The 72,089-nt window shown below is 41.8% G+C and overlaps 2 protein-coding genes and 2 long non-coding RNA genes across 5 annotated transcripts; 3 read left to right on the forward strand and 1 right to left on the reverse strand.

Annotated features, from left to right (window-relative positions):
- Positions 1 to 7,885: 7,885 nt before the first annotated feature.
- Positions 7,886 to 19,648, reverse strand: LOC121724622. Its single transcript, XR_006035246.1, has 2 exons — positions 19,500 to 19,648; positions 7,886 to 8,437 (listed from the first exon to the last, which is right to left on the reverse strand). It is a non-coding gene; the product is annotated as an uncharacterized LOC121724622 (long non-coding RNA).
- LOC121724621 lies at positions 16,642 to 18,689 on the forward strand. 2 transcript variants are annotated; one of them, XM_042111312.1, is made up of 4 exons: positions 16,642 to 16,764; positions 16,911 to 17,060; positions 17,441 to 17,854; positions 18,086 to 18,689. In XM_042111312.1, exons 1-4 carry the CDS (start codon positions 16,756 to 16,758, stop codon positions 18,593 to 18,595), a joined length of 1,083 nt encoding a protein of 360 aa, XP_041967246.1. In that variant the 5' UTR covers positions 16,642 to 16,755; the 3' UTR covers positions 18,596 to 18,689. The 2 variants fall into 2 exon arrangements, with proteins under 2 accessions (XP_041967246.1, XP_041967247.1); XM_042111313.1 differs by having other exon boundaries at positions 17,441 to 17,851.
- A 2,176-nt stretch (positions 19,649 to 21,824) lies between the features above and the next one.
- Positions 21,825 to 36,177, forward strand: nat10 (N-acetyltransferase 10). Its single transcript, XM_042110888.1, has 29 exons — positions 21,825 to 21,954; positions 22,235 to 22,381; positions 22,492 to 22,583; positions 22,775 to 22,946; positions 23,118 to 23,240; positions 23,890 to 23,951; positions 24,221 to 24,335; positions 24,618 to 24,725; positions 24,937 to 25,070; positions 25,463 to 25,556; positions 25,661 to 25,759; positions 26,177 to 26,313; positions 26,712 to 26,836; positions 27,363 to 27,513; positions 28,140 to 28,236; positions 28,368 to 28,484; positions 28,697 to 28,798; positions 29,223 to 29,297; positions 29,568 to 29,687; positions 30,390 to 30,523; positions 30,633 to 30,681; positions 30,824 to 30,920; positions 31,755 to 31,865; positions 32,374 to 32,546; positions 32,643 to 32,762; positions 32,938 to 33,036; positions 33,181 to 33,254; positions 35,097 to 35,177; positions 35,785 to 36,177. Exons 2-29 carry the CDS (start codon positions 22,268 to 22,270, stop codon positions 35,894 to 35,896), a joined length of 3,087 nt encoding a protein of 1,028 aa, XP_041966822.1. The 5' UTR covers positions 21,825 to 21,954; positions 22,235 to 22,267; the 3' UTR covers positions 35,897 to 36,177.
- A 17,021-nt stretch (positions 36,178 to 53,198) lies between these two features.
- LOC121724289 lies at positions 53,199 to 53,745 on the forward strand. Its single transcript, XR_006035179.1, has 3 exons — positions 53,199 to 53,376; positions 53,452 to 53,560; positions 53,645 to 53,745. It is a non-coding gene; the product is annotated as an uncharacterized LOC121724289 (long non-coding RNA).
- Positions 53,746 to 72,089: the final 18,344 nt, after the last annotated feature.

Genomic DNA, 72,089 nt, shown 5'->3' on the forward strand with positions numbered 1-72,089 from the left:
TGACCCTTAATTAGGCCCCTCTCTGCCAGGTGAAATGAGAGTGCTGCAGCCCAGGCGTGGGGAGTGTGTCAGTGTGTGAATGTGCGCACATGTGTGTGTGTCAGTGTGTGCACCCCAGGCGTGGGGAGTGTGTGTGAGTGCATGTGTGTGCTCACATGTGTGTGTGTGTGTCAGTGTGTGTGCATGTGGGTGTGGGGACTTTCTTATTGAGGAAAAAAAAAACATGTTAGACTGGGGGGGGGGATCCACTATCCTGGTCTCCATTTCTTAGGGTAGTGTGTATGCAATGTGCGTACATGTTTTTTTGAGATTGTGTGTCAGTATATGTGTGTGTGTGTGTGTGTGTGCTTGTGTGTGTGCATGTGTGTGTGTTTGTGTGTGTGTGATTGTATGTGCGTGTGTGTATATTTCTGTGTGTGTGTGTGATTGTATGTACATGTGTGTATATTTCTGTGTGTGTGTGTGTGTGCATGTGTGTGTGTTTGTTTGTGTGTGATTGTATGTGCATGTGTGTATATTTCTGTGTGTGTGTGTGTGTGACAGAGGGCCCCGGCTGCCGTCGTCCCTCATCTGTGAATGTGATTGGCCTCACTTCATCAGTCCCTCAATTAGCGGGATGTGTAGTGGCAGAAGTGATGGTGTCAGGCCTCTGATTCCGCTCCTGCCGCGCTTCACGCTCTTGTCTTCATGTGTGTGTGTGTGTGTGTGCTCAGCCCGCGTTCCAGGCAGCTGTCAGGAGCCATTTTCCTGCTGAAAAGTGAACCGCTGCGCTCCCCTCTGCACTGTTTGATCTCCGCAGTCTGCTCCACCACACTCCCCACTATTAACCCTCTACACTTTCTTTCTCTCACTCTCTTTCTTTCTTTCTCTCTCTCTCTCTCTCTCTCTCTCTCTCTCTCTCTCTCTCTCTCTCTCTCTCTCTCCCACACCCACACACAGACACACTCACACACTGAGGTATGTGTGCACCTGGCAGAAAGGCTTGCTTTTCTCTTTGGCGTACACCCACTGCATTTGCCAGGCATGCTGTTTGTGTCTTGTGTTTTGTGTATGTGCGTGTGTGTGTGTGTGTGTGCGTGTCGTGTTTGTCCTTTTTTTCCCACGTCTAGCCGGCGGCTGAAGAAATCCTCTTGGATGAAATCCACCTGTGAGGGCCACTGAAGAGAGATGAGACAAATCAAAAAAGGGGAAGTGGGTGGGGGGCGGGGTACACAACACTTCGCTCCAGTCGAGTCGAATCAAGTCCACCACTGTTGTAACTACATGACTCAGAGCCAAAGGGAGACGTAACATGTGACGGAGTGGCATCAGAGAGACAAGCACCTGCCTAGTGGTGATGCCACGGACTACAGTGAGCTGCCGCCATCACTACCGCCGTGTCCCCCCATTTTCCTTCCTCTTCTCGTTTTTTTTTTTTTTTTTTGTGGGAGCCGGATGAACCTGTGGCCCCCCATTGTGATGTGAAGCCATCAGACAGAAGCGTGCGGGCCCCTGTCTGTCCTATTTGCCGGAATTCTCCCCAGCCCCTTTATTAAGAGGTCCCTCCACGCTGTGCCCTGGCTGATGTGAAAAGTTCAGCCCCTCCGACTCCCGCCATGCCAGCTGCCGGCCAGGCCGAGATAATTGATGCCACTCATCACTCCGTCCCTCCGCCTCATTTACTCCCTTTGTGCTTCCTTTGTACTGCTCTTCCTTTCAGAACATAACTCGCATTCACCTGCAATTCTTATTTTACGCAGAAGCCTCGCCCTCCCTCCCCACACTGGGCTGAGGCTGGGGCTGGGACTGAGCCTGTTCAACTCAGCTCCATGTCCCCATCTGCTGGACGGAAGTAGCACTGCAGCCACCTTCCCCTATCCTGCTGTTCGCTAGTCAGACGGTTGGTTTTATTTAGCTAGTGTTTGTCTTGGATGAGCAATGTTTTTTATTAACTGATGAGCAATGGGATTAGACATGTACGGTGACATGTTGTCTTCACAGCATCATGCCAGGCTTGGCTAACTCACGACAGACTGTCCATATTGTACTGTGAGGAGGCATGCTGGAGAGTTTCTGCTCTACTTCATCACCCAGCATGCTAGAGCCCATTCACCTCAGTGAAGCACGCGGCTCTTGGGCTGTTATAGAAAGCCGTCCTCCACTATAATATCGGTTAAAGTTCACCACAACAAGGCAGGCCACTCAGTGCACTGTAAGGAGGACAGCCTCTGACACATGCAGCCAAAAAGTCAAAACAACCCTTTAGTGCAAACACCCCTCTTCAAACACATACATTCATCATACATTCATACATTCAAATGGCGTTTGCATTGACACACATGTAGCCGACCTCCAAGCTCCTGGCGAAGGATAACGATGCTCCTTGTAGTAGATAGGATAGTAGGTGCTGAATCTTCAAAGGCACAAGATCAATGCGAGCACTCCAAATGATCTTTGTTGGTTTTTAAGTGAAGTCTAATGGCACATAGTTAGGCGCATGAAACTGGCTCCCGTCAGGGAGTAGAGCACCAAGGTGTCTGGCAAGAGGGGCAGGTGTGCCCGTGTGTGTGTTTGTGTGTGTGTGCGTGTGCCCGTGTGTGTGTGTGCGTGTGACTGTGTGTGAGTGTGCCCGTGTGTGTGTGTGTGCGTGTGGGGGGGCAAATACAGCTGCACTGCCCCTCTAATTATTCGGCTGTGCACATGAGGAGGATGTAAATTGCTGTGGGAGTCGGCGCGTGGTGCAGCCTTTCCTCAGCAGGAGGAGGAGGCAGCGGTGCGGGGCTCTGCGCATGAGCCCGCGCTAATGAGAGGAGGAAGTCTGGATAAAGGAGCTCTTTTCATGCTGTATCCACGGCGATAATGAGGACTGTCGTCTGATGGATTACCCAGATTCATTCCACAAAGACTGGCCCATTTCCCCCCCCACTCCCCCCCCCTCGTATGTGTCCTCTCTTTTCTCTCTCCTCTGCCTCTCTTCCTCTTTTCCTGCCTCCTCCTTCACCACCACAAACCCCACCCAAACTCACACCACCCAAACTCACACTACTTCTCCACCCTCAACCTGAGCCCCCATCCTCCTCTATCCAAATACTTGGTTAGTCCAACAAAGGCCAGAGCTGTTTTAAATGCCACTTGCTTTAATCATTTGTCTCGTTCAGATGGGAATTTATTCCTGCACTCATTTGCGCTGCAATAATAAATCAGTTTGGTTATTAATCAGAGGGGCCTGAGCTCTGCTCCTGTGTGGATTGTGCTGCATCAGCAGACACGAGCACACTGTCCTCGTCAGGGGGGAGTCTCACTCTCACACTCCTCACTCTCTCTGTCATACACACACACGCAAACACGCACGCACACACACACACGCATGCACACACACGCGCACACACGCATGCACGCACGCACGCACGCACACACATGCACACACACACACGCACGTACACGCACGCACACACACACACACACCCCTTGCCTTAACTCCCACTCCCCCTATGGACAATGCTGAGATGAACCCCTGCCTCATCACATTCAAAGAGGGCTCCTCAGCAAACACGCCTGGCTTGTGGGTATCTGCTACACAGCAAAAACCCAGCGTGAGGAGCAGACCCGAGCCCCAGCCCCCAGGACAGGCTCTCACTCTCTCCCTCTCTCTCTAACTCCCTCTCTCCCTCTCTCTATTTCTCCCTCACTGTCTCTCAGTCATTTTCTCCATCTTTCTCTCTCTGTGTTTCTCCTCTCTCTCTCTCTCTCTCTCTCTCTCTCTGTCTTTTTCTATATACAGTATCTCTCTCCCTCGCTCTCTCAGTTTCTCCCTCTCTCTCTATCGCTCTCTCTCTCTCTCTCTCCCTCTGTTTCTCTCTCTCTCTTCACTTGGTGGGGATGACGGTACTAGAGAGAGTCTGCTGCTGCTGCAGAGCCATGTGGAGTTGGTGCTACTTGTTTCCCGGGGTGCCTTTGCTGCTTCCTGGGTGCGGGCCAGAATAAAGCACTGTAATGGGAGATAAACCTCGCCCCCGTCTTTAAGACAGAGGAAATGGAGCTTGTCTCATTGGAGGCGAGGGGGGGGGGGGGGCGGTTGTGGGTGGTGATGACGATGGTGCAGCGAGTGAAGTGGAGGCTCACAACTGTATTTAGCGTCGCTTTTAAGGGAGCCCCCATGGCTGGCATAATAGCCGGCGCAATCGCCAGTAAACGGCTGTTGCCGCCTCGTGGTCACTGTGTTTAGCACATCCTTGGGCATAAACAAAAAAAAAAAACAGCGGAGGGGGTGAGGAGTGGAGTGGAGATGGAGGGGGGGCACTTTTCCTCTCGTTTAATTGCATCTGTAATTTATCGCCTGACTGCTAATTAAATCTCCAGCCAGTCGGCCAGCCGCGGCGATGGGCATGTGCCAGGCCTCCTTCCTATACGCACAGCCTGCCACGACACACCACGGCCCAACCAGCACGGATTGGGTGGGGAGGGGGTGCATGTGCCTGTCTTTGTGAGGCAAAAGAGGGATGGATGAGAGGGAAAGAAGGAGAAAGAGAGAGAGCCAGGGCCCCTGGTAGAGGAGCAGCACAACCTGACAGCGCAGCAACACTTGTCAGAAGAGTCACCACGGTTCATACACACGCCATTCCATTAGCCTGACTGCGTTGGAAGGAAACCGATGAGTCACCCTTCCTCTCTCTCTCTCTCCCTCTCTCTCTCTTCCTCCCTCCCTATCTCTCTATCTCCTTCTCTCTCTCTTTCCCTTCCTCTCTTTCTCTCCATCACTCTCTCTCTATCTCTCTCCCTCTTTCTCTTCTTCCATCTCTCTCTCTCTGGCTTTCTCTCTCTTTCTGGCAAGCATTCGCAGGGGTGGTGTGATGGGAGATCAGTCCAGGACCACGAGAGAGTGGGCAGACATCATATATGTATTAGCCCTGCCTATTCCCAGCAGTCACAGTGCAAGCGGCTGCCGTGATGGCAAGTGACAGCTGCCCACTTGCACTCTTCAGACGCACAGCACACAACCCACCCCATCCATGCCAACTCCGCTGCAGCCCCTTTTATCCCTGCCACTCTGGGTCCACAGTCAGGCACAGGAACAGGCACAGGCACCGGCAGTGTCGGAACATCACGTCAGTGAGTGGCTGATGATTTTTACTAAAAAGCAGGGCTGTACGTTATCTTTTTTTGCTCATGGCACTGGTGCTAAGGAGGTTCATAGTTTTGTAGCACAATCCACAAAATCTCTAGCATCGGTATAGCATACACTCTAGCTTTGTTTTGTAGCATGTGCAACATATTTGTAGCACTGTACAGCCCTGCTAAAAGGGCTTTTTTTTAGACAATCAAAGACACTTACACCATTGGGTAGCCATAGTGGTTTGTTCACACAGACAATCAGTAGCCTACACCTATAGTAACCTAATGTTCACAATCAGGGCTCACAATCATCTCGCTTGACTGTCTCCTCTCGGTTAATGTGCATGTTTGTAGGGAACTCTAGCGGCTGAGATTAGGGCTATAAACATGAGGGATTAGGCTGGTGACACGTTGCCCTCCCAGCGCCACACCACAGCCTGACAGAAATGGAGCGGAGTCTGGGAGGAAGCAGCTAGGCGAGCCAGCCGGGGAGCTTCTGTTCTGCTCCACTTCATCACTCAGAGAGTTAGGGCCCATTCACTTCACTTAAGCACCCTCCCCTTCCCCCACTCCACCACCAATTAAAGCTATTGGAGTGTGGCAGCCATGTTCATCAAGAGCACATGCCTACTGTACTATGGCTGTTACTGCCGTTTTTGTTCGGTTCAATCAGAGTGTCCTTCATACTTCTTGCTGACATACAGAGGAGCTTGGTGGGGGGGTAGTGTCTTTTGTCTCTATTCACTGCTGTGTATTTTCAGAACCACAGGTTCTGTTTGTTACCCAGATCATGCACATTTATCTAGCCACTTACCATATCCCCAAGTCTACCTGTTTTTTTAACGATAGAGGATTTTCTCAGGGAACATGGCAGTGAGAGAGAGAAAAGTGGGGTTGAGTTTGGGGTTGTGGATGTGCAGTGTTTGTTTCTGAAGACATCATTAAAATGTTCCCTAAGACCATATGAATTAATTACAGTCTTTCCCATGCCCTCGCAGACAGCAAGCCGAACGCTGACATAATGAAGCAGAAAAGCAATTATGGCAGGTTGCACAGTGCTGAACCTGAATATTCCTGTCTGTCTTCGCCTCTGCGGCAGCAACTATCTCCCCACCAATATGCATTTGTTTTGCATGAAATTACAACCTCCAAGTGTCTCTTGTCTCAATTCATTGCGCACAAATGTGAAACAGTCAAAAATAATAAAATTGTCTTGTTTGCAATTCCACTGAATTTGTCGGTGGTAAGTGAAATTAGAGGCACTAGCAGGGACTTCTGGAGAGCAGGGGCTCAGGGAGAGCTACAGCCATTCTTGCCTGGTAATGAGCCGTTTTCTTCCTTCCTTCGTGGTATTCAACGGACCAAGATGTCTGTAAATGTACATACTGCATTTCGTGATAATCGGGCAAACTGCTTAAACAAGAATAGGAACAGTACTGTATGTGTGTGCGATTAATGTGTTTCAATACAACACCATTTTACTGTGGACTCGCAACACCATTTTACTGTGACTCGCAACATGGTTAAATAGTGATGCCAGGTTGATGAAAATCCCAATAATTGTCATAACTAAAGTACAATTAAATAAAATAAAAATAGCGACGTGACCCTATCCATGCCTCTACCCCTTTAAGAAGGCACAGGGGAGTTATCTCACCACACTCTTGCCTCTACCCCTTTAAGAAGGAACAGGTCTTGGGAGCACCCTGAATACGGTGCAGCAGATGCAAATGAGCATCACTAACATGGAGTTGAAAGTTGGAGGAAAGTTTATGGCTGTTTTTATGTGATGCCCCATAGAGTTGAGCTAATGTGCCAAGAAATCCTTTACTGTGTACAGATTAATGAAGAGCACCAATCCGACTGGAGGCTAGGATTTCCACTCTCACAATGTCAAAGAAGATCAGTGTAGTCATCATATCTCTCACTCTTCTTTCTCTCTCTCTCTCTCTCTCTCTCTCTCTCTCCTTTTTTTGTCCTCTTTTCCATCTGAAAACAGTTCTCTCATTTCTCTCCTTTCCCCCTCTTTACAAAATGCTATTTTTTGCCAGCTCCTTCCTCTCCTTCCTCCTCAATTTAGGGCCACTGACAAGGCCGTCCTGTCGTCTGCCCACTGCTGTTTTCTAATGTGTATCATCCCAAGGTTTGGTGCATACATACAAGTGCTCAGGCAAACAGGATGGTCCAAACCCCAAACTAAAGTAGAGCCCGAGAAGTCTGATGGCCCCATCCCATGTCTCCAGTCAGTGTTATCATGCCTACATCTGAAGCAAATAATGTGGCAGCGGAGAAGAGTGAAGGGGGTGAGACAGACAGACTGGATGGAGGGAGAGAGAGGGAGAGAAACAAACAAACAACGAAAGGAGAGAGAGAGAAAAAGGGGGAGAGAAACAAACAAACAGGATAACAGGCAAAAAAGAGAGAGAGAGAGAGAGAGGGAGAGAAACAATCAGGATAACAGGTGAAAGGGAGGAGAGAGAAGAGATGGTGGAGGAGGAAGGGAGAGAAATCAGTTTAATGTGATGAAGATAACATCTTTGGATGTCGGGCCAGACATGCCGACAAAATTGTTTTTTGAAGGGCATGGCGCTGCTCGTGTTGTGCAGAAAAACTGTGCTGTCGTTCTCTGAGAAGTACAGGGAGCACTGTATGAGGGAAGATATATGATGTGTCTTCTTGCCCGGGAGGAGGAAGGTGCTAAATCATTTCTGGGCCTCTCCGCCAAGTTCTCCAACAAGCAGGCTGTGTACCGGAAACAACTCAACCTTGAAATATACACCTTAAAAAAAGAGAAAAATGTTGAAGTATTTATTTTTGTGCACATTTGTGTGTTTGTGTGTGTTCCCATACAAATAACCTGAAAGTGGCAGAAGAGAAGGAAGGAAATGTGACAGCGAAAGAAACCCTCATTACCATCCCAACCGCCTTAAGTGCATTATTTCAGAAACCAGCGATATTATTGCCAACCCGAAGCGATTTGCTCGGCACGCCGTTCAATTACGGCATTTCTGATTCCAGTCCTGCTGCAAGATTCAACTTCTTTGCCCCTGGCCATGTTCAGCAAGCATGACACATCTGCAGCAGGAGCCAACTTCCTGTCTTCAGTATTCATGGACGTCAGTGAGCGCCGTCCCTTTTGATGTGGACTTGACCTTCAGACAATGGATCCAGATGCCTTTACTCCTGCTCCTGCTAGTCGAGCTGTGTGCAAGGTTGCCTGTGAGCAAGGTCTCCACATAAAAGATCCATGTTTGCCAACCGCCCCAGAGAAAAACAGACTTGGTTTCCAGGTGCGCGCATGCGGCCAACTTATGAAGGGGTCAAGGAAGCTCTATTCCACATCGACCTATTATACAAACACACAAAACACACACACACACACACAAACCCACACAGAGACACACACACACACACAAATCAGACAGACATGCACATTCTCAAATGTCTACCAACTCTCATGGGCACACACAACTACAGTCATGCTCAAAGCAGGGAATGAGGCAATAAGGGCAAGAAAAGGCATCAAGGATGCATGTGTGTGTGGGTGTGTGTGTTTAAAATACAGAGGTGTCCGGCTATTCAAGACTCTTGAAATGACACAGAGACTCGTGTACATGGAACAATGAAAGACACAGCCCTGCTTCTGAGCATTCCACATCTGTGTGGGCAGTCAGAAAGACCGAAAGATGTCCGGGGCGGTCAGAAAGACTGTCAGATGTCCGTTTTACAGTACACAACCACACAACCAGTTCCTCTTCCTGGTCAATAAATCCACCTAATAAAATCCATAGCTCACCAAATAAACCTACACTCAATGTCTTCAAAACAATGGCCAGTTCACATCAGACGGAATGTAACATCACTACGGAAGTGTATTAGGGCCACATGAAGAGAGAATATTTTTGCAAATTCTGAGATAAAAATTTTCAAGATAAAAGTCAACATTTTCAAGAAACAAAGTCAGAAATAATTTCTGAGATTAAAGTCAGAAATTCTGACGTTAATCTCAGAAATTATTTTTGACTTTGTTTCTTGAAATTTTAGACTTTTTATCTTGAAAATGTTGACTTTTATCTCGAATATTTAGACTTTTATCTCAGAATTTTCAAAAATATTTTCTCTTCATGTGGCCCTAATACACTTCTGTACATCACAGCGCACCACTGTCACAGACATGTCAGGAGAAAAAAAAAACTCGGCTTAGTAGTGTGTGTGTGTGTGTCGGGGGGGTCTAGGAGCTAAAGCTACACTTACTTATTTTCTCAGGAAAGTATAGAAAATCCATCAAAGCAGGATGCACAGTAAACCTCTGTTATCCCTGTGTCCACATCAGCCACCACCCCTGGAGTCCAGACCCGACTGAGATAATACATCAAAGCACATGGCCATTCCTCCAGAAGCCTCTTTATGTGAGTGCAGGCGCTTCGTTGAAAATAATTGCCTAGCAACCTGCCTCTGATGCCTATAATGAATCAAGAAGCTGGAACCCTCCTGGTTCGGTAGAGGGGTGGGGAATGGTGTCGCCTGGATATTTCAACTGCTTACTACAAGACTCTAATTGAGGATTCTTCTTCTTGTCGCCTTTTATTTAAAGGTGTAAAGTGGACAAGGTTTTCTCAACCTTCTTCTGGTTGCTGGTGTTTTTTTTTATTCCCCATTTTGGTTACACACATTGCTTTTAATCCCAGTGTCTATAAGATGGTTACTGTATGTACTCAGTGAAAAGCAATATGTTGCTGATGCACAATTTCCTGTTGTTCATCACTGAATGCACAGCTGGGACAATCTGATGGGAACATGCTTGAGTCATACGTGAGGCTTGTGCGCAAGGGCGCAGGAGGCACGGGGGACGTGGGGGATATGTCCCACGCAGTTCTGAAGAGACAGCCGTCGTCCCCCTCACTTTTGATAAGGAAAAAAAGCCTTATAGGTACGCTAAATAAATAATAACCTATAGGGTTTGCGCTAACTATGTAAAACTCCCCATTAACAGCATCACATCTACTAACAAACACCATAAAATAATCCAGGCTACTTGCTTAGTGTAATCCTCAAATTATGGCTGGGGTCTTTTGCAAAGCACAGCATCTTTATTTAAGGCAAGCTGGTAGGCTATTCGAGGCAGGCTTTTTTAATTTCTAACCTGCATTTAGACATGCGTTTCGTTTGGAGCGGCATACCGGTAGGCTATCAAAAGCATAACATTTTCGGTTTGGTTTGGGATTTAATTTACTTTTGGACTGTTTGATTATATTGCTAAATGTTTAGACTGATGGGCACTGAAATCTGGGAGATATTTGATGGTTCACAGTTATGTTTCATGCAGTTGAAAAAATGTCGGGATTGTGACATTGAAGTGAAACAAGCGCCGATGTTTATTGCGAGACAAGGCAGCCATTCATTGTATGGGGTTGTGCTGTAGCCTAATAGGAAAATATTTGCGTAGCCAAGTAGCCTAAATTGAGTTATTGTTTAATTGTGCATGATTTAGTAGGCCTACTTTTTATTAAATTCGTAGGCTGGAATGCCTTGAGTCGAGAAACAATTGTGTTTAAATGTAGTAGGCTACCCTAGGCTTCACCCGGCAATTACCCCGAAAGGGGCGGCAAGAGAGTGAGCTTGAGAATGTGTGTTGGAGACCCATGGTAGGAAAACGATTTTTCTTTGCCAACCGTAGGCTATTAATCCAACCAACAATATAATAAAATATTTAGAAGAGGTGTTATTTCATTGACTTAAATCGAAACAATGTATCAAAACATCATCACTCACCTGAAATCTACAATATTACACTACATATTTAGCCTGACGTAGTCATACTCAATTCTAGTCAGAATATGAGTCTGATGCTGCTCCATTGGGACGTAATTATGGGGCGTTTTTCAACTGATACAGGAGGGGAATGCCTCTGCACTCAATTGGATAGACCTAACCAATCAGAGCAACGAAATAGCTTACCGTGAGGTGTAGGAAGAAAACACACGAACCATCCTTCTTCTCCACAAATGCCTTAACATTGTTTTCTGGTCTTTTGTAAAAGTTAGTGCCATCAATAACTCCTACAACACTCATTAGTGAAATCTAAGAGATACGCAGTAGGGTAGGCTATTAGGAAAAATCCTTCTAGCCACAGTCTTTTTGTTTCAAACATAAGCCTAATCTAAGCATGCTCAGATGACGTGATAGACCAGGAGCTGTTGCTCACCTGTCCATCATCATACTTGCTCCACAATGGAGCAATGCCAGACGGAACTTCCCGACCTCAAATGTTGTGGGCGGGACTAAGTTCGGAATGGCACCCAGGCTACTACATATTAGTTGTACAATTAGATGACATGTTATGAGAGGGGATGCCTGCAGAGATATTGATTGTAAACAAGGTTTATATCTTGTATATATATGTTCATCATGTTTTTCAGTGATGCTGACATACATGGCCAATCATATAATATCATATGAAACATGACTGAGAAAAAGGGCTCTATTCTGAGAGACGGAAAAATGCATTTCAGAATTGGATTAAGTGTCCAGAATTCAAACATAAGATTCTGTGTGTGTCCTTTTTAAACTGTTCCAATCATTGTATATATCATTGGTTCCAATAATTTGTTCTATCAAGCAGCCACAAGGGGGCACCCAGGTCAAAAGTATGAACCGATTCTTAGAATACTGATTATGGAGGGTACTACACGAAACAGAAGTTTACAGGCCATTTGAACTTAAAGCTGTGTGTTCCTGCTAAACTGGCGTATTCTTTATCAAGCGTATGTTCAGAGATGCTGAATTTGAGCATTTTTTGTTATGACATTCTTATTGAGACTGACAGCAATAACTGTAATAAAAGTACACAACAGAAGAACATAGCAAATGTAACAGAACCAGTCGCTCACGGCTCTCACGGCTGAGAGGTCATGTGTATTTGATTGACAGCTGAGTTTCAGTATGGCTCTCACTAGAATCACAGTCTATACCCACAGCTATTGAATTAGTAAACACTGACCTGACCTCAAGATAACAGTTGCCATGTTTCCATTGCCATGAAGCCTTGTAAGCACTTTTGATTCATCTCCATAGATTCAGCCATACGCTGTGTCTTCACACTGTTGTTTGTTTAACCCTCATTAAATGTGTCTGCTTTTGCTAGGCTGCCCTGAGGCTTGGGTCTGCTGTGTAGTGGATTACATACATTCTGTTGTGGTAAACATCATCCCCTAGAGAACATGCATCCATGCAAGTCCAGCCTATTTTCAATCCAAAGACAGAATCTCAGCACAACAACCCCTGCTGTTAAGCATATGTGTGGAAGGGGCAAAACTCGTTTCACAGACTCCTTCATGTGGAAATAATGAGTTGATTAAGGCCAACGGCAATGTATTCTGAGATACACTTTGTTTAGTAATGTGACTGTTCAAAACACTGCATCTCACCTATCGCATAGTACTGGTCTGTTTTTCTGTAGTGAGATTGACACTTGAATTGAGAGTGACACTTCAGCACCTCTAAAAGGTACAGGGACTATAGAGTTGCTGCAGGTTGAAACATGTTGACACTGTCACAGATCTACACCCATGCAGTTTTTATGTAAACTAACTATCTACCTCCAATTAATTTTTGAGTGCCTTTAACACCATGGTCTGGTGTCGCTTTAGCTTGGACTGACTACAGTCCCTTTGAATGATTGTGTAAAAGGTAATTTAAGGCACCATATTGTTTGGCTGTATCAACTGGGATAGGTCAAATAAAATAAAGCTTAAAGGTTGTATCAGCGATTTCAGGCCCAAAACATAAATGATCACATTCATCGGTAACACTCCATAATAAGGTGCCATAATAAATAGCAAACTAGTAATTACCTAACCCTTTGTTAATATTTGTTAATTGTTACTGAAATATCTATTTGGCACAAGTTAATAGTTTTTTCATCATTAATTAAATATTAGTTGTTTGCATAAAATCTGGATGTTAATGTTTTAACAAATCTATTAACTAATATTGTATTAAATATTTGTTAATAGTTAACTAAATGTATTTTTGGCACTAATTAAGGTATTTCTTACATCATTGAAATGTTAAATGTTTATTAACAAACTATATGTTAATAGAAAAGTTAATTACATATTATTATTTAACTAATTGTTATTAAACTGTTGGTTTAAGCTTAATTAATATATATATAACTATCACTATGAGGGACCCTTATAATAAAGTTGGTTAAGCTTAATTAATATATTAGTAATATATAACTATCAGTATGGGGGACCCTTATAATAAAGTTGGTTAAGCTTTATTAATATATTAGTAATATATAACTATTAGTCAGATGGTGAAGGGACTGGGACCAAAACTGGCTTATCACATTTATTCCTTTAGGAAAAGTTAAAACAAAACATGCCTTCAGGCACTGGCATACATAAAACAGCATCTGCACAAGCAAAATAAAAAGAAGTAGTTGAATGGGCTATATTACATGCATCATTCCTATACCATCACTGTCAGCCCTAGGCTACTAGCAAGAGAGACATGCGACATGGAATATTCAGAACGACAGTTAGACTCACTAAACATTCACAGACGTAGACCATAGGTAATGCATAAACATAATGCTAAATTTTACAGCTAGTCACATAAGACTCTGTGTATGAACTCGTGGTCATAATTAAAACATTAATACACTTTCTCTAAGTTGCTAGAATTGCACCCAAATCCTAACAATACATGTAAAGTAATACTGTATAATACAGGTGATATATTGAAGTTTTCAACTTACACAACATTTTACAGTTACAAAATTAAAACAAAGTGAGCAGTGCTTTGTACAGTCAACCTACCCAACGTTAAAAACGTTAATATTTTAACTGGCTGCAGCCTAAAGTGTTGACGCACGTGCATGTGTGTTTGTGTCAAAATTGTCATGCATCAACTATCCCAGCATCTATGACTATCCAATTTTGGTCGACATGTCAAATCAGTCTAGGATATCTAATCGGTGTCAAGCTGGTGGGGGTTGCGTTTTTCTTTTTCCTTTCTTTTCATGGTGTAAATCAATCTACATAAGTAAAAGTACATGACTGAAATTCTACTCAATCACAATAAGTAAATGTACTATTTTCAAACAAACCCTACTCAGAGTAGGCTACTAGACTAGGACTAGACTTGATGATGTCAAAGCACATCACATATGAAGCTTAGTGCATGAGATGTAATTGCTTAGATTCCAGTTAAATCTTCCAGTTTCATTGGGTGGTAGATGGGTGGTAGATTTCAATCATTTGCTGGTAGATGAACCAACAAGCTGAGGCCAGCACAGGAGTTTGTGTTCTCAAGAAATTAACATGTTGCTTGTTCGCTTGTGTTTGATGTTTCTTAATAGGAGATTTATAAAGGTACTTTAATACAGTAACTATACATGTACTTCATTATTCACCACTTTGTGAGTGAGTGAGTAGCCTAGATTGTGAATGGCAAAACATCATTTGGCACTAAAGATCAGGGACTGAAAACAGAATGATTTTCATTTAGGTTCGTTCTGAGCAAAAACATTATTTGATATCATAATATTATAATACCTATATAATATTAGGTCTTAAAAATGCTTGATAGCCTAACTTCAGGCACAGAAAATGTCCTTGCTTTAAGCCTTGCAAATAGCCTAACCTATGTATGGTGCTACCAACTGCATGACAGGCCTATAAATATTTGCAGTGTCTCTGGTATTTAACAAATTGTTTCAGTAATTTAGACTACATACTTGGAAAAGGCAGTTAGATAGTGTTGGATATTAATGTTGTTGTTTTTTTATCAACTAGTAGTTCTAGCAAATTATGCAGGGGAGATACCTATTCATAACATCTGACTAAATTCATCTTATAAGGGGTCTGGGTAACACTGTGTGGGCAGGTGACTTTCCAAGCCTATGGAGTTTTGAATAATATCCAAACAAAGGATAATCGGAATGATAAATACCGTTATTAACCGGTTATCTAAAATTGAAAATGACGTTTTCACTCCGGAACAAGTGAAATTGGTTTTGCTCCCGTTTTCAGTTACGTCCTTCCAAAAACTGTGTTCGTTTCTGGTTTGCATTTTCATTCTTTGAACCGTTTCTAATCCCTGCTAAAGATATTTGGCCTTTAATTGTAGTGGGGGTTGAAGTAAAAACCTTCCAAAGAATTAAATAATTGAATTAGATACCCATACCCAGTACTTAGTTACTGTCCACCAGTGTGTGTGTTTACATGTTTATTAGTGAGGTGGTAGATTAATAATTACATTCTTGTTATGTACAATTTAAATTGTTGTATTATAATAAATCCAAAAAGAATGTTTTGACTAAGAAGGTACTTAATTGACTCAGTCTTTATTGAATCAGATGGAAATGTTTTGACAGTCACAGCAAAGGTTATCATTGAAACAAACCTGCATTAGAATCTTGTTTCAATTCAGATAACCTAAATCTATTGATGGCTTATTTTGTATGACTAAATTTGTCCATATTCCCTCAAAACTCACTAGAAGACATCATTTGAGGGGTCATGTTTTTAAAAAAAATGTCTCCAGGGGAGCATATACCCAAATCATCAGAATCTTGTTTCAATCCAGATAACCTAAATCTATCGATGGCTTATTTTATAAATGTGTCCATATTCCCTCAAAACTAACTAGAAGAAATCATTTGAGGGGTCATTTTCTTTTAAAAATGCTGTGGAGGAACATACCTCCAAACCTCCCTAGAATTGCTTTTTGGCACTGTATAATTACACAGAGAAAGAAGTTCACATATTAAGACCCACATCATCCAAAACGCCAGCTACATCTCCGATTTGCCTCCCACCTCGTGTAATGTATAAGTATATATACTCTTTTGATCCCGTGAGGGAAATTTGGTCTCTGCATTTATCCCAATCCGTGAATTAGTGAAACACACTGCACACAGTGAGGTGAAGCACACACTAATCCAGGCGCAGTGAGCTGCCTGCAACAACAGCGGCGCTCGGGGAGCCATAAAGGGTTAGGTGCCTTGCTCAAGGGCACTTCAGTCATGGCCTACCGGTCGGGGTTCGAACCGGCAAGTCGGCAACCCTCCGGTTACAAGTCCGAAGCGCTAACCAGTAGGCCTCGGCTGCCCCTAAGATAGTGACCAGGAGTGGGGTGTAGAGAACAAAACATATTCAATGAAATCCGTAGAATTTTAAGTTTTGAATAATGTCCATGGCCCCCCTCCTGGAACCTCATGCCACCCCTTCGTCACCCCAGGAAAAAATCTCTAGATCCGCCCCTGATTCCTCATGATCAGTGTATGAAAGGAGAGTTTAGGGTGAGCAAGTCACTGTTGTTAAATCTAACCGATAATGTTTTTAATGTCTAAATAGTTTATTGTTCAATTCTATTTATCAAACAGATATTTAAATTATTTTAAGATCAATGAACAATTCCTGACTTGACAAACAAATTATATGTGCACACAAATTCATTGGTTATTTACACAGGATATTATTCTAAATTCTAGAATCCATCTTCAGTAAACGTTCTATAGAATCTTTGGCCCTGACAACCAGTGGCAACCAATCTCAAATGAATACTATGAAAATAGCATCAAAATAAACAAGATTCCCATGCAGACAAAAACATTCTGTTTTTCAAAATCTTCTACCATCTGTGAGCGGCATGGAAAAGGTAAGGTTATCTGCAGTATTAGGGTGACAGTGTGTTTTGTTTGAAGGCTTTGATATTAAGTCTCTACAGGATTAAAGGAAAACAAAAGTGATTTGATGTAGCTTTCTTCATCTCTACTTTCTGCCAACACCTGTTTATATGTACAGGATCGTGTGAAGCACTCCACTGATGACCACTATGGTCCTACAACAACGACTGGGCAACCAAAGAGCTTGGCTGGCCACTGGGAGCATGGAGAAAAACATCCACACAGTGAACATCTGCAGACAGAAAGGACATCTGACCAGCTGCTCAAGGTGATCGCTGTTCAACTAGACACCACCATTTTGAGGAGTAATGTTAGGACTTGTGGACTAGAAACATGACTACCAACCAGTTTTCAGCTAGACCTGACTTCTGCATGCCTTGTACATTTAGCTATCAATCCTTCAATAGGCATTAACATGTGATATGAAATTGTGTGACTGCTGCAGAAATGCCAGTACTGATGTAAAGGTTCACTTCTATATTTCATAGTTGTTCCCTCCAGTAGAGCAAGTAATGTTAGATCTAATGTTAGATACAGCCCTAAATCACAAAGGCATGTAATGTTAGATAAAGACCTAATCCAGACTAGTGTCAATTGAACGTCTTTATCCATGTTCTAAAACCAATAGTAAACAACTCCTGTCCTCAGATTTCTGCAGCACCCCCCGCAACCCCAACAAATGATGCCAAGAGTACCTCTGAGCCTGCTGTCTCTGCTGCAGCGATATGCCATAAAGTCAAAGTGGGCAGGAGCAGGAAGTTGCTGAAGCCTCGTAAGGTGTCCAATGAAGAGACCCAAGCTGAGGGCAACCCAACAATTTCTCAAGGTGTTCTAGTGAGCAGACTTAAACCACCCACCTCAAGCAGGCACACTCTGCCCTGCAAAGAGATCAAGAGGACAGGACGTTCTGCTGTCCCCCTCATACAAATCCCGTCTAAGACAGGGAGAGGAAAAACATGTGGTCATCTGCAGAGAAAAAGAGTGGCACCTTGTAACTGGACATCACCAAATAATGGCACACCTATCCTCTTTCAGCCAGAGAGCCCATCGATTCATTCGGTGGTGAATTAATTTCCAGCTTTTTTTACAATTTGACATAGTAATACTGTATAAATAGAGCTACTGTACAATAACTATCATTTCAATATACAGGATATCACCAAACCAAAACCATACCGGTGCATTAATCCATTGAGTAGAATGAAATTGCTTTAAAATTAAGCAGAGAATTGGGAAGCACTTAATCACCTTAGCATAGTATGAGTTGCATTTAATTTGCCCTTCTCCCCTAAGATTTCAGAGAGAAAAAAAAGTGTGCCACAGTCAAAGGATGACAAGGCCATCAAAATCCCACCAGCTCTCCCAGAGCCAACTCACCCCCTGGCCTCTTCTCAAACCACCCCCAGCACCACCGGGCAGCCAGAGACAACGGAGGAGCCCCTCCTGATCCATGGCCTGACTCTGGAGGAGTATCGGGGCGTTTATCATTCCGTGATAGATCCCATGCTACTCACAGCCTCCGGCAACTCACGGCGCTACAGCCTGGAGCTGGGCCGCATCATTAAGCAGCGCCTCTGGGAGAGGCTCTTCTGCCCTCAGCTGCACGAGGAGGTGCAGGCCGACGGCCGGATCAAGATTACCGAGACCTTCTGCCACCCGGCTCTGTTTCAGCACCCGCCCCTTGTGGAGCTGGACGTCTCTGATGAGCCTGCACCAGAGCATGCTGAAAGGAAGCAACCAAGGCCAGGCACACACAAAAGAGGGGGCAATACTTCAGAATTCCTAATGGGTTACAACTTGTGATTAGTAATCATATTTGTTATGTTAAAATGGAAAGAGTTTGCTATAAATATAAAAAGCTTTGCAAATACATTTTATTTAAGCTGAATACCCATAACTGCCTTCTGTTTTTTTTTTTTTTTTTTTCAATTTTGCATTATACTGTCAGTTGCACGTAGCCTACTGACTCTTTTTTGAGTGACTGTCCCAGATAATTAATATTAGGCCTAATTTCAATTCTGATCTGAGAAATGTACCAAAGCAACTGAGAAAAACTGCAATATTATGCATAGTTTGTTCATATTAGCCTATGTTATCAATGTGGCAAACAAACAAGGAGATTATGGATTAAAGTGGCAATGCACCATATAAGTTAAACAGCAAACAATTTGCAGCATGTACCGGATTTTCACAAATCAAATAATCCTAATTATGAAGTATGGGATAATATAGTCTAGATAATATATCCTAATCGATAATGTATTACCCGCTTTAAACCTCCAAACCTTGCGAAGGCCTTTTTATATTGGAACTTTCTTCAGCATTCTGAAGAGGTGTACGCCTATAAAATAAATTAAGATGACATACTGCATCTAAATATCCAAAAGCCCAAGCTGCTAGCTCTCTCACTAGCACAACTCCTTAAGGCGTCGGGAGGGAGGTTTACACAACGTACATACTGCACAGCTACGTACCAGCTGGCTGCAGTTACACTCTTCCCCTAGCCTCATGCGCGATTCAGCCCGTACTTGAACCCGCACCATATGCATCACCTCGGATCATAGGTTGAGCGCGCTAACAATTGAGCTAAAAGCCCAGGCAGTTAACTTCCTTATTATCACGTCTTTAAAGTATAGCGTAGCGGCCTACCAGGAAGCTACCGTTATATCTAGCAATGAAACAAGAGATCAGGCTGAAATGTTCATACCTATCATATCATCAGACATAGGGGGGGATGTTTGTTCAAAAAACAGCCAAATCTGAGATAATAATGTCGAATCGAATATTTTAGTGTTGAATTGATATGGAATAACCGCTACTTGGCTTTCTGTAGGTAGGCCAACATACGTCTCTGGAGGGAAAGTAATCTCATCGCCCCCTACTGGCTGCATGTCTGCATGTCTTAACCTAGATAGATAGATGGATGGATATAGCCTAGTAGTATATAGAGTATATACTCTTTTAGGAAATTTGGTCTCTGCATTTATCCCAATCTGTGAATTAGTGAAACACACTCAGCACACAGTGTACACACAGTGAGGTGAAGCACACACTAATCCCGGCGCAGGGAGCTGCCTGCAACAACAGCGGCGCTCGGGGAGTAGTTGGGTGTCTTGCTCAAGGGCACTGGTCAGGGTTCGAGCCGGCAACCCTCCAGTTACAAGTCCGAGGCACTAACCAGTAGACCACGGCTGCCCCCTTTATTGATCCCCAAGGGGAAATTCAAGGTCTCAGTAGCATACAGACATCACACAACATGCACTTACAGCAGAAAAAGTAATATAAGTATATAAATATAAAAAACACTCCACTGCACAATAGAGACAGTAGAAGTTTAAAAAAATACTAAAATACTAAATATACAAAAAAAAAACTAATAAAATATCCACATAGTGTGCTTAAGGATGATCAAGCATGAGGCGCTTGCAGTGATAAAGCAGGGACTGAGTAGTTCCGTATGCATGGTAAGGTGCTCTATGAGAGTGAGTGTCATGGTGATGGTGCAAATAAGTAAGTCCAACAGTGCAAGAATAAAGTCTAGAGACCAGCATAAAATAAATATGGACATATAAGAGAACAATGACAGGTAATATAAAAACTGTATCAGTGCAAGAATAGGTTGAAGTAATAGGGTTACAGCCATTGGTCAAGTATTAAATAAAAAGTATTAAGTATTAAGTACGGCCACAATCCAGGCTGTGGGAGAGGGAGGGGATATGCATATGTGCTAATATAGCATGCAAACAGTGTAGCAGTAAAACAGTAGGCTAGTGGATAGTATGTACACAAACATGGAGAAGGTGGAGAGGCAGACAGACTATTCAGAGAAGTCTATCTCTCCTCTACCCTTAAGTGAAGCATTGAACAGTTCAATGGCCCATGGAGACAAATTACTTTATTAGTCTGTCAGTTGTGCATGACAGTGAGCGAAGTCTCCAACTGATCAAGCTCTTGCTTTGTAATAGTGGAGTGGATGACGTTCATTGTCCAAGATGTTGATCACTTTGTTCAGGGTCCTTTGTCTGATATTGTAGTGATGCACTTGATTAGACCTGCGGAAATTTCCTGAATTTCCCCTCGGGGATCAATAAATCTATCTATCTATCTAAATCCACCACCATCTCCTTGGTCTTGGACTAAGTGTTGAGTTGAAGGTGGTTGAGTTTGCACCATTACACAAAGTCCTCCACCAGACTCCTGTACTCCTCCTCTTGCTCGTCCCTGATACACCCCACAATTGCAGTATCGTCAGAGAACTTCTGCATGTGGCATGACTCAGTGTTGTAGCAGAAGTCAGATGTGTACAGGGTGAACAGGACTGGAGAGAGCACAGTTCCCTGTGGAGCTCCGGTGCTGCTGATCACAGTGTCAGAGAGACAGTTCTTCAGTCTGACGAACTGAAGAAAGACTTTGTCTTTCTGGTCATGATGAGCAGCTATATTGCTCAACTCCATCAATAGAACTGAAGTTTTCAGCCTGACTCCTTGATGCAGCATAACGTCTGTAGATGATATGGGCAGCTGGGCTACTCAATTTCAATCTCCATTTCTGCATTCATCCGGTGTTCTAGGACCACACTGCTTCCTTCATGTCACCATGAATGAAGACTATGGATTTTTGGGGTATTCAAGAATGAGCCAAAAAACGTGTTTTTTATATGTGTATGGTTATTATTCTGTTAAGTCTATTGGTATTTTTAGATTTGGTTCTACTGTTAATGTAAGCTTATTCTATTAAAAGAAAATAGCTGTAGCCTACCAATAATAAGCTTTACTCTTATGAGTCACATGTTTAGTATTTTTTTCGTGCAGTAAGTTATTTGAAGTCGAAGCTTGAAAAGTAGTCATTTACAAGATCAAGATCTGCCATCTGACCAACCAGTGACGAATTGACCAACTTTTTTCTTCTTTTTTTTTTTACCAGTGACCAACTTCAACATGGGAAACCTTCGTGTTTTCGCTGTCGTTATCAAATAATATGATTGGATCAGATTGGATAAACTTTGTCGTTTCATCCAATACAATGCTGCAGCAACATAGCTGCGACGGAAGTGAGAACGTAGAGACACGCCCACAGTGCCAAACAGCGGAAATGCATGTGTTGCTCTCCCACCGATTTACCCACGTGAAATTAAGCATGGTGCGGTATCCTTATTTGCTAAGGTAATCAACAATGTCCCACGGCTTATATTTATTATTCAACAGGGTGTTACTGGATGTGTGGAAATCTCAGCGTTTTAATTGTGCACGTATAACTGAACTAATTCGCACGAGTCTACAAACTTACCATTAGCTATAGCTAGGTTAACGTAGCTCATTTTAATGTTAGTTGTAGCACATTCCAAGATAGGTTGTTCACCCTTTGATATAGATTATTTCATTTAGCGATATCATGACTCCGAGTGAAATGTGTTATTTAATAATTAAACTGATTTGTTTGTAGGTAAAGCGTACTTGTACAAGGAGTTCATTCATCATGGCAACCTTTCGGAAAAAGGTGGACAATCGCATTCGAGTTCAGATTGAAAATGGAGTTTTGCAACAGCATCGTACAATGTTTGTCATTGTCGGTGACCATGGCAGAGACCAGGTACAGTTACATTTTATAATATTCAGCAACACTTCAGTTGGTCAGTTTGTTCTGTAAATTGGTAACTGTTAAATCAGCCCCATCTCAGTTTCCATCTTGTCTGCGCTTAGGTTGTTATTTTGCATCACATGTTGTCAAAAGCTACGGTGCGGGCAAGGCCATCGGTGTTGTGGTGTTACAAGAAGGAACTCGGATTCAGCAGGTATGGACAGCGGCTTAGATTAATTTTATTGCGATTTAAATTAGTGACTGCATTAAACCATAATATGTCTGGTGTTTATGACTGCAGTTTTAAGCCTATGCCATATCAGCTGTGTATGAATCAGGAACTGTGTATTCTACTGTACATTTTGTTGTAGGTAAGATGTTGTACATATGATGATTTTGTTACAGTAACCGAAAGAAGCGAATGCGGCAGCTGCAGAAAAAGATCAAGACAGGGACTCTGAACTTGAATCAGGACGACCCATTTGAGCTTTTTGTTGCTGCAACCAACATCCGTTACTGCTACTACAATGAGACTCATAAAATTCTGGGCAACACTTTTGGCATGTGTGTCTTGCAGGTAAATCACTAAATGCTGCTTTTTAAAATTAACAACTAGTCTTCGCTTTCAGTATGCACATACACGATGGAGATGTCTACACACTAATGGCAGTATAAAAAGATAATTATCGTCACAGACTCCTATCTTCTCACTTCAGGGTTTCTTCATGTTGTCTTCCCTCCTTTGCAGGACTTTGAGGCCCTAACGCCTAATCTCTTGGCACGAACGGTTGAGACAGTAGAGGGTGGAGGTATTGTGGTCATTCTTCTGAGGACCATGAACTCGCTGAAGCAGCTTTATACAATGACAATGGTAGGCAGCATGGCTATGTCTTTGTATTCCATGTGAAGTTTTAAGAAAAAAAATTGGAACACCACTTGTCTAATTTTTTTAATGTTGGATACATGGTCCTTTTGTGGACATAACGATGTATTTCAACCTTTGAAATATGGTTTATACATTACCATGGTCTAAATTAATGCTATTGGCAAATTGCAAAGGCTGCAATGAATTGTGGAGCTAGTGACTCTGACCCAATGGTTAATATTGTCACACATGTTTTTTAAATTCTTGTGTCATTATTGTGTGACAGTCATGGTCTGCATGCTTATTAATCAGATGTGGGCCATCTTAAAGCTATATTGATAGCTAGAAGTAATTTGTATATTTAGAAGCTAGAAGTAATTTGTATATTTTCTTTTATATCCTTGGATTAAAAAGTGTTATCTTAATTGGTAATCACTTGATTTAAATTAATTATAGTGAATCTTTAACTGATGCCTGACTTATAACTCATATCAAACCTCAATCACAATTCAATATTTTCCCCAAAACTTTCAGACCTGCTTTAAAATGCATTTCCAGAGAGATGAAGGTGTTTTTTTTTTTTTTTTTTTTTTTTTTTTTTTTAAGTCTCAAAAACTTGTCTCAAACTTCTTATAATTCTGTGGATTTTCCTTAGGATGTCCATTCTCGCTACAGGACAGAGGCTCATCAAGATGTGGTGGGAAGATTCAACGAAAGGTGAGTGATGTGTCTTGCAAGCATTAGAGTATTACATTGCAACATAATTAGAGAGATGTCTTGGATTTATACTGGTTTACATTCTAGGTGATAGTTCAGTTTTTTTCCCATTTGTGGACATGATGTAATGTGTTCTTGTGATCTTGCCTATGTTGGGATATAACGTTTGCTATTATGTCACACAGGTGTGTACTATAAATAATCAAAACTTCAAATTCTGTGTGTGAATACATCCTAAATGATCTCTCCGGCCCAATGTCTCAATGCAGGTTTATCTTGTCACTATCATCGTGTAAGACATGTGTAGCCATTGATGACCAGCTCAACATTTTACCAATCTCCAGCCACATCGCCAACATTAAGCCAATTCCACCAAAAACTCAGGTAAGCTCACGCTGAAGCACTCAGTGCAGCTATACACCAAGCTTCCTCTTAAATGAACATGGCAACTTTTGTGGAAATCGACTCCTTTGCAGTCTACTTCAAAATTAGAACAGGATGCATACACCAGCTACACCAGCTACACCAGTTAGCCTATAGCTAAAAGGGAGCTATGGGCTAACACTCTGCAATATTAAGATGTACACAAATGGTTTGATTTGTAGAAATGGTTTATGGCACATGCCGTTCTGGAAAGATATGTGAAAATTGTGTTTTTCTCCACAGGATGACCCTCCGTCACCTAGGGAACAAGAGCTGAAGGACTTAAAAGAGTCTCTTCAGGACACGCAGCCCGTGGGCGTGCTTGTGGACAGCTGTAAGACCATGGACCAGGTCAGTCAACTCCGCTACTTCCATTCTTGAAAAGAAATACAAAATGTTCTCTGTTTTCTTTGACATAACTCAAAGTGTCTATGTAGTTGTACTATTTAGACTTAGTGGAACACATACCTTGAAGTGATTGTATGTTGATGATTGAAAACTAGCAAATACATCTATTCAACACTGCAGGAGTAAAGTCTTTGGGATGTGTTTTTTTCCGTAGGCCAAGGCTGTGCTGAAGTTCATTGAGGCCATCTCAGAGAAGACCCTCCGCAGCACAGTGGCCCTTACTGCTGCTCGAGGTCGGGGCAAATCAGCAGCTCTCGGATTGGCTGTAGCCGGGGCTGTCGCTTTTGGGTACTAGTCACATTTTTCATACTCTGCTTATAGACCCTTTCAACAATAAAAACAAAAACATTGCTTGAACGTTCTATTTGGGCCCCAATCTACTTCCTCTACATTAAGATAACATATGGAATGTTAAAAAAGAAGTCTTGTGGGGCCAACTATGATGCTGATAATGGAAATCTCTTGAAAGGGTCCATAGACAGACTTAACACTGCACTCCCTCTCTCAGTGGTGTTACATGTAAAAATAATAACAACAACAACAACTCTTATTGTTATTATAAAAGTAATATTATGTGTAGTATGTAGAATTTTAAAATTATTTTGTGACACTAGCTTAATTGATCTGCCCATGATTTACTCTTAAATTGCCACAAATTACCTTTTTTCCCTTTTCTCCAGTTACTCCAACATGTTTGTGACATCCCCAAGCCCTGACAACTTGCACACTCTGTTTGAGTTTATCTTCAAAGGCTTTGACGCCCTCCAGTATCAGGTATTCTTTAAGGATGCTTTTGTTTTCATGTTATAAATAAAAGGTTTTTGGATGGAGATATTTTTTGCTACAACCAGATGGCATTTTTTCCCTTAAATGTATAGGAACATTTGGATTATGAAATTATTCAGTCCCTCAACCCAGAGTTCAACAAAGCCGTGGTCCGTGTCAACATCTTCAAGGAGCATCGACAGACTATTCAAGTAAATGTTTACATTTGAAATAAAAGCAAATGTGCACTGGCAAAGGATGAGTATAACTTGGGGGTGAGACTTCATCTGGTTTGAGACTTCATCTGACACTGACCTTATCACTGATTAGATTTTTTATTATTAAGTTGTTATACTACATGCAATTATGAAATGAAAAACAGGTTCTTGAATATCTTAAAACGTATGCTATAAAAGTAAGAGGATACATTCTGTGTTGCATCTTTTGTTTTAAGTCTTATCTTTTAAAGACCTTTTAATGTTAGTTATCTTTCTTACAACATCATCCAGTATGGATTTCCAGCCAGCTCTGATCAGATCATTTAATATTTTGTACAGTAGAGAGAAAGTCCCAGTGTGCACCTGTTCTACGAAGGCTCTGTTTCTGAGACCCAGCACTCTCACCCACAGTACATCCACCCAGCGGACGCGGTGAAACTAGGCCAGGCCGAGCTGCTGGTGATTGACGAGGCGGCAGCCATCCCGCTCCCGCTGGTCAAGAAACTGCTGGGGCCCTACCTTATCTTCATGGCCTCCACCATCAACGGGTCAGTAGAGCGCCTGTGTTTACAAGCACCACTAATACCAGCCACACACACACACACACACACACACACATTCTCTCTTTCTTTCCTTCTCTGCTCCTTTGGATATCATGCTGTCCTCTACTCCTTCTTTCACTGTTCCTATGTTCTGCTGTCAAACTGTTCATCCCCTCTTCCCTGCTGCTTTTGCCCATACCCATCTTGCGTTTTTCCTCTCTTGCTCTCTTGCTCTCTTGCTCTCTTGCTCTCTTGCTCTCTTGCTCTCTTTCTCTCTTTCGCTCTCTCTCTCTCTCTCTGTGTCTCTCTCTCTCTCTCTCTCTCTCTCTCTCTCTCTCTCTCTCTCTCTCTCTCTCTCTCTCTCTTTCATGTTTTTTTCCTCCCTACCTGTGTGCACCCTGCAGGTATGAAGGCACTGGCCGTTCTCTGTCTCTGAAGCTGATCCAGCAGCTGAGGCAGCAGAGTGCATCCAGTCAGCTGAGCTTGTCGGCCGAGAACAGAAGCACCAACACAGCCAGACTGGCCGCAGGTAACCCACCACTGGACCGCCACATCACAGGAATCACTGCACCCCAACCATCCCAAACTCACCAGTCGTGGTAGAATTCCACACGCTTTCAAAAGCTCCCTAAAGCTACATGTTTTTAGAATAGAAATATTTATGCAAAACTAAAAACTATAATAAACTTTGGATGCTTTTCTACAAATGTCCTCTGCTGCATGGATTAAATGTGTCACGTATAAAATTGATATTGGTTGTGCGCTTGCAATTTCTGCAGCTAGCGAGTGGATAACAATAATCCATATTCAGTCCAGAGTACAGACAAATTAAATACCATTCTGACAGATTTTGTAAAACAAGCCTATATCCTGCTGTGGCTTTGCCAGGGCTTTCAGATAGGCTTCTCAACTTTATTTGTAAGTATTATTTGTAACTAGTGTAGTTAGACATTAGACAAAAGCATCTAGCAAATAGCATAAACATGTAATGAATTTGTTTGTCGGCACGGAAGCGGCTTGATTTTTCACACAACTCTCCCTGTCGTCTCCCCCAGCTCGTTCGCTGCATGAGGTCACCCTGCAGGAGTCCATCCGCTACGCACCCGGTGACGCCGTGGAGAAGTGGCTGAACGAGCTGCTGTGTCTGGACTGCCTGACCATCCCCCGCATCATATCGGGCTGCCCGCTGCCCCAGACCTGTGATCTGTATCCTTCAGTCTGTTCGGACGTTACAGACTATAAATATGCATTTATCTAGCAGTATGAATACAGCCTAAGGTGGAGTTCACATAGACATGCTTTTTTTCACCTCCAAAACACCAGCTTTCCAAAATCTCTCTAAAAAAAAAAAACAAGTTGGAAATTGATTGAGTACAGATTCTTGCTATGATTATAAATAGCTAGCTCCTTGACTTGGCTAAGACGGGTATCTATACAACGACCCATTGTTGAACCTGGGTCCTCTGTAACCTGTTTTTTTTTTTTTTTACTTTAAGCGCCATACGTTTTTAAGAGCCTCACGTTTATATGTGCTATGGGCAATCTGGAAAAACTTTGAGGCTCTTAAAAATGCGAGCACATTTCAATGGTCAGGTCGCATGGTTCCAATGGTCAGGTTGGATGGTTCCATGAAGAAACAAATGAATTTGAGTCTCTATATCTATGTGAAGACTGTCTAAAGCTCCCCTTGAGCAGTGCTGTTGTTTTTACTGTTCAGCTGTTGCTTTTGTGTTCCATATGGGTGCACAGAGTTGAATTCTGGAAGCAGTGCCCCTGATTCTCTACTTCTCTGGAGTGGAGGTCTCGTAGTTTTCCTTAACATGTTTTTGCAGGTATTATGTGAACAGAGACACATTATTTTGCTACCATAAAGCATCAGAGTCCTTCCTACAGAGACTTATGGCTCTATATGTCGCATCCCACTACAAGGTGAGGGGGGGGGGCGGGGGGTCTCAGTGTCAGTCATACAGATACACAGTTAAGCCCAACATTACTCATTTACAAATCAGTTATAGCTTAAACTAATCCGTTAAACTCTCTTGTTTTTTCCCCACCTCCAGAATTCACCCAACGATCTCCAGTTGCTGTCGGACGCTCCGGCCCACCACCTCTTCTGCCTGCTGCCTCCTGTTCCTCCCACTCAGAACTCCCTGCCAGAAGTCCTGGCTGTGGTACAGGTGAGGTGTTAGAGCTCGCCCGCTTTGGCTGCAGCCGCGCTCAGGCATGGGCTCTGTGTCTGTCTGTCTGTCTGTCTGTCTGTCTGTCTGTCTGTCTGTCTGTCTGTCTGTCTGTCTGTCTGTCTGTCTGTCTGTCTGTCTGTCTCGCCCAGGCCTGCTTTGGCTGCACCAGTGCTCATTGTCCACTGACTCTCCAATCTGTTTCACCACAGGTGTGTCTGGAGGGAGAGATATCCAAGCAGTCCATTCTCAACAGCCTGTCTCGCGGCAAGAAAGCCTCCGGTGACCTAATCCCATGGACTGTGTCCGAGCAGGTAACGCATCTCCAAAAACTAAAACTAACACAGAGGCAGTATCGGGCACGTAACTGTGTTCCGTTCACGCTATGTCGGCAACAATTAGCTTCCACTGTCATCAATGGAACTAGCTACATCAAACATGACAGTGGCGTGGATGTTTGAAAAAATTACACCAGTCTTCTAAAACCATTTTTACGGTCCGCAAACAGAGCACTTCAGTTCTAGACCTGATGTAGCTCAGCTGTAACACCGAAAATGGGAGTTTGGTGAGAGAATTATTGATGAAAAGGCACCACTCTGAAATTAGGTTTTGTATAGATGTGAGGGGCTGAGGGTCGGACCGATGGATGGTGTCAAACCCTGACTGATAGAAATGGATGAAATAATCTTTGTTTGTCGTTGCTTTTAAATCCTTTTTGTGTCTTATTTGTGTCTTTAGTTCCAAGACCCAGAGTTTGGCAGCCTCTCTGGGGGACGAGTGGTGCGGATTGCTGTGAATCCGGACTATCAGGGGGTAAGCGTGCGTGTGTGTGTGCATAACATGGTGTGTGTGTGTGTGTGTGTGTGTGTGCGCGCATATCATGGGGTGGGTGTGTGTGTGTCTGTTTACCTATCATGGAGTAAGCGTTATTTCATGGCCACTTCATGTGTCTGGCCTGATCTGGCCATGGTTAACATGGTGCGCTCGTGCCTGGACTTTTGAGCAGGATTCAGCATAGCATCCTAATCAGTATTCTCTGACTGCCTATTCTCTCTGTCTCTCTCTCTCTGTGCACGCACGCAGATGGGCTATGGCTCACGTGCTCTGCAGCTACTGCAGCAGTATTATGAGGGACAGTTCCCCCTGCTGGACGAGAAGGAGAACACCACCAGCAGCAGTGGGATCACCTCAGTCAGCAGTGAGGTAAGGTGTCCCTCACACACTGGGTATGTTTGAAACGGGTAAAGTTGCTGCCTTTTAAGATATCTAACTGGGGAGCGAGGCAGCAAGTGCGGTTCGAAACCGAAAAAACAAATTCTGCTGCCTTCTAAGGTATCTTAGAATTACCAAATAACGGTCATTTTTGGAGGCAGCTTCGATGCACACTTCATGCTCCTTCCTATCCATAATCCCTTGCGGCAACGTCTGAAACCGCTTTGAAAGGTAAACAAACATGGCGGATGACATCGGTAATGGCTGCTGAATCTGTTTAAAAATATCATTTGTGTGACCTTATTTTGCTTAGATTTGTAGATTTGAGATGAGAAATAAATTATTTACTATCTGATTATGCCATTGTTGTAACCATTAATAGCGTCTGGTCTGATATATCTGCCGGCCGTAAAACTAATTTATACCGTTAGCCTGCTAGCTTACGTAAGCTAATTTAGTTTAACGTCAGGCCTTTGCTAACGTCATACCGTAGTGTTAACCAAAGATTCTAGAGTGCTACGCTCATTTTTAAAAGATGCATTTAATCCAAATTCATGTCTAGTGAGACAGCTCTCTATGTAGGGAGGGAGGCAGTAGGCAGCTGTCTTCCGTTTCAAACAGATCCACTGTCTCTATAGATAGTCCTTTTGTGAATAACATGATGAGGTTTTGACATTTCAAACACCCACACAGGCTGTCAGTCTGCTCGAAGAGGTGGTTTCCCCCCGTAAGAACCTGCCTCCGCTGCTGCTGAAGTTGAGTGAGAGGCCGGCGGAGCGACTGGACTACCTCGGGGTATCCTACGGCCTCACCTCTCAACTGCTCAAGTGAGGGACACTGCTGGAAGAGGGGCAGAAAACTCTTTTTTTTCGTGAGTCATTTTGGGCTGTTTCTATATTTCATGCAGCCTTCTCACAAGTATTATTCTGCTTTCAGGTTCTGGAAGAAGGCAGGTTTTGTTCCTGTTTATTTAAGACAAACACCGGTAAGTGTGGAACTTCATACATTTTTAACTGTGTAGATAGTTAAAATAGATTTTGGGATAGATACTTTCTGATTTGAACCAGAAAAGACAGTAGTGAAGTATTCTGGTGCTGGTTTTCATGTGGCACTGTTGTAATTCCTAGAATGACCTGACAGGGGAGCACTCGTGCGTGATGCTGAAGGAGCTCAACTCAGAGGAGTCTCCTGAACAGGGCCTGTGGCTCTCAGCTTTCTGGAAAGGTGACGTGTGCTACTACTATTTCTACTGCCACTGCTATTTACGGCACATATTTACAAACACTTAACGACAGCCTACATGCACAAACTACTGATGTCTGGGTTCCCACGGGTCCTTGAAATCCTTGAAAGTTTGTGAATTTGAAAAAATAATTTCAAGGCCCTGAAAAGTTTTTGAAAATAGACTTAAATACATAGGTCTTTGACACCTTTGAATTAGTTTTCCCGCTTTTATAAAATCACACAAAACCCTGAAAATGTCCTAAACCAAATTAGTTTCTAGCATTGTTGCCCCCAGAAGACCTAAGATATCATCTCCAGCTTGATAGATTTTACTGATACGTTGAATAGAAACCAGAACAAAGTGACCAGGCAAAAATTATTTGTTCCCTGACATTGTATCCTCAATCGTAGTGCAGTGCGGAATCAGCATTGGGGCAATGAACTACTGACTGGTGCATGATGGGTAGCTGGATTGTGTTTTCTAATATTCAAACAGTATGATCATTTTCTGTCTAAACCGGTATTTTAGCCACTACAATTTTCAAAATGTTCAAAAGCTAACTACTGTACTACAAACTGAATTAGTGGCACATTTATAAAAATCTACCTTGATCCGAGGCCATGTAAGGATCCTTAAATTTGAGGAACAAGGACCTAGAAAGTCCTTGAGAAGTCCTTGAATTTGACATTGAGGAAAGAGTGGGAACCTTTGTGCTTATACTTACAAAGATGGACAGACACACACACCCACACACACACACCCACACACACCCACACATTACTTATCTTATGTATTAAGCATACATTGTCCTCTTCCGTGTCTCCCATGTTTAGATTTCCGCAGACGTTTCCTCTCCCTGCTCTCTTACCAGTTCCGGAACTTCTCCCCCAGCCTGGCTCTCAACATCCTGCAGAATAAGAACAGCAAAGAGGGTGCTCAGTCAGGTAAGCACTCGCTATCTCTTCACCCTTCAGCTGTTACAGGTACAGTAAGCCATTTTAAGAGGGTGCTCAGGCAGGTAAGCACTCGCTATCTCTTCACCCTTCAGCTGTTGTTTGTCATTTAAAGGTGTAACAGTAAAAAAAAAAATCTGGATTCGGTACGTACCTCGCTGTTGGAAGTTACAATTCCGTTCATTTTTTCGGTACAGTAAGCCATTTTAAGTGCTGCTAGCCTAACGTTGATTGACAATATTGCAGATGATCAACACGTATAAGCCGGAATAGTATTTTTAACTAGCGTTAATTAGCTGGCATATGGTCCGCCACTTCCCTGGCTCATGCTTGGTTGCCAAGATGACGACCACTTTTAACCACTTACCGTTAAAGTTGAGCCCTGATATTCAACATTTCTAACATTTTGCACCTAAACAGTTATGGTATGAATATGTGTACCTTTACACCCTTATTGTCCCTGTATCTGGCCCTAATTCCAGCTTTCTGATCTCTGTAGCCCTCACCACTGCAGAGCTGACTGCCCACTTCAGTCCGTATGATCTGAAGCGCCTGGAGATGTACTCCCAGAGCATGGTGGACTACCACCTCATCATGGACATGATCCCAGCCATAGCCCGCATGTACTTCCTCAAACAGCTGGGGGATGTGTCCCTTTCTGCCGCCCAGAGTGTGAGTTAGAGGTGGCAAATACAATATGGAGGACAGTACAGTAAAAAATATCTCATTGATATTTTAACTGAAGTATTAATAACTGTGTGTGTTTAGGCTCTGCTGCTGGGTATTGGCCTCCAGCATAAGTCTGTGGATGATTTGGAAAAGGAGATTGAGTTGCCAGGTTCTCAGCTCTTGGGTCTGTTCAACCGTCTCATTCGGAAAGTGGTGCAGGTGAGGTCAAGTCTGCCGTTATGACCCTTTTGTTCTTAGTGAGGAGGTTGTTGGCTGGACAGTATGTGGATTTCTACCATTTTAGGAAAAAACTTCAAATTAAATGTCACGTTGAATGTCATTGAAATACAGCACTTTTTTTTTTGCACTTTTTTTACTGTATTTCACAATGCAGTACTGTAGAAGCATCCAGGAGAAAGCAGTTGAAGCCGAAATGGTTGCTACAAAAGACATTGCTATGGAGCCAACTAGTCGGACATTGAATGAAGACTTGGTACGACCCGCTTTGACAGCACTGTTCAGATATGAAATTGCCGATGACTAAAATATCTGTTTTGAATGCTTGTAGTAGGTCAGCTAAAAACTGGAGACCAAGCTGGTGATTTCTTTTAATAAACTGTTTTGTTTTATTCACTAGGATGAAGCAGCAAAAGAGTTTCAGGACAGGCATAAACAAGACTTGGACAAAATAAAGAATATGGATCTTTCACAGTGAGTGTTATGACGATATGGAGACATTTTACCCATATTAAGGGAGAAAGTCTAATTGAAAATCGAATAGCCAAAGGGACATTTTTACCGGTGTTACTAAACTCACTGAGCACTTTATTAGGAACATCTGTACGTCTGGAAATGGCAGCAGTGCAATGCATGAAGTTATGTCAGTATGGGTCCTGAGCTTTAGTTAGGCGGGAATCACATCAGCCAGCGTCAAGCGGAATTGGCAAACGTAACGCAACGCTCAGACCATAATACGTTTTATCTCGTTCCTAAGCAACACAAACCGTTTGTCAATTGAATACGCTCGCGTTGCGCTTTGAAAGTTGAACCAAGTTCAACGCTCAGCTTGTTTAACGCTAGCGTTACGCCAGCGTTGCCACCGTTCAGCTGCCGAACCATAGAGAACAATAGGAAACCTGCCGCTTGCCGCTGTCTAATGTGACCTCTAGCCTCGTTTGCATGCCCACTTTTTTTTCTCAGATGGTTTGAAATTATTCCGATTTCAGATGTCGGGCCAACTGTTTACATGGCACAATTATTTAATCCAATCCGGTATCAGATATACACATATGCATTTAATCGGAATAGCCGCATGACATGCACACGTTTTTATTCTGTTTGGTGCAGGGTTTAAAATCTGCTGAAAATACAAATTTATCGCCTGTTCAGTCCAGCTATGAGGCAACAGCATGAAGCTAACACATGATTATTCATACTGAAAGTAAGGAAGAGAGGCGAGCACAAGCAGCTGCCTTTTTGTTGTCAGTTGTCTCAATAATGAATCATATGGTATGTTGGTTTTAGGTCTTAGTAGGCAGCATCAGCTAATTGTAATTGTTATAAAACCAACTGCTTTCACGTAATTGTTTATGTGACAAGTAATGAGCATGTGCAAAAATTCTGCAGTCTGATTGAGCATTTGCATGGCTGTTCAATCGTATTCTAAAAAGAAATACACCACCTCATTCAATCCGAATTAAATTACAAATTGGGTTGGATTGCCACATTTTATTCTGGTCAAGGGGTTTATAGGAGTATTTTTATTCCAATTAAGGCATGAATCCTAATGTAATTGGATTAAATATGCCTGTGTAAATCCGTCTAGTGTTTTCGACTGTGGCGTTATTATTGGTGCCAGAAGGGCTGGTTTGACTTCCTGTAACTGCTGGAAATTTCACACGCAACAGTCACTAGAGTTTACTCAGAATGGCACGAAAAAAATAAATAAAAAAGGGCTGTCAACAGAGAATGCAGAAGTTGCGTGATGCAATCTTGACAACATGGACCAGAATCTCAAAGGAATGTTTCCAACATCTTGTGGAATCCATGCCACGAAGAATTGAGGGTGTTTTTGGAGGAGCCCTTGGATGCTTCGAAAGGCGTTGTGTAACAAATAACATCTATTAAAGGGACACCAGGCAAGCCTGATGCTTTTTCTCTACGAAACTCCCCCTCGCTCGGTCTGAAGCTCTTTTCTTTTTCTTTGCATCTTCCGTCAAGGGTTTTCGCTGCTTCTTCGCCGGCTCTGCCATTATACACACGTTTGCAACAATCGCTAGTGTTTCGTCAGCCTGTCTCTGTGCTGTGGATGCAGGATGTAAACTGATCCTGATTCGGTCGGCTGGTACGATACACTGAACTTGCAAGCGGGATATTCTTCCTACAGGCGAGAGAGTCTTCATTCGCCCCTGTAATGAGTCATTTAACCATATACCGACTTGCGAAGATGAGTAACACGAAAACGTTGCCTGGTGTCCCTTTTAAGTATTGTTATTACAAAGTACTCAGTGATATATTTTTGTTCTAAACTTCAATTGACAATTAAATCTATAGGTACATGATCCGTGGAGAAGATGAAGAATGGGACCAGGTGTTGAAGAAGGCGGGGAAAACAGCCATTGTCAGCATCAAAAGGTAAGAATGAGAACAGAAGAGCTCATCTAGACAGTCTTGTAATGTGAAAAGTAAGCATTACTGTAAGGTGTGAGACGTTAGCAATGAGCCATCATGCAAAAATTGCCTAAAGGTCACTTCAGACTAAACTACAAGTAATGTTAATTGGCAACAAAAATGTCTTCATGCGGTCATCCAATTGTCTATTGGGGGTAATAGAACCTCAGTCTTAACAGCTGCCATGGCAATTTGTTGCCCTATCCACTTCTCTAATTAAATTGCTACATTTCAACCACATAACTGTGAGCTGATGTTTGAGACATGGGCTGATGATGCTGTTACATTTTCTTACCCTTCCATATGATTTGGAGTTTTGTAAATGGTCTCCCTGCTGTGTCTGACCCCCTTACGTTCTCATAGTCCACTGACTGAAGCAAAGTACTCAAGTACTGAGCCACAAACCCAGCTTAACAGTATATTCTTTAAGTTGTCGTCGGCATCAGCAACATTCTGCAGTCGGTTAGGTTTAACAGGATGGCCTAATCTCTAGCATGGGTTATACTGGCTGCAGACATGTGTTGATACAAGTAGCTTTGGGATATCTGATGTGTGTTTGTATTTCTTCTAGTGACAAGAAAAGGAAGTTTGAAGGGGGAGTTCAAAAAGAGGAATTCCATGGAAAGAAGAAGAAGAACATGAAAAAGTTTGACAAAAAAGGAAAATTTGGAAAGAAAGTTTAATTGTCTGTAGGCAAATCATTTATGGACTTCAGAAGAGATCATGGACCTTTATTTTTATTGCCATGAGAAGCATCTATGGAAAACCTGTTCCCAGTTCTTGCTTTTTTTTAATGTATTGTAACTGACCTGTTGTTTCATGCTGTAAGAGGGGCATTTTTGTTGGTCTTGATGGACTTGGTTGACCTGGATATTCCCCTGAATGGCATTGTTTTTTTATATTTAATCCTATAAAGCTTTTTGCAGTAATCTGCAATAAAAGGAAAAGAGTATTAAGAAATTCATCAGAGGCATCATGGTACTTAATGGCAGCAGTGGGACTGCAGTCCTTTCTGGTTATTCATAAAACCGATGTGTTGTCCGTTTACCTTAATAGATCTATCTATGTGATCATTTGAAAAGAGGGCAGAAATCGGCAACAAATGTTTTCTTAGAGCGACTATTTTTAAGGCCTAGAAAAGGTCAAAAGTTGAAATGCATGGTCTCAAAAATTAACCATAATGATTGAATTATGGTTTTTCTCAGAAATAATTTGAAACAAACAAAAGTAATTAACATTCATCGTTGTTAGTTCCATATTTAATCAGACTTTGCTTTTGACTCCATATTACCAAATATGTTAAACAAATAAAAATGTAATGGACAGAAATTATGATACTCAACCTACACTGTAATCTTTAGACACCATTACTGCCAGTAAGCATTTTCTCTAGTTTTTCTGACATGTAGTTTGGCCCGCTTTTCATGACCAAACCTCCCCAGCTGCTTCAGGTTTGAAGGGTGCCTTATGCAGACTGCATGTTTCAGCTTTTTCCATAGATGTTCAAAAGCATTCAGATCAGGGCTCATGAAAGACCACTTAAGAAAAGTTTTTTTTTTAATTTTTTTTTTTATTATTTTTTTTTTTCATATCCATTCTTGGGTGCTTTAAGCTTTGTTTCGGGTCCTGCACCTGAGACAGAGCTTTTAGAGCTTTTAGACACTAGGCAGTGCCTGATCTCCTGAGACAAGTCTCCTTTTGATTTCTCTGGTCCTCAGTGTGGTATACCAACCAATTTTTCAAAAATCATTTAAAAACCTCTTTGGAAAATAAACGGTAAATTATTTAGATTCTTTGCTTTACTCTGATAGAACAAAGGCATGTATAACTGTGTTCTGTTTGACTGGCCGCACAATTCAATTCTGCACCGCCCCAGGTGTCAGGATGGAGGTTGTTACTTGATATACATACTGCACCGCTATAGTAAAGAACTCAGATAGAACCAGAACCCTAACCAATACTACACTGTGTTCCAAATTATTATGCAAATGACATTTTTCTCAGATTTCCCTAAATAGTTGATGCAAATGACAGTCAGTATAATTTAAGACATCAACCGTTCGAGCATAATTTAAAATTGTATTGAACAAACCTCCTAATGACAACAGTATTTTTTTTCTTCAAAATACTCAAAATGCACTGTTCCAAATTATTATGCACAACAGAGTTTCAAGACATTTTATAGGTTGTAAAGAACTAAAAATTGTCATTTGTTGAATTTGCAGCATTAGGAGGTCATAAATTTAATCAAAAGTTATTTCAATCAAAAACATCTTAACAGGCCAAGTTGCATGTTACATAGGACCCTTCATTGATGTCACCTTAACAATTCTTGCATTCATTGAACTTGTGAGTTCTTGGAGAGTTTCTGCTTTAATGTCTTTGCAGGATGTCAGAATAGCCTCCCAGAGCTGCTGCTTGGATGTGACCGGCCTCCCACCCTCATAGATCTTTTGCTTTATGATGCTCCAAAGGTTCTCAATAGGGTTGATGGGGGCCACACCATGAGTTTCTCTCCTTTTATGCCCATAGCAGCCAATGACCCAGAGGTATCGGAAGGCAGGGAGGTTCTTCTTTTTGTACCACGGAAGAAAGTTGGCAGTCAGAAACATACTTTGCCGAGGTCATTTTCACACCATCAGGGACCCTAAAGGGGCCTACCAGCTCTGATTCCGGCCCAAAACATGTCTCCGCCACCTCCCTGCTGATGTCTCAGCCTTGTTGGGACCTGGTGGCCATTCACCTACCACCCATTACTCCATCCATATAGGGTTGCACAGCACTCATCCGTAAACAAAACTTTGAAAATGATCTTTGTGTATTCCTGAGCCCAATGCAACCGTTTCTGTTGGTGAACATTGTTTAGGGGTGAGGGGAGAGGAACCCACCAGTGCTCTGAATCAGCAAAAAAAATTCTTCACAGTATGATGATCACGCATACGTTTTCGAGAAATATCCAATGTTTTCATACCTTGTCCAAGGTAGTGCACAATTTCACGCTTTTCAGCAGCAGAGATCCTTTTTCTTTCCCATATTTCTTGAAACCTGTGGCATGCTTAATAATGTGGAACATCCTTCTTAAGTAGTTTTCCTTTGATTGGGCTTACCTGGCAAACTAATTATCACAGGTGTCCAAAGAGCCCTGAGACACAATACCATGAGTTTAATTGAAAAACAAAATAAATGTTATGTGTAATAATTTGGAACATGGTGTATTTTATCAGGGTTAAGAACTTAAATTTACAACTCAATGGGCCTCATGCTAGAAGTAATGGGCCTCATTACTTACAAAGAAATCTTCTTAAAAGCTAAAATTGCTTTTATATCGACTTGAAACCGAGCAGAGTGGTACACTGTGCTCCTTAGAGCTGCACACGATTTTAAGAAGCTTAAAACACTTGCACTTATGTTTTGGTACAACTGAAGCACTCATCTTCAGGTGCTTTTTGACAGCGATGACAACGAACAGGAAGGGAGTTCGTCCACCGTAAGACAGGGGGTTTGTCTCTATCAAGTGCACAGAGCCAATACTGTCCATTAACTGTTAATTAAACAGGCAAGAGTGAAAAAATAGTAGTAAAAAAACATTTTATGTTACATTCTGTCTCATTTGCACCTAAGGTAAACAGTTCCACACTCATTTTTGAAATATTTTGGATTTTATGAGTTGTATTTCCTGGGATACGTTGCCCTATTGAGGTATAAAAATAATCAAAATGGTGAACTTTTCCATTTCTCATTTGATACATATAACTGATAAAATCTTGCTTTCCTTGATCATTTATGTCATAAATACTATTTTTAAAATGGATTTCATATTATTTTTATCAAATTTTAATATAGTATGGAGATGACATATCATTGGATGTTCTGAATTGACGGGCTTTTGCTGTTGACAGGTGCTTAAACTTTTTCGCAGAAATACACACAAAGTTATTAAATGAGATAACTTGGCAATTTGTCAGTATTTGTGTACATTCATCTGGCTTTTCTTTTTGATTGACCAAAATGGCAGCAAAATAAAGCCTGTACATACTCAAACAGTGTTATGCTATGTGTTTAACAAGGGAACTTTGCAGGGAGCCATCCATACCAAGACCTTAAAGGAAAATTCCGGTATTTAGCACTTTGAGTCCCTTTTCTGGTTTGTTTTGGATGAATTAGAGTGGTGGACACTGAAATTTTGACAATTGGTCCTGTCTCGACTTTTCTGACTCGTTTTGAATCGCCTTTGACTACTCAGAGTGGCTGCCAACAGGCATACTCAAACATGTCCTAAAACAACCCTTAACATTCGTTTTCAAAACTGCAACTCACCGAGTGGTGTTCGTTGATTATTAAAATCAAATATATCGGCACAATGTATGATTTCCAGTCTTATTTGCTATTGTGGAACTATATACGACACCTCACAACCGCGTATAAACTTCCGCTTAATATTTGAACCTGAATCATAGACGGTGGCGCAGTAATATCAACGTGCAATGAGTCTTTCAACAGAAATCTATGGGATTTTACAAAATCCCAAATAAAACACGACAGAAACTGTATTTCGCTATGCTACTTGTTTTGGAACATCAGCGAACACCACTAACCACTCGGTGAGTTGCACAGCTGCACACCATAGCTGGTCAGCCTAAGGCCAGGCCTAAAACACTTTATACAGATTTTTCCAGACATCAAATGGAGAAATGAATAGGGAACTTACAGTACATCCAGCACCTGACCCCTTAGGGAGGTAGGTGGTGACTGTTGAGTTCTATAAGGGACTGCTCATTGGTTAAGCTGGTTGGCCTGCTCACTTCAGTAAATATGGCCAAATGTCCCTCAATTTAAGCACTGTCACCTAAATTCTTTGCTTTTTTAGGCATTTGTTCCATTGCCTCTTCTTTCTCCTCAGCAGAACTATTCACAGTCTCTAGTTCTAACTCTCAATTCTACCTGATTATCCTCATTTAGTGCCTATGCCTGAAGAGTGTTCAGGGATCTCCGATCATGCTCATTCTCTCGCTCTTCTATTCATCCTTTTATTCCCATAAAATGAGCTAACTGTGACACCTGAAGGGCAATGTATGGTTGTACTGTCATAATGTACATACCTGTACATGATAACATCTCTTTTTGCAGTGTATATTAGCATATGTTCCTGTTTGAGACAACATTTTCAATACTACACAGAATACCCATTGACCAAATTTTATACCCTAATCTGGCAACGTATCTTGGGGGATACATACATTTTAAAGTTACTAAACTAACTCCACAAGCACAGTTAGGCTTTTTTTCTTTATCATATTTAGACAATAGTCATAATCAGTTACATAAGTTAATATGATTGATTTATTGAAAATAACTATGATTTATATGTAATTACTCACCACTTGGTTAGCATATGCGCTACCGCTGGCAGCCATTTTGATTTCTGACCAAGCTAAATGACAAACAACCTGAACCAAGTCATGTGACCTACAGACTGATAACAGATAGGACATTTGATCAATCATAACTTGATTTGGAATTTTTTTTTAGAAATGCCCCCCATAGGAGTATGTATCTGTATATGTAAAAGTATGTATCTCCTGGTGTACGTTGCCTGTTTAAGGGTTAACAAGTTAATAAATAAATAACTGTTAGTTAATAAATAACTGTTAATGATTAACAAGTTAATAGTGTTCTGTCTTTATTGCCATCACAATCCACCCACCACCCCCAACACTCACACACAATCTCTACACAGCCTAAGATACAACCCACCTCCCCAATCCCTCAATAATCCCTCCCCAATGTCCAATACGCACTTTACAAACACAATTTCATTGCATTTCTTACACCAGTAACTATGGTGTAATTATTAACTTGTGCCAAATAGATATTTTAAATATCTAAATCGTCATAAATCTTTAAATTGGTGATGTTGCATGTGAGTGTTCCAAAGTTTGGGGGGCCAGGCACTGAAAGATCTGGCCCCCATGATGGCTAAGTTCTGGCTAAGAAGGTAGTCAGTGTGGATTGTATTGGATGTGTGAGGAGATGGGTAACCAGTGGAGTTGATAGAGAATGAGAGTGATGTGGCAGAATGTTTGGTGTTTGTGAGGAGTGGATGTAGTCCAAGAGTGAGGGATCTAGAATGATACCAAGAATGCATATGTGGGTTTGATGTGGGACCCATTGATTTCAAAACTTAGGTGGGCATGTTTGGAAAAGAAGTGGTTTGGGGCCAATGAGGAAGTTGTGGGTCATCTAGAGTTTTATGTCATGAATGCAGGCTGTGAGTGAGGGGGAGGGAAATCATTACTGGATCGTGTGTGTTTTATGTGATGGTATGGGTAGTTGTATAGCATAGTTCGAATTACAGGGGTATAGTACAGGGTACTATACCCCCCAATGAAGACCCAGTACCCCCCAAAGAGACAGAAATATCAGTTTTGGGGGGGTCAGATAATTTTTCTGATATTGTGAAAAAATATCATTACAGTTACAATAGGCTACAATACAAGTCAACTCCTATTTTCACTGTAGGAACATTTTAATGTAAAGCGATTCCAGACACCCCTATTGTAGACTGTACCATTTTTAACCACCGTGGCGCTAGAAGCAACGGAGATAGAGAACGACTTCAGAGCCCGTTTACGGAGAGCCGGATCACTCCCTATTAACTCCATTGTACCTGCAATCTGCTGCAGTTCCGCTAGGGGCGATCACGAATAAGTGCAAAAACAATGGGGGTCTATGGAGCTAGACGGCTAAATGTGTCTCTTTCACCTGGTTGTCGTTGAAAAATCGAAGATTGGATTGTGGTTTCTGCAAGATCAATATGGATTATAGGTCAAAAGTTGAATGAATGAGTACTTACGTCCTTTCGATTTCTTACAGGTTGGGTTGTTGTTGCCCACAACACACTAGCTTTCTGTTAATGAATGACGTCATTGACGCATTTGAAAGGCTTTTTAGAACAAATAAGTGACTCAAAAAATATAATACTCAGCGGTGTGTATTTTCTCTGCCCCCTCTTTTGCATGCAACATTCAAACTTCTGGGCAAAAAATGATATCCTGAGAAAAGTGGATTTGAGGGGTACAGCTCCATAGACCTCCATTCATTCTGCACTTATTCGTGAGCGCCCTCATGTGGAACCAGAACGGGAACTGCAACCAGTTCAGAAACCGGATGTTTCCCGAGAGTGGCGGTTTCTCCCCTTATTAGGGGCAATTCCATGCAAAGGTCATCCTTACCATGGAAAAAAAAAGTTGTGCATACGCAAATAGAACTGTTGTTAAAATCTTCATTTAGGTCTATATTTTATTGTTTGTAACTGATCTGATTGAATTTGATGGAGAATAACACTCTTTTTACATCATAAATATGGTGTGAAGCCATACAGAAACAACATTTTTCACATGGTAATATTATACATATTTCAAAAGTGGATAAATGGCCCCAATGTTTAAACAAATTGTGTCTTTTGACAAATTCCAGATTGACAAAGGAATGGTAGAGTAGCCTAATGTCTATGCTCAGCTTGCCTTTAAGAGCACAACTCCTTACATTTGTAAGGCTTTTGTTTTTAAGTCAGCAAGTTCCATGGCCATGTCACATCCATCCAACGTTTTATAGGAAAAGTTTATGCTACACATACAGTGTTGATGCGACAATGTCCATAGTGTCTGTGCAAAGCTGATTTATATCAATGTAAAGTGTGATGACCAAATTGTGCCCCTTTCTTACTTTTAAAACCTTTAATGGTGCGTTATGGATGTGACGTTATGGATGTTACATAATGTGAATTTACAAGACTGGGGACTTTATTATACCTCAAAGCCAATAAAACGTCTGTTCTGGTGGCATGTCAGTTTCAACGCATTTCAACTTAGGCCTAGTGTTTACAACTGACATTTCAAAGATTGTAGGTTGATCAAAACCACAGGAAGGCCTTGTCTAACCATTAGCAAAGCAAACATAATATTAAAATACCTCCAGTGATTAGCCTAGCCATAGCCTATTTTCAAGTGGCCTAATAACAAAAATCTGAGCGATTATCTTCCTGTAACTGTCATACTAATGTTGTACAGTAACTGGATTATCGTGTTAGCTGGTGAAGATGGCTGACTTTGCAGCTGGAGTTAACATAGCAACCTCCTTCTGTTGCAGATCTGTTCAGCCAGCCGTTCACATCTGCTTAACACAGTTTAATTTTAAATGTGACGATATGACAGCATTTGAAGTGTCAGGTCCTCTGTAGCTAATACCCACAGAGTAACATGAGTAAGGGCAGCAATAAACTAGATGTACCACATAGCGGTACAAAATATGACCGCCTCTCAGTCCTGCATATTCTCTTCGCAAAAATAAATCACGCTTGTCAATTTGTCTCCATCTCCTACTCCTGCAACTCATGTGCATGTAAATGAGTGTGTGCATGTGAGTTTGCTTTTGTTTATAAGAGTGTGTGTGTGTGGTTTTTTTGTGTGTGTCTGTGTGTGCATGCGCGTATGCGTGCCTGTGTTTATGTGTGTGTGTGTGTTTGCATGCCCACATGCGTATGCGTGCCTGTGTGTGTGTGTTTATGTGTCTGCATTCATGTGGGTGGGTGTGTGTGTGCTTGCCTGTCTGTATGTGTTTATGTGTGTGTGTGCTTGCCTGTCTGTATGTGTGCGACTGTGCGTGCGTGTGTGTGTGTGTGTGCGCATGTGCGTGTGTGTGCACGTGCATGTACTTTATGTGTGCAAATCACAAATGAGTGGGTATGGGTTAGGTTCATGCGGGCTTTTGAGACTAACATACCATAAATATTTTGCCATCTTGGGTGCAACGATTCAGGTAGGGCTAGTTATTTAGGGGAGTGGCCACCAAGTTTCATGTTCCCTGGTGTTTCAGTAACCCGGGAATCACTGACCAAAATTGATGACGGTAAAAGAAAAAAAATAATTTATTTTTTATATTTTAAATGACTTGTCCTGATTCTTCCTGTGGATCATAGTGGGCACTGAGGAAGCAATAATTTCATCGCTAGTTTTTCATGATTACTATTTCAATTGTTTCATATCAAAATTCACTACTTAATTATGTGTTTTATGTAGTTTGTCGAGGACTGGTTCAGACACGTCACATCCATAACGTGAAACCGTCACATCCATAACGCCAGTTTTTCCTACATAATGCATTACGAAAATGACGCATAGTTTCAAAAACACACTTTTTGTGTTCATTCAAGTCTCCTTCATGGTACATATATCATAGTTTCGGCAGTTTCCTTCACAGAGTTTGTAGAAAACCTGTAATCTCTCACAAAAGTGTGTCCATTTCATGTCACATCCATAACGCTGATAAAATGCCTTGTATTCTTAGGATGAAATTGATTATATGAAATTTGAGGATTTCTCAGTATTCAGAGGACAGAGGTTGCATTAAAAGTTATGAAAATTAATTCACTGATACTAATTTTGCTAATTTTGCATTTTGTTTACCAATATGAGTCCAATTGTCACATCCATAACGCTGGAACTGCCCTTAGACATTCTCTGACGACTTCAACTTTTCAAGCAAGACGTCAACGTTGAATGACAAAACACTAGGTAAATTCCTCCATTGGGCCTAGGCTAAATTCGGTTTGTTGCTGATGCATGGGTAAATGTAAGTTGCTAGCAGACGTCTAGCTTGTTGAAAATGTATTTACAACCTTCATTTATTAACATGTTTTGTTCTTTCATAGCTCATGTCACGTCTTCATACATTGAATTACCGGCTACTTACCTGCTACTTAAAGTGGACCTTGGTCAGTTACCAAGGTAGCAAGATAATTCTCTATTTAAATCAAGCTTTACATTGTGGTGAGGTAAAATCGATTGTCATTTCCAAGATGAACGTCATAGCCTAGGTGTCCATTCTCATTTTATCTTGTTATAAATTATTGTGCCGTTTTGAAATGAGTTTGGCACAGATCCTGTGTTGTTTGTATGTTATGCACAAGAGGGTCTGATAAGCCTACATAACATCAGTGAAACCTGTGGAAACATAAAAAGAGCCAAATAGCCTAGGCTAAATAGTAGCCTATGCTAGTATTTGAATTTGTTTTTAATTGGTTAGTATTGTTTTTACGTTCTATTATTTCATATTTTTTGTTTGATAAATGTAGTTTCATCTGAGAACCCTGATACTATCGCTCTGTAGTTCTTCTGTGGTAGTATGTTTTTTCATAGCTCGTTAAAGATTGCTCAGGTTTCACATATCTCCAAGTAATTGTGTTGATTTGACACTGACTACCATAGACTAATAGAAAATTGGTTTCTGTTTAATAGTATATGAGAGGGTTGGGTCTTAGGCTACCTCCAGGTCTTATGAAATCTAAAAAATAAACCAAATCAATATTTCATGAAATAGGCAATAGGCTTCTTGTAAAGAAAGGTATTACTAGTAATTGTAAAGTACTTTACTAGTAATTAGAATGGTATTTCAGTGCACTTAACTTCTAACTTTTGGGAGTTGACAGTTCTCTTTTGGATATATAATAACAATGAGATATTCTGTAGCCTACTGATTATCAGTTTGTCGCATGTTTAGACCTTGTATGTGTGTTGCACAACATATGTTGCACTTGGCAATCATGGTGGGGATTGATATGGTAGTGGACCATGATGGTCATAGAAGAAGTGAAGGAGCAGTACCCCCTAATTATGGTGGGGTAATTTGCACTCTGGTTGTACAGAAAATAGGGTGCCATCAACTCTTCATTCCACCTACCTGGTGCTACAGAGGTTTGATAGATTTGTAGCACACAAAAAGCCACAAAATCTGTAGCATCAGTATCAAACTATCTCTAAAAGCAATCACAAGTTGGGGCATTTTATCACAGTTCATCAATTGTGGTTGGGAACTAGGCCTAATAGTATTGTAGCTACAGATGTGCGTGTTTGGTTGGCAGAAGGTTACAAGTCTAAAGGGCCTGAAAATTCATCAAGGGAAAAAGAAGTGCTTGGTAGAGGGAACACAGGGTCCCCGCATTGATAGCTATTTCTTAAGAAGTGCATCAAGTCAGTCGGTTGAAGTTCAGCGACAGGAAGAAACCCACAGTTCGCAAGACATCAGCACCCCTGTTGTTGAGGAAAGTTCTAGCACTGAGGCAGAAAGAGAGGCCAGTGGGCCAAGGAGGGAGAAGATTAATGGTCATAGGCCTGGGGTTAGATGGCCAGGCGCAGCAGAATGTAGAATGTGGGAAGATGTTAATAGTGACACAGAACAGAATTTTTTTTTTTTTTTTTTTTTTCCCCGCATGTCCAAATTTCCGTCAAGGATTCCGGGGACACTGAAAGACCGGGGTAGACAAAACTTGGTGGGCATGTAACCCCATATGGATAGCATGGAACCATTGTTTTTCGTTTTGATCTGTAGCCCACCCCCCCGCTGGACTGCACCCCCCGAAAGGAGGGTAGGGCAGACATAGTTTTCTGTGAATATCTCGAGGACCATTTTTTTTTTGTATGTTGATCTCAAGGGGCCATGTCAACCCATTCCATAACCACTCATTTCATGTATAGCGTCACCTATTTAAACACAAAAAAGTAAAAATGAGGTGTTGTAATCGCAGGTATCTGTGACCTAACATAGTCAAAACTGCACGAAATTTGAAGTGTAGGATCATTATGACACCCTCTGAATGCACGCCAAGTTTCGTGGAATTCCGTTCATGGGGGGCCACACAATAAATTAATTTATGTTACTATACACCAACTTGCCTGTAGGTGGCCGGAGACAGTTTTCTGTGAATATCTCGAGAACTGTAGGGCCTAGGAAAACAAAAAATTAGGTGTTTTCATCACAATATCTCTGGCTGACATGGTCAAAACTGCACGAAATTGAAAGTGTAGGATCATTATGACACCCTCCGAATGCATGCCAAGTTTTGTGAATTTTCGTTCATGGGGGGCCTTACAATAAAATAATTTATGTGTACATTTAGTGACCGTACACCAACAAGGATTCCCGGGACACTGAAAGACCGGGGTACACGAAACTTGGTGGGCATGTAACCCCACATGGATAGCATGGAACCATCATTTTTCATTTTGATCTGTACCCCCCCCCCCCCCGCTGTACTGGAACCCCCGAAAGGAGGGTAGGGCAGACACAGTTTTCTGTGAATATCTTGAGAACCGTAGGGCCTAGGATGACCAATTTTTTCCGTATGTTTGCCTCCAGGGGTCATGTTAACCCATTCCATGTGCACACATGTGCATAAACAGATACACATGCACACACATACATTCACAGTAATCATACGTATGACACATACTCACGCAGTAGACATATGTATGCATGCATGCAGATGCACAAACACACATACGCAGGCAAACACACATACACAGGCAAACACAAGCACACACATACACACACACACACACACCCACACACATAAACATAAACATAAACGTGTACACGCACACATGCACACAATTCAAGAATTTCTCAGAATTATGAACAGGCAAGATGGGGGTGGGGTTGTATAAAATTAATTTTACATGTGAAATCTATGAACTAATCATGTTTTGGTACTTGTTGTCTAGCAGATACCAGTGAGAATTGAGTGTGGATAATGCAATTTAGTGAGACAGTTAGAATCATATAGGCCTTTCAGCGTGATTTATTTTTGTGGAAAAAATGTGCTGGACTGGGCGGCGGTCATATTTTGTACCGCTCTGCGGTACATCTAGTTTATTACTATGCTATTAGAAGATTTATCGAGGGCTGTGGTGACTATGTTTTTTTGGGCCCTATCGTGCACCTGGCACAAGATGGTGCAAAGCGCGACACAAGGATTATTCTTACCTTACACTCAATAGAGTGAGGAATTTTTTTCGCCATGTGTTCCACTTTTATTAAAACTTGCGCCCAGGAGTGTGGCACTTAAGTGTTGCTTTTTTCAGGCTATGTTTTTGATGGTAACCCCTTGTCAGTCAAGAGTGAAAGTAATCTCGGCTTCACTGAAAATGAGGACTACCCTCAATGAACCTCCGAGATTAAATAAAGGTGGAATGAATGACTGAATGTAATTACTGTAACTGTTTTGGTCGTTGAGTAGACCACGGTGAAGTTAGTTTCACTTTGCCTATGAGTTAAAATAATAGGCCAGTGCAGATGTGTGTAGGCTATACTCTACTAGTCACAAACAAATTTTAGTAAAGCAAGGTTTAGTAGAATCCCTGTTTCATACAATCTCGTGTGCAAGCAGATTCCTTCAAATTGGGCGATGACTATCAAAATACCGATGCACTGTTTGAAGCTGCACTGCTTGTTGTTAAAGGGAATGATAGATTTCATTCTCATTGGTTTAAAGGATGTTACGCCCAAACACACTGATTAAGACACATAAGAACAACCCTTTTGCGCCCAGCACCCAGCGTTGATCACAAAATCACGCCACTAAATTATTGTGATAGTGGATTGGCCACGTCTTTAACGTCTATAAACTTTGCGCCTTTGACCATCCATTTCTGATCGCCAAAAATAGGATCCTTTACAATAATTAGAATAACATGTAACATCAATAATACATAATCAGTGAATTGTATTACGTTTTTATTAAGTGAGTATAGTGTTTACAATAGTTTTATTACATTAGCTCAAATAACCTCATAATGGTAAGATAGTTTTACACTCTTTTTTTTAACTGTTTTTACCTGAGAACTTAGGAGTGTCAAATAATAAGCTATAAATTGATACTTATACACTGCATTCATTTGATGTCCTAGTTGTGGAAACATTTTGTATGTGTTAAAATGAAATGTAATGCCACTCATTTTAATTTTTGCAGATTTTGGGATTTTTTTTTGTCTGTGAGGTACTTGTTCCACCTTTATAAACCATGTGGCGTGGACATTGCTGTGGAGCAGTTGGAACTTAAGTCATGAAGCAAATCCTCATAGAACTGATGTTCTAGAACTCTTTTCTGTTACTTTGTGGTTAATCGGTATTTGTCTTGGCTTTTATGGCAGATTGAATTAATTGTTGAATCAAGTTTGCACTTATTAAATAACGATTGCTCAATTACTCTGCAAAGGCCTTACTAGCTATAAGAAGAAAAACCCTGAAAGAAATACTGAAAGATTCAAAATTTGTTTGAATACCTGCTGATGGCTCATTCTGCGCATTTCTACTGTCTATGCAAAGGGAAAAATAATTTGATTAAAATAAAACATTTTTCTTCAAAAATGGTAAGACTGCTTGGCTATGATTGGTTTGTTGAAGAAGTCTGGATGTTGTGGACTGTCTGTTGAAAGGCAGCACTGCCGTATTTTAATGTTATTCACTGCTGCTAGAATAAGGGGGGGATTAAGAGTGGGCCCCTAATTATTTTGGCTTTAGTTCTGGATTAACCCTCTGTACTGTCGACTTCAATTCACACTCGCCATTTGATGAAATGTGAACTGACATAAATTCCGTGGCTCACTTTCAATCCGATTATGCAGTTAATTCACCCCGATTCTACCCCGGGCATAGGACGCTAGCAGTTCCCTTTTCTGCCACTCCTTCGAACAACTGAAAGCCCCTCCCCAGAACACAGGGACCCACGCTAGCTCTTCACAGACCCACGCTACACCCTTCACCCTGCATGAATGGGCCCCATTGACGAAGGTGACGCTCACACAGCACCGTCTCAACCTAAATATTGTTTTATGACTAGCAAATAGGTGGCTCCCCTCTGAAAGAACGCCTGCATGCCCCTGGCCGCTGGAATTCGCAGCGCTCCCAGGCCATGGGGAGAATGGACCGCTGCCACAATGCTACAATGACTGGTCCTGTGTTCCGCTCATTTAAAATTATATAATTGGAGCGGTAACAAGGGTGACATCTAAGCAGGGGAAAATGGTGAGAGAGCTTTACAGACTTAAAATGCATTTAGCTGTAATGTGTGTCAGCTTCCAGCACACAATAGCATTTGAGGAGGATAAAGTGTTCACCAACTGACAAGGGTCTTTTTTTCCTCCACTTTTTCCACAAGGGGCTATTTGTCAGAAATACCCTATGCATTTTTTAGGAGTTTTTATGTTGTTTTTGTGTGTGCTATTTTACATCAATGTTTACAAAAATGTATTATTTTGTTCCATGCAGCTTTAACAATAAATGAAAAATGTTTTGTTACTTCAGAAAAGAAGTAAACTGATCTAAAGGTGCAGAATGTGAAATTAGAGTTAATACTTTCATATTGTTTTGTATCAACACAGTTCCACACATTCACACAGTTTACTACTGAAACTTCTTTCAAAGGTTTCATTCATATTCAGCATTTATTTTTTCTTTCTTAAACTTTAAATGTTATATGCACTCACACATTCAGGATGGAGTATACTTTCATTTCTTTCCTTTCTCTGAAAAGATACAAATTAGACAGAATGGGTAAATATACCCATGGGCCTTATTTTCTTTTCTTTTCTCTGATTGTCTACATTCTGTAAAGCGCCATGATACATGTGTAATGTTTTGGCGCTCTATAAGCCCAACAAATAGAAATTGAAATATAATGGTTGCGGTTTATAAATAACATTTAGACTATTGAATTGATCTCAAGTTATTGTATTGATGATTACAATACATGAATCAGTATTTTCAGTGAAATTATAGAAGCTTGTCATATAAAGGTATGAAGACATTTTAGCTATGTAGAACAAAATATATTTGAAAAATATACTTTAATGAAACTTTCAATTTAAGTCTGAATCCCATATAGACACAAGAGGGCAGTATGGACCCTGTACACTTGAGACATTACAGTGGATTTGAGGGAAAGGGACATGATATTGGAACATATTCAGGTCTTTCATCTAACACATTTTTAAATGATAAGAAAAAGATACTAGTGAGATTTATCTTCACGATTTACTTCCCAGCTGAACATGCTTGAACTTTGATTGAAAGGCTGAATAAGTAATAAGTGGAATAAAAATAAATATTTTCTATCATCATATCATTTCTAACATGAAAAAAGGCATTTTATCTATATAATGTTATGTCCAAACTCTGAATCAAACAGACTAAATCTAGGCTTCTAGGCATTTTTTTATTTTTTTTGGACCAAAAAAGTTGGCCAGGGCGCTTTTTTTATTTGAAAAAATGCTGGCAGCCAAACGTAGTGGAGGGAGTGTTTTGCTGCCATAACATAACGTGTGCTAATCAAGAGTTAATGATAACTAACATGCTCGTTTTTCAAGCAACTGTAACAAAGACACACACTGACCAGAAAATATGGGACACATCCAGTTTAATTTCATAGATGGATATGGTGATACGGTTTAAATCACACTTCATGTAGCTCATTGTGCTCAAAGTCTTAATAGGTTTCTCCACTGCTAGAGTCTCCACTGCTGGTTACGAACATCTCATTAGCTTCTACTCAGCTTGTAATTGGTCAATGTCAATGTGCTTGAAGTTTTTTTGAACTTTTTTCAACTTCAGAAAGATGCTCTGAGCTGCAGAAAAAAAAAACTCTGGCAACAGTGTTTTGAAAAAAGCTGAGGACATTTTTGAAAACACTCCATAGGATTAGAATATTTAGAAACGGACGATGATAGCTTAAAAAAAAGAAGCCTAGTCTGAGTGTAGCATTACTCCAGAGGACTCCTGATTTCTTGGACCCACTCTGTAAATAAAACAAAATAAACCATTTCTGTCACACAAGACCAGACTAAATGAGTGTTCACATGTTTGATCCATCACATCCAGTTCAATTAAAAATCCTTTCCTTGCCTCTGCTGAGCATGCAGTTCCACAGTATGATGTCATTGGAGGTCCAAGGGCGAGTCACACTTGGCTTCCAAACCTCCATTAATTTCCTCTTGAATGCATGCATAGACTTCGAAGGATTTGTGAATGTATGCATAGAGCAAGCCTACACCATTATTGACCATCAATGCTTGAGATAGACAAGCATTATACTGGCATAGTATGAGGCCTCAGCTTTTAACACGACAGCTCAATGATTGGAGGAGCCATTTGGTGTGAAATGTATCAGATACAATATTGCAGAAAAGTCAATATTTGAATGTGTCGGTGGACCCATCCCGATTCTCATTTGAACACAAATCTGACATATAAAGTGTCTCTCTGCATGATTAAGTAGCCTGGCTAGTGAGAGGAGGCGCCAATCTCAAATCCTCTCCATCACTTGCTGTGTTTTGGGACGAACACTGAATAGAATCAATAACTTTTTTTCTAGACTCCTGCCCCTGCAGTCTGAGCAGAGGGACAGGAGGTTTCTGCATCTGGAGATGAGGGCCACAGGCGCTGCAGGTTATTTTGTGCCCCTTTTTGTTCTGGTTCTGGGGGAAATATGTCGCCATCATCATGGCTTACGCAACGCTAGCGATTGTTGCAAACGTGTGTATAATGGCACTTCAGAGCTTCAGACCGAGCGAGGGCTCGCACACGTATCGACACGTACAGGTGGTAGGGGGAGCTTCGTAGAGAAAAAGCATCAGGCTTGCCTGGTATCCCTTTAAGGATTTTTGGGTTGAATGCAAGTGACAGCTCGTATACTTTTGCCATGCCTGGGTTGGGTTGTAATGCAATCTGGGTAAACCCATCACATGGTGAAATAAAAAATCCTTGATTTCTTGGTTTCAACCCTCTCTGATGAAATTTCACCAAGATTCTGATACCATCCTAACAACATCCTGAATACTGTCCCCTAGCAACATCCTGGATACCATCCTCGCAAAATCCTGGATGTTGCTAGGATGGTCAGATGATCAGAATCATAAGTTGGTGAAATTTCACCATGTGGAGGGATTTCCCAGATCCCATCACTTTAATTAATAGCAAACTGCCGTGTTGATATGGCTATGCTACTGATGAAGCTAGTGAACACCAGGTAGGCCTCAGTGCTAGTAAAAACCCATAAGCCCTGGCACAGATAGACTGTAGCCTGGTAAAAGCAATTTCACAGAGTGAATAGAGTCTGGTCACTCATGATTGGGATTTGTTTACAAGCTAGTGTGGGGATCTACACAAACAGGCACACATAGCTGCATCACATCCACACAACACCTAGGATCACATGATGTCTTGAAGTCACATGACTAATTAGGAAGTAATAAGTGTTTGCTGGCTGCAAGTCAGATTCTCTTTGTGTTGGTGCTGGACACTATTGTGCGAGTTGGGCTCCCTTTTCATGCAGGTACTGTTGGTCATGGTAGAGCATGTTTAATCACTGCCATTTGAATTTTAATACTTATTTATTTCATTTTATCAGGGTAATTTCTAGAAGGTTGTGTCTACTCTTCACGGAGGACACAGGCTTCTGCATGGAGTTTTAACATTTGTGATCACCTCATTGTGACCTGAGCTGCTGGGCTGCATTGGTAAATTTCTTAATATGCACATTTTCCATTAAATGTTTTATACCTGCATTGGAACATGTCTTAAACTACTTTCTCTGTCCGTAGCAACGGAACATTCACCTTTTTGCCCTCATGTGTCAATGAGCTGTGGACAGTTGAGCATATTGAAAAGTAGGCCTATATTTTCTAGCTACAGTATGTTTGAGTGGACTATGCTATGTTGTTTAATGAGGCTGGCAACTAACATGCTTGTTCTCTCCTAAAAAGGGACCAGGCCAGCCACTGTTTTCTTGTAATAAGTAGGCATTTCTTTATTGTGTTTGTTTGTTTGTTTGTTTGTTTGTTTGTTTGTTTGGTTATCTGACTTTGCCTCTGGGCCTACTACCCATGTACCCCGATCATAGTAGCATTGTACATTAACAAGTGGTGCTATTGATGCTGGTGGTTCTCCTCCCTAACTATGTCCTCTGCTATCGCTGTACAAGGCCGGATCCACACTAATGCTTTGCCCCTTCTTGCCAAGGGACCACATTGGGAGACACTGTCTTGGTGTGTACTATAACTACAACACGGTGTGAGATTTTGTAGTGGTATCGAAAGACCTTAAGTGTGTAGTGCTTGCTGCAACAGGACACGTGTGACATTTTGTAGTGGTATCTGAAGATCTTGAGTGTGTAGTGCTTGCTGTGTTGCATGCTTCGTTTGGTGTTGGGTTGCTGTCTCGTTTTTTTCTGTCTCACCAGGGTCCTCCTGAGCAGGGGTTTTGCATTGGCTGATCCGACCTTCCTAGACTGAGGAAAATCCACCAGTTTATAGCAGTATTTTAAGATTTAGAACTTTTCTACTCCTTTTGTACTAAATTGTAATAAATTTGAAATACATGTACATATCTGCCTCTTGTCTACTGTCCCTTTGCGGGGAACATATAGAATTAGCCACACTACATTCAGGGAAAGATCTGTGGGTCCTCCTGCCCATCATCAGGGGGTGGCGTAGTCAGACTGTAAAGAAGGTATACCGCTAGACGGGTACCACACTAGCATGGTGGCGGGCGTAGACATTCCGTTAACTTTGAAATCATTGGTCCAACCTAACCAATTACATTGATCAGAGATTCCTAACGTTACTTACTTCTTCGCCTTCCAACTTTACAAACTGACAATTAACAGCATCGGCAGTTAGGAAACAATGTATGCGGGCCTATACCTTTCCTGTAAATAAATGTATGCATTTTCCAACTTCATTTTTTGATGTTTACAGGTGTTGCGCCACCACCCACACCATAGGTGTATCTAAATTAGCTATGTACCAAAAATTGCATTTTACCGTGACTCGAAGAGCTGTAAACAGTGTTGTAAGGCTGCGTGTACACAACCGCTTGGAGCTCCAGTGGAATTTTAATACAGACATAACAAGCACATTAAAAATGTAAATAAATACATTTAATGTTGACTGATATTTAGCAGACACTTTTATCCATATCCACAGATTCACAATGGCAGGAATGGTCAATTGCCAGTCGGTGACATAACCACTGCTTAACCACGTCTGCTAATGAATAATCCGTAAGTAAAATGAGTTCATTGGTTACATTCAAACAACTGAAATGTCCAGGACGGCTTGTGTGCCATGAGGAATCGGAGTGGACTGGACAGAAGGCATCACACTATCCAGGTCAAAACCATCAGGCCCATTATCATCACAGAGCAAATTGCGACACCAGATGGTTCAGCTGGTGACCGACAGGTACATCAGCACATGAGACAGACTGGTTCAGTCCTGCGTGAAAGGTCCAACTGACATTCTGGTGTCAAGAAGAATAGATTTAAAACTTTGCAGATATTGCCAGTTCTGAAATAGCAGATGTCCTTTCCACACACAAACTCTAGACTCACTTTTAATCATTAGCATTGATGGCAAGCAGAATACCACGGAAGGAATAGGGAAATGGCCATTGAATTTCCTGCACTCAATGACCCCCTCCTTGTCGTGGTGTTGGAGGGAAACCTGTAGAAGCTAGGCCATGTCTCTTAGATGTTGGCCTCCCATTCCCACTGTCCCTACAGGAAAATGTCAGTACATTGTTCCTACCAGTGGGCATAAACTAGGGCGAACAGCAGGGGCAGTGAATGTCAGTTCAGTGTCTGACTCCCTTTATGTTGCTTTAGTGTAATTTATTGACCAGAGCACAGAATAGCCAACAGGGCCAACATTTTAACCGATTCGGTTAAGGCGCCTTTTCTGTCGCGTCTGAGTGTGCGGGGGTCATGTGAATCACTCCATAAGAGTATGACAGCGAGCAATTTTTTACAGCGACGGATCCACAAGTTGATTCAAAAAATGCCCCAAGTCTTTTAAGCTGCATTTCTGTGTCTAAAACACAATGTTCTCCTACTCTTAATTGAGTTGGTTGTGGTGAGGGTTCGTCTCTGTATTTCTCATCACAGAGGAAGTGGATTTGAATAGACAGCTGTATTCCAGTCTGAGCCAGACAGCCAGACCAGACAGTAAAATGGCATTAGAAAGCTTTCCTGTGATACACCAAGGATGTTCTTACATGGCTCTTTTAATTGGTGACCTTGACAGAACTAACACAAGTGTTCTGATCACTCACACAGGCCCTCTTGAGCAGCTGACTCTATCTTGACATGCTGTTCGTGCCATAGAAAGCCTATGCCATCACTGTCCAGTAGTCTTTCCTCTGTTATTTTTTTGGGAGACAAAGCAAAAATGTATTGCGGATGTGGATATCTTTGAAAATTCGTTTGCAGAATCATCAACAATAAAACAAAGTTATGATTAAGTCAATAGTTTTAGCCAGTTTTGTAGGGCAGTGTTTTTGCACAGCCAATGTATGTATAAAAATACTTCAGTTATTATGTTGACAATGGTGGTGCATGACTGTTCAGGGAGGGAAATTGTTGTTGGGAAGTCCAGCTGAGATTTCTAGGATTTACAACATCTTACTCTGTTTAATCAATCAGTATGCCTATGGCCACTGCTTCACATGTTGTTTGATGATGTTGTTTTCATTACTTGTCATTAACATGTTTGCATGTTTAAGAATGCGAATCAACCACACAGAGTGGTGGTAACTGACTCACCTCAGCTCAAACTCTGGTGCGTAAACAGAGTAACAAATTACTCTGTAAACAAAACAATCACAAAGTGAAAGAGTTAGCATCAACTGAGGTCCCAACTTTAGGGCCCAATTTACAACAAACGCCTGTGTTAGTGCACCAGCATGGTAGGAAACACTACTGTCAGACAAGCAGTAATCCCGTAAGCCCTCTCTACATTTCCATATTCTTCATTAGTGTGTTTGGATCTGAGGGACGCAGTATGTCACTGCTGGAGGCCTCCATTGCCGCACTGGGGCTGACTGGGTGGCAGTGTAATGAAGTAATGCTCCTGAATGTGAGGTTTGTATGTTTGCAAGGGATATAGAGACTTAGCATCACTGTGAACCAATGTGGCTACACTTTTCAACACGGGATCAGAGTAATTGCAGGGGTGGAGAAGATGGTCGATCCATTAGGATTGGTGTGTTTGCTCAGCAGTTAGATGACCTTAGGTTTTCCAATTTTGCACCACATCCCTGCCCCACCCCCCGCCTTTAGTTTTGCTACTTTTGGGAACTTGTCTGTGTGTGTTTGGGCAAGAGGGTTTTTTTTTTGTCCTATGTTCTTCATAAACTCTCTAAACTAAGGAAGTTGTAAAGAAAATGTCTTGGAGTCTCAGGAAATTGTAAAGAAAATGCCTTGGAGTCTAAGGAGATGGTTGAACTTCTAGTGATGAGGGAGGAGACACAAAAATGCAGTGGACATTTCAAGTATCACTTGAGAGGACTGCCCAATCAGACCACACAATCTGTCCTCCAAAAGCGAGTGATAATTGAAAGTTATAAATGCCTCAAAAGCCCCATTCTTATTTTTTATTAATTCTTAGCTTTCTTAGCTTTTCAAATCCCCCGCATCAAATGTGCCGCACGCTACTTCAAAAGAAATGGAAATGTTACAAAGTCTGCATGAAAAGAATAGAGTTATCAGGAGGGGTGTTCACTCCCACGGGTGTAATTTCACTAAGCATTGTAGTTCTGTTTGGACAACTTGGGGAATTCTCACATTATACTCGAAATCATCAGCCTGGTCATTATACCCCCACAAATGAATGGATCTCATGATGCGGACTTTACTTATATAGAACTCAGTTGGTTCACACATCAAATTCAGTGCTTCTTCTCTGTACACTTACAGTTTTAATGGTAATCCTGTCAATACTCTGAAAATCTCTTACACAGTCATTTTGCTCATCAGTTGTTCTATGTCATACACATCCCAAAAAGCCACAATAAACAGTAATGATAAAACAATAATCATTATAAACAAGAAAGTAGCATTTACCCATAATCCCTAACTGCAGTTAGGACCATAATTTACAATCTTAAATTCAGCCCACATATTATTGAGTTGACTTCAAAAGCAAAGTTGAAAACACTGTTAACTCATGAAACATAGTTGAAATTACATTACTTACTTTTATAAGTTGAAGTAACTTAAGAAAAGACTTTACTGTGACTTATTGGCCAAAACCTTTTTTACAGTGTAGAAATAACAGCAAATACTATTTTACTGGCAATTACACAGACAAGTTATTTGAATAACAGTAGTGAATCACAGTCAACTTGACAAAAGAATAGAAGTTAAGATAACACCCAGGGCAAATATTTTTTTACAGTGTCATGTTGGTCAAAATGCATTATACTGGTTCCCTGCTGAATAGGCCTACCCCATAAAAGAAATTGGCCTTATTTCATCGTTTGAGTCATTACATGCAAATGTGTTGAATTAGCTGTCATCAGTAGTTGTCATACACAAGGTTTACTTGTCCCCTAGGTAGCCCCCAATATAGCCCCCCTATAGCAAACACTATAGTGAATGAGTGATAATGAGTGAGAATGAGAATGAGTATAATGAATGAACGAGTGAACAATTCAAACATATACATATATATAGCTATAGTCTGTCTAGCACAGTGTTTCTCAAACTTTTTTTCTGGGGACCCACTTTTTAAAAATGACAGACTATCACGACCCAACTCGTGACTGTGGTAGTTAACAAACTAGACCCTAATAGAAAGCTGTTAGCTTTCCAAAGCTATATAATGTATAAGCTAGAGGTATTACACAACATAAATTGTCACTATGCTAAAAATTGTCCAATTTATTGAAATAATGAACTTAGAACTTAGAATAAAGTTCTAAATATATCCTCTTCAACAGAGTTAAAATCAGCTGGTGCTGCAGATATAATAATAAATAAATAAATAAATAAATACATAATAACACACATATTTCTGTTTTCCAGCAACATATTAGGAAGCATAGGCCATTTTACAGCATTGTACAATATAATGAAATACCAACATGCTGCATTAAATGGATCCATAATCCAGTCATACTGAGCATTGCTGGTTGGGAAATATTTTTGAAATAAACTTTGCAGAGATGTGAGGCCTACTGTTTAACACATGGGATCACAAGAGTGGCTCCCGAATCAGACGTTTCAGCGATTTCGCTCAGAAATCTCAAAGGCATAATACTGTCGCGATCGAGGCGCCTGTCCCATACCTCAAGTTTTTTTTGTGCATGCATTAATCTTTTTTTGCTAGGTGAGGTAGGTGCTTGTCTTTGCCTTGTAACTGGACATTTAACTCAAATGTATCGCTAAGATATATCAAATATATCGCTAAGATAGGCCAGCTTCGTCAAGAAATGTTCATTAGTGAACGTGCTTGCAGATTCAAACATGCCCTCTTCCTCCAAGAAGAGGCAACTCGGAGCTCAAACACGCGCGACAGCACTTTACCTCGGGAAAGCTACCTTGCCTCGCTGTGAAACAGTACAGCCTTTTGGTCTGCTACCATCTCTTCACAAAGTGCGGAGAATAGACGCTCTTTTAAGGGCCGGGTTTTGATGAAATTCACCACTCTCACAACAACGTTCAAAATCTCATGTAGGTCGGGACTAACTAAACTGCCTTGACACGAGCGCTTCCCTGTGAGTAACACAGTGCGTCCATTGCGCATCGGGTGCTACCTGGGCCTAGGCTACAGATAAAAAAAAACAAAAAAAAATCCTGTTTTTCACGTCAGTTCGCGCCCCACCTGGCATGTCTCCGCGACCAACAGTTTGAGAAACGCTGGTCTAGCATAACTGACAGACAGGAATGTCAGGATGTATGGAAAGATGTACAGTAGTGCACAGCTCTGACCAAGGGGTGTGTTTTACATATTTTTCATTTACACAATGCCGAAAAAGCTTTATACTGTCACAATGTCGGTCAACAGTAAAAACTTTGAAACATATCCACTGTCTTTCAATCAACACCCTCCACACACAATAATTAGAAAAACAGTGACAAAACAGAAAACAGTGCTGTTTTGCGCATTGTTCATTAGAAAAATACTTAGATAAACTGTAAGACAAAACAATTTGACTATCTTGACATAAAGGACTTTTCATTGGTACAAATACTTGCTTTTTGAGACATAAACAAAGCATTTTGAGCAAGATACACACTTTTGCAGGTAATCCACTATGCGGTGCAGTTTGCACTAATTGTTTTGAGAAATGCACTAACTGTTGTGCAAATGTTAATCATGATTCGATAAATGCACCAAAGTGACTGAGAAAAACTGTAATACGGATAAGAAGACGACATTCCACCAAACATCCCATGCTGTGTTTAAAGGTGGTGATAATGCAATTATCTGCAATTTTCCTCTAAATAATCGTCATATAAAATTTAGCAAAACAAAACTTAGAGTATGAATATAAATAAACAAACACTTGAAATATCAGCAAAATATTGCCCTTTTTGTTTAAGACCCTTTTTAATGTTTGCCTCGAATCCAAGACCTGCTACAAAAGTAATGTTGTACAGTATAATTCAGAACATTTCTTTTAATTCCCAGTAGTTTCATTATACCCATTAAGAAGCAATCCTATCTCAAGTAGTATAATGAATTAATAATTCCATCAATTACATTATCCACTTTGACTCATCAGCTCATGTCCATGTCACAGTGTGGTCAGGATAGAGGCACCATGATTAGCGGGTGAGGTTAAGTGGCTATTAGATCAGATGTCTTCCCTAATAACATCTGTGTGACTGTGGCTGACCACAGAACCCCTCGGTGCTAATTAGGCTAACAGGATGAGCATTCCAAGAGACTGGTGGGGCAGGGAAGAGGGGAGAGGACCTAATGACTGATGAGAAAATAACCCCTGCTGCTGCTAGAGGTGGAAGTCTAATCTGAGACTTTTCTGTGTGCTAATGGTGCTAATGTAAATGCTATCAAGGCAGTATGGTATTTTCTTTCATGTATTTGTTTACTTGAAATTTGAATTAATTGATAGACAAAATGATATGTGAGTTAGCTCTGTGTGCTAATTTTCATCCATTGTCCCTAGCTAGTTTTTAAAAAGGCAGCCTAGAATAGAAATAATAAGATGATATTGGATTACATTCAACTTTAACTTGTCATTGTGCAAAGTACAAGTACAAAGACAACGAAATGCAGTTGGGAATGATATTGGTTGGTATGTTGATATGTTGCTTATCGGATCTTAAACGGCCACATCAAAGATGACGAATGACTAAAAAAATTGTAATATTAGTTGGTGGTTGGTATCAAAGAATTTGTTGGTATTTGTTTGTGCCCACATCAAAGGTTTCCGGTTTGGCTAGCTATGTATGTTACTGAGCGGATCATAAACGGATGAAAGTTCCAGGAGACTGGTGGGGCAGGGAAGAGGGGAGAGGACCTCATGGTTATTGAGGAAATAGCCCTTGCTGCCAGAGGTGGACGTCTTATCTTTGTGACAAACCTGTGGGTTGGAGAAAGTATGAACTGTGCTAATGCTAACTGTTTCAATGCTGTCCAGGTGATGGGAGAGAGTATGAACTATGCTAATGCTAACTGTGTTAATGCTAACTGTGCTAATGCTAACTGTGCTAATGCTGTCCAGGATATGTTTTTGGCTTTGAGTTCATTAAGGCAGAATCACAAAACATGCAAACTACTTTTATTATGGCCATCAACTACTGAATGGAAGTAGCTGTACCTGTAGCTGATCGTACCTGTGGTGTTCCACATGGCTCCATTTTGGGACCTGAACTAAACTCATGCTACTACATAAATGGGCAGCACCATGAGAATGTTCATTTCAAAATATTTGTATACTATTTGGTAAATTGTTTGTTTCTTAAAACATAATGAAAAGTAACAAATATGTTGATATAAATGTTAATTGAACATTTGAACAATTGAACATCCTGAAAATGTGCCTAGGGTTAGGCTATAGGCACAGTCCACAGTTTATGATGATATTGCATTCATATGGCTCATTTTGTGTTCTCAGTAAAACATTTGCAAACATATGTTCTGCCTTGCCATCTCCATTAGATGAGTTAAGTTTAGAAATAGATTCTATGAGGTTACCTTTAATGCCTAATAGCTTTTCATAAGCCCCTCCCCATCTGATGCATGAAACTGAAGACGGAAATCAAACCTGATGCCTGCATACGCATATGCAAACCTGTGTGGCGCATCCCCTGTATTCTGTCTCTTGACTGCCCAAAGCAAATTTCTCCATTTGGAGACAATAAAGGCTTATCTGATCTGATCTGATTAGGGAGAAGTGTGTACACAATACATTTTCTCTTGTCTTCTCTTCAGATGTAATCAGTGATCTGTGTTCTCTCTCTATAGATCTCTTCATCCGAGGGGTACCCGGTGCCCCAGCCCAGTCCTGCTCAGCCCCCTCTGGGCCGCGTCACCGTGGTCGTCGTCACCATGGCGCTGCCTCCTCCGTGCGCTGTCAGAGTGGATGCTTAGGCGGGTGAAGGATATGGGAGGCAGGTGGTGTGACTAAGCGAGGCCTTGTCAGAATGCGGAGGGGAGAGGTGGGGGTGGACACAGAAAAACACAGCGCCCAGGGGTTTTGTGTTCTCGCTCGCTCCAACTGTTCACATTCTGACATGAACCCTTTTTTTTCTCCCCCTCTTCCTCTATACAAGGCTTTGTTAACTAAATAGTTTACAAATCATGGGTGATACATTATCCATAGAGTCTTCCTCAGGCTGCACGGACCGGAGGGCTTTACAAAAGTCCATATGGACTCCCCTGAATATCTCTTTTGTGTGCTATTTAACTTGAGAGCAGCAAATTAAACCTACTGTTTGTCGCCTGTTTATACCAAAGGCATGAACAATAGCAAAATTAAAGAATGGATGCATCTGCTTCTAGACCTTAGGCCTATATTGTTTATTCTTTATTCAGTATTTACACGTGCCAGTATCCATGAAAAATCCTCATGAAAAAGAAGATGATCTTTTAAAAAGTTAGCTGTAAAAAGTTGGTTTTATATTTTGCACTGTGCTGTGCCACTCACACTGGAGCAACCTTTTCCTTGAAGTGAAATGAATAGTCATCCCAACATCATTAGATCTATGAGCTATGCTGTGTCACCAAGTTAGGCTATGCTGTATCACCAAGTTAGGCTATGCTGTATCACCAAGTTAGGCTATGCTGTATCACCCCAACTTAGACTTTCCATGGTGTGCTCTTAAGCATTGTATGGATTGAGATACTTAAAAAATAATAATTGGACTTTAACTAGATCATCTTTTTTCTCTCTCTTTCACACAGCCAGGGACCTCAGGGAGGTTGACAATGGAGTCTTTGAAAGGGGAGGGAGGCTGGCGCTGGGCAAAGGTTAAACAGGGCTTCCCCTTATGATAAATCACTGCTTAATGAGACGACCATTGTCCTGCTTTGTGGCTGCTCACTTTCAGTCCGTTACCTTCTGGTTGTAAAGCTGACACAGCTAATGAACTGGCCCACTTTGAACTCTGCCACAATATTGACTGGTTGCACCAAGCAGATGTCCCGGACCCAGTGACTAGTAAATATACATTTGATTAAGAAAGAGTATGTCAAACCGGAGGAGGTGGAAAAGGTGGTGGTGTGAGCGTGTGTTTGCGTGTGTTTTGGGGGGAAACTCCAGAATTAATGACACAACTGAGAGGGAAGTTCATTTTAAGACAATGAGCCACTCAGTTGGGTTGGGATCTCTAAAGGGAATAAAAGCCAGCAGTGAATTAACTTCAGTGAGCCATGCTGTTTTTCAGTCTTGGAGAAAGGCAGAAGAATAGCAGAGAGAGTAAAAGGGAAACAGAGAAATATATATCTGTATATTTATCAGTTCTAGTTCTATATATATATATTTTTTTTAAAATATCCAGTGAAGTCAAAAATAGTGTTATGCCTGAACTTTTGTTGGGTATATATTTTTTCTCTCCTATAAAAATGAAGTATTGTCCAAATTGTACTATTATTATTATTATTATTATGTTATTTGTTTTATGCCACCCATGAGGCTTCTGTGGCTAAGTAAAGATAAGATTCAGATGAAGATACAGTTCTCTGATAAAGTGGCTTGGGTCTGGGGCAGCCGTACGATGCCGTGCCGTGCCGTGCCGTGCCGGGCCATAAGTGAGCATGACCAAATCAGCACCGGTGTGCACCAGCTCGCCCTTACAGAGAGCAACCACGCCGGAGAAAGCTAATGCTGAGTTGCACTGATTAGCATATAATTGCCCCCTTTGTATTAGACACAGGGAATTAGTCTTCTGCTCGCCCTCATGCTACAGCCTGGATGCCCTATTCATTCAGACACAGCCTGGCAAGCTGGTCCCAAAGGAGACTTATTCTTTCACTTTCTTCCTCCTCTGTAAAATTGGGACGTCTGATAAACATATGGCTTTAATTCCCAGGGGAACATGACATAATAAACAGTTTATTACGGTTATAATTAAATGACATGAATAAATCGATCCAATGAAATTGTGTCACCTAAAATGTAGAAATTAAAATGTTACTAAATCTTGTCCCTTGTAAGTGGGACTACAAGTATGACACCATAGGTAGGCGGCTTCATCATAATTAAAGAAAAGACGTTTTTCAGATAAAAAAGAAAATCCGCTCTGCAGCTTCATGTTTGCAAAATAATGCAAAACCTATTAGCAGGTTATGATTATTGAAGTAAAATTTCATAAATTTTGTTTACACAAAAATGGTGACCTCAAGCAGAGGCAGATGCATCAACTCTACGTAATGAAATGATTCCATTGTGTCGTGATTGACAATAATCAATAATAATGATGATCTCTCTCCTTCACACCTAATAAGTATTATTTCAATGAAAGAAGGTTTAATCAAAAGCATCAACTCTTGAAAAATAAACTGCCATAATAATATGTTTGTCAGATGGTTTTATAAGGTCAGAACAGAATCTACAAAAGTGTTTTTCAGGGGTTTTTCTATGATGTTTTGCATGAACCATAGAATAAACTGTGAAAAAGCGTTGGAGAAGAAATGGCCATTATTCTTGTGATGCTCCGCCATTAGCGCCCATACAGTCCCAGCAGGGATTTCCATGGTGTGTCTGTTGTAAATGTGTTGTAACATGGCGCGTCTGCCACGGTCCCCTCGGCATTTTGCCCTTGCTGTGGGTGTGAGAGTGTGAACATAGTGTGTGTGAGAGAGAGAAAGAGAGAGAGAAGGTGTGTGTGTGTGTGTGTGTGTATGTGTGTGTATGTGTGTGTGTGCCTGTGTGTGTGCCTGTGTGTGTATGTGTATGTGCCTGTGTGTGTATGTGTATGTGCCTGTGTGTGTGTGTGTGTGTCTGCGCGAGTGCACAGGGGGCTTGGTTGCTGCCCTGACTGATAAATGGTTTAGTGGTCAGCGCCAGTGAGAGAGGGGTGTGTGTGTGTGTGTGTGTGGGGGGGGGGGGGGGGGGTCTGAGCAGTGGGAGGTACCCAGGAAGGAGCCCAGTGCGTCCAGAGGGGCGAGGTGTGTGTGTGTGTGTGTGTGTGTGTGTGTGCGTACCCACGCCAGTCACCACCCCTTTGTGCCAGACGAGTCTGTGATTGACACCGGGGAGTACCCTCTCCCCACGGGCCCTATTTAGGCACGCTGGCCAGCCACTGACCTGCACAGCAGAGGAGCCACGACTTTTAACAGTTCAGCCACCGCCTGCGGCCAGCAGTCACTGTGGAAGCAGCTTAAACACATGATTTCGCTCAAAAGTTTTTTTTTTTTTTTCAGCTGGAGTTGGTCAGCTGTTACAAAGTTGTGACTAAAGTCACTAAAGCCAATGGCCACAAAAAAGCCAATAAATATTCCTCCAAACTAAACAAACGCTCTTCCAATTTTGCCTTCAAAATAATATACAAATCTTTGCGCACATAAAACACAAAATAAATGAAAGGACGCCACATTACACACATGCACCACACACATTGAAACAGAAATACCTTCCTGACAACACAAACAAAATGATGTGTCATTATATCTAGTTCTATTTTCTATAACAAAACATTGATCAATTTATATGGAAGCTGAGGGGTTTTTTCTTAACCTCGCCTGACTCAATGAGCTGTTTCTTCACCCCTTTCTTTCCCCCCTCCAGTGACGGCTGAATAAGCGCGCAAGGGAACGCAGGCATAATGACCCGGCAATGGTGACAAAACCTAATTGGTCACGGAGGCCAGTGGCTAATGAGCTGAAAAAACGAGCCCATGGGTGTGTAATAACTGTATTTTCCTGCACTTCTTCCCCTTTCGTCACAGCCCTGTGTGGCATTTTTAACAAACCAAAATGGCACCAGATGCAACAGGGCTCAGACACTTTGACTTGAATTGGGAAACCATATGTTCAGATAAGTCATGGTTCCCCCTTTCCCACAGGCAAGGCCCACACTGTGTCTGTGAGGTAGAGCGCTGGTGGCAATGCAGGAGGCCCGTCCTAAACCAGCCCCTTCACTGCAGAGTCGCGCTACAGCTGATCTAAAGTCAGGGTTCAGTTTTAAAGAATATACATAAACAGGAATATACACAAACTAGAGACCAGCTTTATTCTTCAATTTCTATTTATAGCCATTAGATATGTTATAAGACATAAGTTATATGTTAGATATAAATATGTAAGAAAACATTTATTATTTTTCTTAAAAAAATAAAATGAGAAAAGTTCATTCTTTTTTTTTCAGTTTTTAAATGTATAGAACCTGTTTAAATTGTTTAAATCTCATTTAATTAGGTTTCTGTGTCATAATAATCAAAGTGTTTACTGTAGCGTGAACAAAAAATAAGAAATACATATAAAGTATTAAAAACGTAGATGAAAACAAACAACGAAGAGTTAAAGAAATTACGGCATTTACGGCTTTGTTTTGTTTTTGTTTTCTTTTCTTTTCATAACCGGCGGTGGTAGAAAGGAGAAGAATTAAAAAAAGTTCAACAAAGGTTTTGTTTTTGCAAGCTTGGCTGCTCAGTCCATAGTGTCGCTGGCTCCAGTCAAGTGATGTTATTATCCCCCCTCTTTTTTAATATACTGCACTTCTTGCCCTCCTGAACCTGTTGAGAGGCACTGAAAGAGACCAGAGGAGTAGCAGTGGCTCCTGAAAATAGTGCTGACTACTGGGCAGAAAGGGCCGGGTGTGTGTGTGTGTGTGTGTGTGTGTGTGTGTGTGTGTGGGTGGTGGAGGGGGGGCAGCTCCGGTTTTATTCAGTGCCTAAGATAACACCACACAGAACGATAGACTCCTCGGGATTGTTTGTCCCCCCCGGCCCCCATTGTTCTTGCGGGCCCTGAATGGGACTCTTAGCTGCACTTGAGGGGGCTGTCACAGGTAGGAGCGCTGCAGAGATAATTCTAAGCCCATGCTTGATTGCCCCCTTATAGGCACTCACTCCCAGGGCCATGAAAGGCCTCGGACGGCGGCTGAATGCACTCCTACTCGCTTCCATAAACTTTTTCTCCGGCTGAATTTTCCGGGGATGTGAGCAGCTCCCAGGCCAGGGCTGGTGGGGATGGCTCTGAAAAGGAGTCTGTTCCTGCGCTGGGGAATCAAAGCCCCCGGCGGCTCCACCCCTCCACACAGAGAGAGACAGTGCTTCTGGTCTCCAGTCGACTGGTCTGCACCAAGCAGTAAACAAGACAGCACCATGCACCATCACCAGTAGCTCTCCCCATCTTCTTGGCCTCTCAAACACTGCCAAGTGGAGAAATACAATCAAAAACATGGGCAGCTTCAGCATCTGCCCAACATCACATGAGATCATGCCGTTGCCTTAGAACTGCAGTCCTTAAGAACACAGTCACTATGATTCCTGTTGAGAAGTTATTCATGATTTCCGAGGGTGAAGCTCGGTATTGTCCAAATCAGACACTAAAGCAAACTTAGCATACAACTGAGGACAGTAACTCAGAATTACACGCACACACATACAGAGAGAGAAAAAAAACACTTTTTTGTTGAAATCCAGGCATGGTCAGTCTTCTTTTCTTATGTGGGCCACCTTGAAGTGTTCATGCTTAGATTAGTTAATGTGCACTTGATTTCCACATCTCCCTCCTTCCTGTTCATTGTTGGACCTTTGTTGCCTGACACATCCAGGAAGGGAAGCCTGCTGAGCCAAAGACCACCATCTCTCTTCTCTGAGCTTCATTCTGGAGGGGGTTAACTATTAGCCGCGTCGAAAGGACCGCTAACTCATGATGTATTACATCAGATATAGAGCAGTACATTATGCCAAAGAGCTAACTAGCTGAGTAAACAAACACCATGTATGGAAAAAATAGAAGTTAAAGAAAGATTAACAATGGGTTTCATGGTTGTCTGAAACTGCCACCAGTTCATAATAGCCTAGTTAGCAGCCCATATCACATGCTTGACAGGTTAAGAACAAGTGATTCAGTGGTTCATTCTCATGTTATTATTTTGACACACAGATAACTCTTTCAAACTCAATTCTAGTGCAAAATCAGCAGTCAGGAGCAATCCTCTTCTTTACGAGTCATGGTTCATCTGTAACGACCATATCTGTCATACTTCCTATCTCTCTACAAGTCAACCGTGGTCACCAAGTCCAATGTGGTTAGCAGTTCTAAGTGAGTCTGACAGGTTTCTAGTAAATTTCAGACAAAGTCCTGTAATGAACAACTTAGTCACAGCTCCGCGCTGAAGGCCACAGGCTCATTGTTGGGGACGGGGATGGTCAGACGTGCCAGCTCGGTGGACGCTTCATTTGCACGGCTGTGGAAGAAAAGAGTCCCACCTGTGCCCATTGTCTCACCCCTCGCCATGCTGAAGGTCAGGGTGGAGGGAGGGAGAGAGAGAGAGAGAGAGAAAAAGGGAGAGAGAAAGGGAGAGAGAGAGCAAGACAGAGTCAGAGAAAGAGAGAGAAAAGAGGAAGGGAGAAAGAGAGTGAGATAGAGAGAAACACAGAGAGAAAGAGAGAGAGAGAGAGAGAGAGAGAGAGAAAGGAGTTCGTACGAAGGGACCAGCGTATCACAAGGTCAAAATGATGGACAGATTAGGTGGAACAGATGGAGCGGGTCACACTCCAACAACTTTACACAGAACACAGAAAGACAATGTTGGAGTGGAGTTCATTCTCCCTGACAGATACTGCCAATCAAACGCACGCTCCACACCCCTGCTGCGCACGGCTCCTCCCTCTCAGGGACTAAGGGAGGGGGGGGGGGGTCTGAGGGAGCCACTGCATTGTTGGGCTCGCAGCTGAAATCATCCTGGTGACCCAGTGCACGCTTTGAACACTTTTTAACACGTCAAGAGGCCAAGCAGATTGCAAGACTCAGGTCACTCCAAGAATGTGCGGCCGTGTCGCAGGTCCCGAGGTCTGGTGGGTCCAGGCGGGTCCAGGCGGGTCTGAGAAAGGAGAAGGCCCCTGGTGGATTTCATGCATGACACCGTGTCGTGAGGTGGTCTTCTGCTCTGGCGCTGCCACAAGCCATGGCATCTAAAAACTCATTTTCATCTGACAGCTCACATGAGGACCTCCATGTCCCTTTTCATTCTGCATTTCTATGGTGCAAAAATGGTGGCTGCATGCCACCTGCCCCTGTTGTCCTGGCCTCTTTAGTATATGTAGAATTAAATTCATATTTGCAATTTACTGTATCACAATAAAATAATTTCTTCACTACTTTGTATTTAAAAGTAGTATCAATTGTTTATTGATATCTAAAAAGTAAATCAGAATAACATCCAGTGCATATAAGTGTATATTTAGAATTTACCATTCAGATACCTGTGGTAGAACAACACAACTTAAACCAGTATGATACAACTCCAAGGTAGTATTTATGTATTTTTCCTCTCTTAGGGTCTTGGTGTAGGTAAGAGCCACAACAGGGTCAGCCCTTTAGTCTTCACGATGACCTTGAACACAGGGAGTAAAGCCTATGCATATCCCCCCAACGCCATGCCACCCCAGTGCACCTCCAGAAAAGATCAGAGGACCTCCGCCCTTCAAAGCCCCTGGCCGTAAGCCCCATTATTACAGCCTCCTCCTGAGCCAGCTTTGCACTTGAGATTTTCATACCTTCTGTTGCTAGCTTTATGACCTTCTTTGCGTCTTCTGACCCACAACTTTGTATGTGTGTGTGTGTGTGTGTGTGTGTGTGTGTGTGCGCTCATCATGGACAGAGAGAGAGTGAGAGGGAAAGTGAGAGAGAGAGAGAGAGACAGAGAGAGCGAGTGAGAGAGCATGCATGTTCATACTCTGCAAATAATAATTAAACTTCACACAGTCCTTACTTCACAGAGCAGTAGCCTGGTCTGCCGTTCAGAACTCCTTCTCACTTAACTTAGAATCGCATTAGGCACACAAAACCGCCTCTGTCCATAGATGTAAATGCCGACTTTAAAAGGGAATAAATCAGATTAAAAAAACAGCTGGTCTGTTTGGATGGAGAGCTATCCGTTAATTAAGCTCACTGTTTTTCTCTCTAAACACTCCTTCTCTGTCCTCTTGCCTTTCAGTGCAGGTTTTCAACTCATTTGCGGGCAGCACTATGGGAAAGAAAGCTCCATAGACCAACTTAAGTGTCTTAATTAAACCACAGAAACACCATAGGCCGAGGCTTCTCTTCCTTTCTTTTCTTGTTGCATCCACGGAGGACGGGGGGGGGATGGGGTGGAGTGGGGGGGTTGAGGTGCACTCTGGGAGCCCCCCCCGTTTGCCACTGCCAATGGAGAGGTCCTATTAGCTACAATGATGCAGAGAGGCTTCAAATTAAAACAGCCAAGACCCTTCCTGGGCCCTTGTCATCCCCTCTCATTATTTCCAATATAAGCGGCCTGAATGGGAGATGAATGTGGCTTCTTCAGAGGCCTGCTCCAGCCGACACTTGTTGGTAATTAACAGACTTTTTTGTGCGGCACCAGTGTATGTATCGGGTTTTAGGAGGCTTAAGCAGCGGCCTAAGCTCGCGGAGCCAAATGTTCCCCACTCCCCTCGGCCCACACACTCACAGACCACATTCCATTCCATGATTTCACATGAATGAAATCAACCATGGTTGAACCAAATGGTGCTTTTACTTGTTTCACCTGTTTTTCTCGCTTGATTTAGGATCTGCTTTTGCATGTTTATTCCTCTCTAACTATTTTACTGGGATAAGGGCAACGAGGTTCACCTTTTCACACTCACAGATTTCACTGTCACCCATCATGGTGTGTTTCTCAGTAGCATCGTGTGTGTGTGTGTATCAAGGTAAACACGAGTTTGTCTAGATTTATGTTCAATGCACATGAAATCGTAATGAGGAGCAAACAAGAAGTGGAGCTGTTGATCTCCCACAGTGTGAGGCCAGTGCACAGCAAACTCCTCATCGGGGGAGAGAATAAAACATGTGCGTGAATAGCACTAAGAAAATCAACAGTCTCTTCCTCGAGTGTATTCTCCCGGTCCTCTGGGCTGGCCAGTGCACACAAAAGGAGTGATCTCACAGCGGCAGTAGAGCTTTGGAGACGGCACTTTCTGATTACTTATACATGACTTGGCTCTCAGGCCATTATGTCCGGGGAGAGCTTCAGCATTCAGGCCCAACTCAACTTGTCTTTTCATGACCACAACGTGCCCCTTCAAACAAATCAAACACTCTCTTTATTTCTGGCCACGGGAGGATGAGAGAATCCGTCAGTATGTAAATCGTCGTTTCATATGAGGCTTGATCTCTTGTTATTCTCACTTCTCTTTTTTTCAAGAGTCTGTCAAAAAAAAAGAAACAATTATTTCGGGCCACAAAGGGAGAGAGGGGCGGCGACTCATCGAACAAATGGTAGAAATCACATTTGGCGGAGCATTACAGAATAATTACACATATGCCTAGATTGTCGCTATTCAGCCAGCAGACAATATTTTGTGGATTAAAGATGTTGGCGGTGCTGCCCCTCTCTGCAAGGGATTGGTGAGACATTCAAATGCTAAAGCGTGAGCGAGGAGAACGTAATGCTCTCTGTCTCAGCTGCAGCGGTTAGCTACAGTTCTGGGAAGGGCTGGGTGAGATTGAGGAGTGGCTCAGGAGACACAGACATAAGGCTCTTAATGCTCAAATCTGTTCACTTTTCCCCAGCAGCAGACAAAGGCTGGCAGCTTTTCTTGATGGAAAT

Source organism: Alosa sapidissima, chromosome 11 (assembly GCF_018492685.1).
Source record: "Alosa sapidissima isolate fAloSap1 chromosome 11, fAloSap1.pri, whole genome shotgun sequence".
In the NCBI taxonomy this organism is placed as follows: Eukaryota; Metazoa; Chordata; class Actinopteri; order Clupeiformes; family Clupeidae; genus Alosa; species Alosa sapidissima.

What these genes read in the sequence shown, in the direction of transcription:
- LOC121724621 (XM_042111312.1), top strand. An exon ending in CATCTGACCAGCTGCTCAAG is followed by an intron (nt 17,061 to 17,440) that starts GTGATCGCTGTT and finishes TCCTGTCCTCAG; the next exon opens with ATTTCTGCAGCACCCCCCGC. An exon ending in GCCCATCGATTCATTCGGTG is followed by an intron (nt 17,855 to 18,085) that starts GTGAATTAATTT and finishes TTCTCCCCTAAG; the next exon opens with ATTTCAGAGAGAAAAAAAAG.
- nat10 (XM_042110888.1), top strand. Translation starts at nt 22,268, where the DNA reads ATGGCAACCTTTCGGAAAAAGGTGGACAATCGCATTCGAGTTCAGATT. An exon ending in CCCTTTCTGCCGCCCAGAGT is followed by an intron (nt 32,547 to 32,642) that starts GTGAGTTAGAGG and finishes GTGTGTGTTTAG; the next exon opens with GCTCTGCTGCTGGGTATTGG. An exon ending in TCATTCGGAAAGTGGTGCAG is followed by an intron (nt 32,763 to 32,937) that starts GTGAGGTCAAGT and finishes TTCACAATGCAG; the next exon opens with TACTGTAGAAGCATCCAGGA.